The following is a 71,651-nucleotide window of genomic DNA, read 5'->3' as shown; positions in this document are numbered from 1 at the left end:
CAATTAGTTGTGTAAATTTAGGAGTTGCCTGGCAAATTTGAAAGTAATTGTCTCACATTTATGTAGTTCCATTTGCTACCAGGGATCTAAAGGTTTGACAAATGTACAGGAGGATGACAATTATATTTACTGTGCTCAGCAATGGTATCCAACCAGCTAGAGAAGGAAGTTATGAATGAAATTGAAATGCAATTTCAGTTTTATTTCAAGGTGATTTCAATTAGCATTTGATCCAGTTAGAATCTGTACTACTAGGAATCCACAACTGATGGGTTGTATTTGACCACCGCACTGACCTTTACAGCCTACATTTGCCAAAACTGACAGAAGATCCCTGATGTGTTTTCTCTCCTTCACAGGGCAGTAGCACAGTGTTTTCAGCTCATTGTCCCTGAGGGAAGGTTGACTCGGAGACAAAAGTGCTCCTGTGCAGGTCTCAACGTTGTGCTTGCATTTTGGCTTGCTTGATGTCTTCCATCCAGATACGAACGAGGTCCTAGGCTGTGCTATGGAATTATTAATGAACGGTTAGCTTCACTGTGAAATGTGCTCTCAAGCAAGAGGAACATGTTCTACCAGCATTTTCTGGTAGCCCACAGCACCCACATCCTCTGCAAGTGACAGGCAATAGGTAATCAGGATGATAAAGGCGCCGCATGTGTTCTCTGAAACTCACAGGTCAAGATGAGGTTAGTAATTATAGAAAACTCCTAAATGTTACCGCTCGGTCTCCAACCCAGGAGAATCCCTCTGCCCCCCACCCAGCCTCTCTTCTTGAAGAGCATGTAAAAGGTCGTGAACAAAATTTCGTGTTTGTTTTATGGTATCTGAATGACTCCACTAGCATAGTGTTTGATATCATTACCTTACTATACTCTTGTGAAAAACAAATTGTTCTTGCATTAGGCTGAGCACAGAGGTGATTCAAGTTGCCCAGCACTGTTCAGAGGGAGTCTGTAGCAAAAGAGAAACTGAATAGCTTTGGGTATCTTGCAAATGCCACAAATTTGGGATCATCGGATAGATAATGCATGCAGGCCCACGTGCATGTGCAGGGTACATAACATGTGTGCAAATGTATCTGTGTGAACACGGGTGGGTAGTTTTTACACATGCAAACATATTGGGGGTGGGCCTGTGCCTCAACAGGGGTGCGGGTGTAGGTATTGCACCTTGTGTCCCTTGCATGCACGGCCTGTGTGCTTACTGCGTGTGATGGACTAGAGGAAATGGTCTGGAGTTGCACCAGGGGAGGTTTAGGTTGGCTATTAGCAAAAATTTATTCACTGAAGGGGTAGTCAGGCACTGGAACAGGCTGCCCAGGGAAGTGGTTAAGTCCCCATCCCTGGAGGTATTTAAAAGACGGGTAGACGTGGTGCTTAAGCACATGGTTTAGTGGTGGACTTGGCAGTGCTAGGTTAACGGTTGGACTTGATGATCTTAAAGGTCTTTTCCAATCTAAATGATTCTATGATTCTATCTTTATACCATTCTGTGCTTTCCTCCAGGTTTCGAGTGGGAGGTAATGGGAAAATAGCAAAATGCAGTGTTTCAAAGATAAGTTTCTCAGGCATCAGTCAAAAAGGAAATATGATACTGACATGGCAGCAAAGAAAATAGAAGTGGCCCTGCTGTGTAAGGTTTTCTTTTGTCTCTGTGCACTATGAGGAATCTGCTTGCACTGGTTAGTGTGTAGAAATTGTGGTGTTCCTTTAAATAGCTGTCATTATCTGGTGCATTTCCCCACCTGAAATGATTTGAAAATCACTGCAGCCCTGCTACAACAAGTAGATAGACTGATGTTTTATATCAATAGCAAATGGTTTGTGTGCACCCTAGAGTGCTAATAGCATTCCTTTAGAGGATGTTTGGCATGAACATGAAGGAAAGGCACATCATATAGATATCACACAGGTTTTGGAAAACGGTAAGCTGCTGGGTTACCTTCATCTCTATCTGGTACTTGGTCATTCCCTTCAGTATTTCAGGGGAATGAGAGAATGAATGTTCAATGATAACTGAAATGAGGCCAATTTTGGTTGGAAAAGTCTGTGGCTCGTTTTTTCCACAGGCTTTTTTCCTGCTGGTAGATTCTGGGACTTTCTCTTCCTGGAAAGTTGTTCTCTGTGGATTGAAGCTTATGGCAAGCTCTCTCTCCAGTGCCCATCTGGCACTTTCAGGAGCTAAGCCAGCTTTCTGCTTCGTCTCACTACTCCCACTCAGAAAAGTTTTCAGAGCAGAGAAGAGTTACAGATATAATTGCAAGGGGGTCCCTTTTCTTAACCTAGCACAGCACTGTAAAGATTTTCCATGCTTTAGGCGTGGGTGCAAACGCTGTGCCCAGTCCAGTTGACAGGTCCAGTGTGGCTGCTCAGGGAAGCAGAGAAGGTGGCCGTTTCTTCTGTTGGCTCCATTTGCAAGGTGTCAGCCTTTCACATGGAGGTGCTTGTGTCTGGTTTTGCACTTTTGTTCAAGCGGCAAAAATACTGTTTGACTCTTCAATTGCCACACAGCTACTTGTTTCCCAGAGTAAGCAACACACTGTGGCTAGTGAAAGAAAGATTCACCTGTCTGAAGACTGAAAATAAATTCTTGTTTGTTGCTGACAACCGGCAGATGCCTTCTGGAGAAAATCATGAGCAGGGGAATGGAGGTCTCCGGGAATTCGCCCTTATAACAGGGTGAGCTGTAGAGGGGAAGCAGAGCGGGGGATGGTGGAGAGGAAGAGTCAAATCTGTCAAGGGGTTTTGGTGTAGCAGCATTAGACTAGAAGCAGCTGCTGGTTTCACCCATAACTGTGCTACACCGGGCAGAAGTTATTTGAACTTATAATGTAAGCATATTGGATTAAAATCATGCAGTTTTTACTCTTGCTGTGGCCTTCAGTATTCAGACTTCTGCTTAGCAGTTTGAAATAAGTTATGTACTAAAGATCAGTGTGGTGACAGTAGCCTCAGGCTGTGTGTCAGGCTAACCAAAAGGTGCATTCTGATGGCTGACTCTCTGGAAGAGCTTGACTTGGGTCATTCACCGAGGTAAAACAAAGTGTGGCCATTTGGCAGAATTTCAACCTGGATCCAGGGGTATTTTTGCACTGAGATTTTGGATGCATCCAAATCCACAATGGAGCAAGACTCTAGGACAGGGACTACGAACAGATTACCGTTGAAAAGGCTTGGCATGAATACCTGTACATTGATCTTGATGCACTACCTAGTACAAATAAGAGTCATGTTCCTTTGCCACGGATCTAAATATTTCATTATATTGTTTGTTCGCTGCTTATTTCATCAAACTGAAGAGAAGGAGACCATAATATTCTGTGAAAGATTAAATCTGGACCCAAGTTTCTCCAGGCAACACCGGTGTGAGTAAAGCCATGCCCAGTCTCTAACTGAAATTCATTTTACTGCTTTATTGTCTTTAAAAAAAAAAAGTTTCTTAGTGCAAAATAGCAAAATGACTCTATTTTACTCTGAACAGCATTTTTTCCTTCTAGCATTTTTAGTTACATGATTGATTAAAGTTCATTTTTTCTTTGGTAATGAAGCTACTATTAAACTATCTGTGCATGCAAAAAAGAGAATATTAGAGTTGAGATTCATGGTCATCTTCATTTTTAATTTCTTCCATTTTCATATTCTTCACATAAAAGTCAGTGACAAGATACATTGACAGATACCCACAGGAAACTATTAATAAAAATTTTTGGCTCTTTCTCACTCATTCCTTCTTAAAATAGGGGGAGAAAGTAATAACTTAGCATGAATTAGTATCTGTGGCATAAGGATCTAGTAGAAGATTTTTATCTCAAGATGCAGTGTAGAGACAAGGAAGGAAGTGGGATGTCAAGTGAGAAGCTCCAGGATCTGATTCAGTTACAAGTCCAGATATGAACTTCAGTGTTTGTCTGAATCCTCATCTCATCACTAACACAAGAGAAAAGGCAGAACTGGAATTGTGGGTGAAAGAATTCATACTATGTAACATGCGTCCACTGAATTGCAGCTACAAAATTTACCCTTCAAAGCAATGATCCAAAGAAAAGAATATTGCTTGCACTACTTCAGTGTAAACAAAAGATGTCACTATCAGACACAAAAAGCATCGAGCTAATTAAAGATTGTTCTGAAACTATTCGGATCATACCATTATGATATAATAATGATTATTTTTAGTTTCTTTCTACAAAGGGAAACCACTGAAGACACTCTGTGAAACTTCTTTATCTGAAAAAAAAAACCAAAACAAACCAAATTCTGATTTACAAAGCTCCCTTCTTGATAGGAATGTTTATAGAAATGCTTCCAAGTTCCTGTAAATGCCCCCACGTTTCACACATCATATCATGTGAAGCTGTTCTTGACCCTAAAGAAGATGCGGGTGAATCATTAAACCAAAATGAAAGAAGAAGAATGTGGAGAATAGAAAGTTTGTGAATTGTGAATGCAGAACATAGTATAGAGTAGCACAAAAGGGGAAGTTTCAACGCAGTAGATATTAGAGGAAAAATAACACCAAAGGAACAGATTATCTCCTGCCCTCATCCATGTTTCGGTAGGGTTAAACTAAATGCAGTAGAACAGTGTCTGGTACGGTATGGATCTCAATTTTCATGATCCCATTGAGGTCAAAATCCTATTGCCTCTTCTGGAAGTAAGACTGGATTCATGTGTTGTAATCAGGCTAAGCAGCAGGGCAGCGTTTTCACAAAAGGAGCATCATTAGCAACAAAGCTGTATCTGCAGACACAGCCAGGCTCCTTCCAAGGTCAGTTCGATTGGCCTATCCTGCCCCCTTGTTCTGAGTTACCTCCTCCAGAGACATCCTGGGCTGGTTCTGAAAATTGTTACCGGGGCCAACTTTCTCTGTTCCAGCTTTCCTGAGAGTTTCAGCTCTTCTCTCTACTTCTCAAGTGTGTCAGAGCAGAACGTGGCCCTCAGGTTTTCCCGTCTTTATTGAGGTCAAACTCCCTGAAGCCCAGGCTATTTTCTCAAAACCAGTATTTGGAAGAAATGTCCTATCTGCATGTATGAAACTCTTTAGCCCTGCTTCCACTTCTGTCTAGGTGTCCTCTGCTAGACTATAATGATTCTTGTACATATTTTTCAAGGTTTGCTTTTTGGGTTTTTTTTCTAAAGTGTGAGCACAAGATTCAGAGAGGAGATAGTTCAAGGGAAGAAATTAATTGTCCCTCCGTTACTCCCTTGGGGAATCTTTTCAATGCTCAGTACAACTGGAGACTTGCATTCATGTCTCTGTGAGTCCTGTCTGCTCTGGGGAACTTCCCCATTTAGGGGGAAATCCACATTCAGCCACAGCTGGGGGAGTCCCAGGCAGCTGGACAAGAGGAGAGAAGGGTGTAAAGGACCTAGAAATTGCTTCAGAGAAGCAAAGGCATCTGTGTAGACAACCTTCAGTGCACGGCAGTAGACGTAACTGGACTTGGAAGACTTGCAGACTTGAGAGCTAAGCCTACTAGTTGTTCCATGATGAAACAAGCCGGCCACCTTGGTCCCACTCCCTGGAAACAGCAAGTTTGGAAAGTTGGTGAAAGCAAGTTGTGGAAAGTGATGGGAATTTTTGCCTGATAAAGCACTGGCGAAAAGCTGAGTAAACATGTCAGGATTTCACCAGAGGCCTCTAATGTTTGCAGAATTAAAAAAATAAAGCTTAGGTTCACTAGTTGGGATGTAGAAATTTTATCTACCACGTTGTGTCACAAGCTGGCAAGAGGTTATGCAGGGAAGATATCTATATGTGTGTGAATACATGGGCAAGTATAGCACAATAGGATGCAGGCTGTGTAGCTCAGCTGCTTGTGAATATATCTAGAAGGTGAACCCAGTCTTTCAATATTTATTTTCAGGTCCAGTTTTGATTACTGGCATTATGCCATTGATCTAACATATCACTAGGTCAAGTTAACTGTGGACATCATCCTACTCTGTGTTTAGGATGAGAATTTATATATACATTTGCTTCCATTTAAGCAGTTTGTTCTGTGAGAACAACTCTGACAAGTCTTTTTGAACCTATCCAAACCAATGGAAGTTTTTCTATTTCTTTCACAGGATGTTTAGAACAGAATATAATTTTCTAGCTGAACGATAATGGAGATGTTAGTGGTTTGACCTTGCTATAGATGAAGGACTAGAAAGAATACAGTGCTGTTGTTTTCCCGTCTTATGAAAACCATAAGATAGGTGACAGCAGAAGATGTATTAGGAAATATTCAAATGTTGATAAAAATGTCGATCAATTTTGGATCCCATAAGAACTGCCCTAAAAGGTAAAAAGCACATGTTTCTTTTATTTTCCTTACCTTGTCACCTCCTTAAACAAATCGGGTATGTCACTCAGCAGAGTGTAGTGTTACATTAATTATAGCATGCCACACGGCATTTAAATTCAGAAAAAAATCTAAAAGTCAAATCACTTCTGCTTCTTAAGAAGTTTGTATAATATGTAGAATTTCTATTTCTTAAGCTATTGCTATCATTGCCACCTTTTCCTAAAATTTTTACGTGTGTCTCTGTATAGTAAGTGGTTACATGATATTTATAGATGTTCTTTGGTTGCCAATTCATGTTTTTGTTTTCTAGCAATTTTAGGATGTTCCTCTGTAGCTGTTCTTTCCAATTATACTATTGTAAAATCTTACATATAGATCAAGAATCTGGACTGGTTAAATAAATCTCTGTATGTAGAAAGCCTTTTTTTCAGTCATGCAACAGCATAATCGCCTCACCTGGCACTCATATCATATTCCAGTAGTGGCACATGTAGACATATCTCTGCAATGCACTGGATGCCGATTTATAAAAAAAGTACTTTTTAAAAATCTGCTCAGATATAAGTGCTAGGGAGCTCATCAAAGTTCTTCATTTTTACTCTATTTATTTATTGCTTATTGATTTCCCAGGGTGTCCAGACTGAAAATATATGTTGTATGGTGTTGTGCCTGGAAATTAGAGTAAAACTCATTTGCAGTAGGCTTTGTGCAACACTTTGCCATTGTAGTAGATTCTTTACAGTATACTCATTTTACTTGGCTGTGGTGGAATAAGGGAGCTACTGATGCAGCTACTCTAGTAAATAAGTATAATTAAACTGTATAATTTGGTACACAATCATCCGAATTATGCAAGCATTTACAAATCTCAGCCAGGATACTTTAGAAGCAAATTTTATTTGGAAAATGTGTAATTTACAGAAGCATTATAGTGTTTAGGAATGCTGTAGAGTACCATACCATTAACTCAAGGGCTACATATTATTTATTCATTTGTTTATTCATTTGCATATATTTCTATTAAAATTAGAATTTTTACTCAGGTACTGCAAAACCCATTGCTATCAAGGTGGTTCTCTCCTCTTAGAGCTTAGATTATAAGAGTAACCCAAAAAGATAACAGAGGAGCACAGTCTGGTAAAGAAGAGGGAACTTGAATTGATCTCACTATAGCATTTTTAGGACTCGGAACAAAGGAGATTTTAAAGGGAAATGTGAAGGCACACATAAGTAGGATAGAGGAAAATACAAAGGTGTAGATCTCAAAATTTGATAGGTGGCTGTATCACAAGTTATTTGGAAGGGCTCTCTCATACTCAGCATTTCAAACAACGCCGTAAACAGATTAGGGATAGACTGTGACCGGTCCTACAAACAGAAGACTGGTAGGGTTATACTTAATATGATAAAAAAGCAAGAATAAGAGATGTCTCAAGAAAGGAAATGAAATCAAGATATCAAGGTAGAAAGTTTGTCTTTGCTGAAACATTTGCATGGTGCAAGACTGTGTTGCCAAAGCTAGGAAAAGACATTACTGGGGGAGAATGATTAACCATATTAAGCTTACACTGATGATTACACATCCACAGTGAGTTGTCAGAAAGACAGGCTGAGTTGTTAGCTTGGCTAAAATGATTCATGCCTAGAGTGGAAATGTGGATTTGTAAGCGATGAGCATGAAGTTGTTAAGCACACCGGGGGAGTGATTATTCAGAGATAAGGGGCAGAAGAAGAGAAGGGAACGAAACCCAGGGTTTGACAGAACACCCCGTCCCCCTTGGAGTGCCGGAGTGGAACGAAGATGCCTCCAAACAGCTCTGTGAGCTGCTACAGAGGGCGGAGGAGAATGAGGAGAGAATGGAGACCCTGAAGTCAGAGTGTCAAATTTTCAGAAATGGCGTTGTAGTTGTCTCAAGAACAACTGGCAGACCAAGAACGGGAAGCCTGCAGCGCTAGAATTGTAAGCTTTGGTTAAGAAGAAGTCACTAGAGACTATGGTGAAAATAGTTTAGTTGAATTCAGTTGCTAGCAACTGAACTGGGGGAGGCCGGAGATGTAATTAAAAAAACAGCTCTAGACAGTGTGCTCATAGGTGCCATATTCAACATACCTGGAGTATCTGAAATCATTACTTAGCTTTACTTGCTAAGTGAGACCGCATTGCTACATAATTCTAAAAGAAAGAGCTCTTCCATGTTCCCAGTATAAAGCCTGCAGGGAACAGCTGTAGCTAGTTAAGGGAGAAGACTGGTAGCATAGGATGAATTAGTCAAAAGAAATTAAAATGCAAGTAAAGAATAAAAACTGAGCAGCTGGTTGGTAAAAAAACCCCAAACAACCCAAACCAAAAACCTCACCAATGCAATGCCAGCTAGTCAAAACAAACCCAAACTAATAAAGGTACATGGTGAAAAGGAAGAAAAATACAGATATTGGAAAATAACAACTAGAAATAATTGATAGAGTTCAGAAAAATACATTTTAAAATCAACAGGAAGAGCTATGTTAACATTGCACTGATTTTGAAGAGACAAATTTGCTGCTCATATTTGTTTCAATTTCTTGGATGTGAATATTAGCCATTTATTGCCTTATTAATAAAAATTTGCCTTATTAATAAAAATTATATTTACCCGCTCCCTAATGAATCTTATTCCAACAGAGATGAGAGAGAAAAAGCTGTAGAAGTAGCAGACTTAAGGATAAAATATAATCAAGGTTATTTGTGTTGGGAGGAGAAACAGACAGACGGGAAAAAAGGTTAAGAAAAAGAGAAAGGGAGTAATGCAGGGAGGTGCAAAATAGACCAGGAGCTGGAATAGGGAAGGATCGTGATGGCAAGAGAAGATGTTAAATGGGGAGAGCAGAGAAAAACTTCTACTTGTGAGGTGAGAAGGACGAGAAAGCTAAAGAAAAGGCATGAGCAACTGAAAGCAAGCTAAAGTGAGGAGGAAAATCACAGCATATATTTAATCAGTTATCACTTGAAAGAAATTGATGGCTTCTGGTATGATTTAGCACATATTCGGTAACATCCTTAAAGTTCTCAACCAGAAAGGAGACCCATTCAGTTAGACACTCGATAGCTGTAAGGACTCATCTTAACACTTTTGCCCCGCTGGGCTTTTTTGAGTGAAATCAACCTCTTTCCAGAAGTATCTTCTTTCTGATCATACATTCTAGCTCTAAGTTTACATTTTTCTTTTCCTTTTACGAAGATTAATTTTCTCATCTGAGAAAGATGGTTAAAAGAGTTTACTTTCTTCTGGATTACCTGTTCACTCTCCAATTCTTGCTTTATGAACTCGCCCTCTTGTATTAGAAAGTTCTTCTGCTGACCATTACTGGAATGAGTGATCTTTCTACACAGAAACATAGTGAAGCTATCTTTCATCTTTTCTTTCTAAAATGGGATCAAGAAGCTGCTGGCAGTATGGGTTCGGTCTGCTTCAGTCCTGTAAATTTCGTCTCCATTACCTGTGGTAGAAGATCAATTTTCATGTTTTCTTCCTTATTCAGACTAAAAGTCTTTTGGAAATCACCAGAAGATTTGTTTGAATGTGGTCTGTATCTCAGATACAGAGGTAACATTTTAGAGCTAACTTCAGGATGGAAGACTAAAGGGATAGATCTGAATGATGAAACGAAACTTGGAAGTACTTGGAACGCTGCAAGACAACAAACCAAAACCAAATATTTTAAGTTCTGATTGGAATGCACCCAAAACTAGCAAAATGTTTCAGTCAGGAGCAAAGGGTGAGAAAGGCTTTGGGAAGTTCCAGCAAAAGCTGAGATTTGATTAAGGCTAATCTTGAAGTTCCCCCACCCACATATGTCACCTGATATTCAAAAATATGCACAGAAAACAGAAACTGTATGGAAGATTTTAGTTTCAGCTGCATTTCCTAGCCTTACTTACAGGACCAAGATGAAATGACAAAAGTTAATCTCATTGGTTCTCTTAGAAAGTAGGAATCTCTTCTGAAAGGCTGCAGCATAAGGAAAGATGCATTTCTTAAAAGGCTGCCCTTTAAAAGATGAAGCGGTAAAACCTGTTGGTGTTTTTCTTCATGTTTGCTTAAATCTCTACATTCATTCAGAAGAGTGGATGTCCAGTTATGCTTTGGAAACATATAATAAAATATATTCCTGGCTGCAAAGATGTTAAGATCGGCATAAGCAGATGAAGAAGGGTAAGAGGGAGGAAATAGTGTAATCTCTGTGTTCCTGAGGTGCAGTTTTTAGCATAGCCTTTGTATATGCTTACCCTTTAGACTTCAATAGGTAAATAGATACCAAAGGTAGCTTTAAATAAAGAATTCTACTTTCACAATGTAAATTAGACGTTTCAAAGTCTTCATGTATTCCAGCTGAACTACTGCTGTCTCTGAACTAATTCATACAAAGCTCTGCACTGTAGACCTACTGAAATGCAGGAAATAACCCCAAGTTTTATGAATCTCAAATCCAGGATCTTTGCTACCACCCTTCCTGTCAGCCAATAACAGATGGAACATGAGAACTGGAAGAACTTAGGTCATGGAATTAATCTTCATTTTTAGCTTGCAGAAATTATCTTTTTTAATTAACTGAGGAGATGAAGTCTTTTAACAAAAGAAAAAATAATGAAAAGCAAAAGATCTGTGATACTGCAGAATATCTTAAGTGAGTCATCAAAGACTGCAGAAAAAAAAAACACAAAAAGGTGTATACAAGTAGATATAATACCAAATATAAAACTCAGATCTCTGGATCCCTATCTTAGATCCCTAATGACTGAAAGGAAGGGATGAGGGTAAGAGATCTGATGTACAAGGGAACTGCAATGTTTTGATACAGCTTGAGTATGTAGGTTTACAGAGCTAGATACGTAAAAGATGGCATATAACAGTGAGACTGAGCTCAAGATGTGTTGTCTTGATGACTGAGACTGTGGAGAAGGTTTTTGGGAGAAAGGCTTAAAGTTCTGTCTGTGTTGTCTTTAAAGCTGATAGCTAGACACTATGAGAAAATAGCGAAACAAGGTGTTCATTAGGATGGCAGAGGAAAGGTCCAGGGAAAAAAAATTGCGAAGGCTAAGGCTAGCAGGAGAGACCTGCAACAGCTGCATTTTTATGTGAGATCCTTTAGCAGTAAGTGATATAAGGAAAAAAGAAGCAGAATCATTGAGTCCAAGACTAATTGAGGTTGGAAGAGATCTCTGGAGGTCACTTAGTCCAAGCTCCTGCTGAAAACAGGGAGCATGTCACAGTCAGATCAGGTTGCTCAGGCCTTGCCCAGTTGGGTTTTGTTACACACCGTCTCCCTGGGCACCTGTTCGACTGCTTAACCACCCTCCCTGTGACCAGGCGTGAAACTCTAGAGGACCATGTTGGATGTTGGAGAATGGTACAATCATTTAATTTTAAAAGGATGATTTCAGCATTAGGATAAAGTGCCAGAAGTTGTCAGTGAATGAGGTTTCAGGACTGGTAGGTCAAAAGCAATTTTGTACAAGCCCTTGAAGTACGGCACAGAAAGAGTTGAGACTTCTATAAAAAACTTCTACAAGCTCTAGAGATAAGAGAACTTAAGTTTTATTTACACTGGTAGATAGATGGTTAGTTTTTATGTGATTCGGCAGATTTATCTCTTTCAATGGCTGACCTGCCCATATTTCTAACCCAGGTTTATGTCCCCATCTCTCTGAAATGGTCATGGTCAGATACCTTTCCTAACGTTTAAAATATTCTGGGGAATGAGAGCCAGAATTAAAAAGAAAGATTTAATTTAGCCAGAATGCCTTCAATAATGGGTCTTCTGTTTAAGGTTCTTTTTGGCTTTCAAAATACAAGATGAAATGCCTCATAGTGTGCAATCATCACCCAAAACCAAAGTCAATAAAAATGCTGTTCATTTTGGTGGAAGCAGAGTTAGGCTGACACTTTGCGGTTTTGAAAATTCTACCCATGGATGACAACTGAAACTACTCAGAATATTAACTGTGATGGAAAAAATTCGTAAGTAATAATATTTGAGACTGGGAGTTACATCTCACAATCTAGCAATGTCGTGTACTTGTGTAGGTGCCGGACCAACTCAGTTTTCTCACCTCTATGCCACACACACAGAGTGACACCCTGCCTGAGGCAAGGAAGAACTACTTTATTATCAAAGGGTGTCTCAAGGGGCCACCAAATAATGAAATAATAGCTTGAATGTCACAAGCACACAACAAGCAGGCGAAGCACACAGCAGACTTCCAGCTAAACAGCAACCCGGATGCTCATTTAGCTGGTAAGTAAAATTTATGGTAGAAATACTACCTTTCAGGTCCTAGGGAGAGACTTGCACCTTGCGTAAGTTCTAGATTACCTGCTGGAGTGTGCCGTAGTTCCTCACAAGTTTGTGCATCTAGGCTTCACTGCTGGGGCGTCAGTGAAATAGGAGTAGTTGTGTTTTGAGGTCAAACTCCAGTCAAGCTGATGTTAGGATGCAGCTAAGGTGGGTACCTGGTCTCAGGAACTGGGTAGTTTTCTTCTGTTTCTTAATCTAGAAGTAACTTCAAGGCCTGTCTTTCATTTCCCAGAAGTGTAGTGCTTCTGACTTTGCTGCTGCCCACGCAACTGTCACCATTCCTCCTGCATTTTTGCTGAAATAGCAACCTTCTTTCTGGTCAGCCACCAAATTAACATCACGATAGGGTCACTGAAGGCTCACTAAAAAGGGATCTGTGTCTAAAGCCAAGAAGAGCCAAAGGCCAGTTTAAATGTGACTCTGTTCTGAAGTCACCATGGAAGAATTTCACCTTCTGGAGGAACAGCTGACATCATCACTTGCATTGGTGACCGGAGAAGGGGTTTTCCCCTGATTTTATCTCTGCCCAGCTTGTAGTCATGACCAACTAAAGGAGGCGGTATTTGATTCAGTTCTGTGTGAAAAAGTTCAGTCTTTTGCAGCAAGGACTTCCACAGCTTGACTCAATGTATACAGGAGCACTTCCTTTCTTTCACTTTATATTCCAGTCACTCTGAAAGCAGTGAGTTTGCACAGAAAATACTAAGGGACATAGTAAGATCTTCTGGAGAAAAATTTCAAGAAGGAAAGAAGCCATCATGAGCTCTAGAGATCAGGCTGGATTTATGCTACCATGTCATACATGAAAATAAGGACATTTATGATGGGAAATACTGAAGATGACAAATGTGAAACCGCATTACTGGAAGCACTTTATTAAGTGCTTAATTTATTTATTTAACATTACAGTTCTGCACAGAGCAGAAATGCCCTTGAGATGTTAAGTCTGGCTGAATTCATAAAGCTGAACAATACCTTTGGTGAGCTCAGTGAGCAGTGGATACTGCTGTATATAATTATAAAGATCCTTATTTTGAGTCAAAGTTGAAGAACAAAGGAGCAGTTGTGCCTGGCCAGACTGATCAGATGGAATGGCCTTTTAGCCCTTTTCCAATGGTGGCTGAGAGCAGATGCCTAGGGGGGAATTAAAAGGTAAGGTAAGGATATAGTGAAACTTTTCCAGAATCTTCCTCTGGCCTTCAGTAATGTGTAGCTCATGGACTTCCATTGCCAAAGGCTTTCCTGTTCAGTGATCCTTTACGGATTTTTCCAGTTGCTTATTGAGCCCATACAGCACCTTTGTATACACACACTTTTGCAGCAAGGAATGCCACAGTTTAGCTCACGGTATAAAGGACCACTTTCTTTGTTCCAGCCTGCTCTGTGCAAGTTGTATCTGATGCCCCTTGGCTCTCATACTGGAGGAGAGACTATGGACAGCCATTACCCATTCACTTTCCCTATGGCACCTACATAACATATGGCACCTATGTACATATGGCACTTTCCCTATGGCTTTCTAAACACATCCTTCGTCAGGCACCTCTTTTGCATGATGGAGTCTTCTGAGTCTGTATCCTACACAGCAGCATGTTCCACACTCGTGTAGGTAATACATGTACCTGTGAATTATTCTCAAGCTCCAAAGCTTCCAGATGAACAGGTAGTTTGGAAGGAAGGCTGGCTTACTGACTTGACACTTGTTTTCTCCATAGAAAATTCTGATTAATTTTAAATAATATATTATTTTCATGGAAAATGATGAATTTGGTGGTAAAAGCATTAAAGTTTTAACAATACTCATCCTCATCTCTCTTCATCCCATTTCTTCCCATAAACTGGTTTAGAAAGTAGGTATTTTGGTTTACTTGAAAGCCCAACTCTACTTTTATACTGGAAATCAGTTTAGCCAGAAAAATTCAGCCACTCCTCTCGAAAAAAGGTCCAAAATCAAACTACTCTGCATGGTTGCTTTTGTTCTCAGTGGCTGAAGCCCAGATTCTTGGAGGGCAGAAATGAAGGTAAAAGGCATACTTTCATAAAAATGGAAGCAAGCAGTCAGTTGTAACTAGTGTTTGACCCATCTACCCTTGATGTTTTATATAGAGAATGAAAGATAGTAAGGCTTGGAGCTGTGATTTGGGAGCAAGAAGGGGACTGGGAGGCATGGTGAGATGAGTGAGGGACAAAGATTAAGGGGAAGGATAAAAGGAGAGTTAGATAAATATGTACTGCAGAAACAGGGTAATCGTGCTTCCGCATATGCAGAAAACCTGTGCTTTGGCTGTTGGATTAAGTAATGATTCATCACTGCAACAGAATAAAGAAAAAAAATTTATATTTTCTTCCTCATTCTGGCTTTGCCACATGGGCAGAGGAAACCAGCTTCTTGATTTTAAGATATAGCATGAAAGTTTTCAGTAGAGAATCAAGTACGCACTGAAGGTGCTAGACTAATAGCAGAGAGACCAAAATCCTCTGTGTAACCACAGAAAAGCTCACAGAGGCAGCAGCAATGTAGACTTCCCAAACATTGACATACAGCAATCTTATTCTGAGGGAATCACTCCTTCCTTTCCCTTTCCTTTCCCTTTCCTTTCCCTTTCCCTTTCCTTTCCCTTTCCTTTCCCTTTCCTTTCCCTTTCCTTTCCCTTTCCTTTCCCTTTCCTTTCCCTTTCCTTTCCCTTTCCTTTCCCTTTCCTTCCATCCACAGTACTAGAAATGGTTGAGTGACCTCTTCTGTCTCAGCCACTTGTTGAAAAACTTTCAGACTTAGGGGCAAGGGACACAGCTCTATTGATTTCAGTGAATGTTGCACTTGATGGACCGGGGCTGGCTGACTGTCACCTTTTGGTCTCCAATAGAACATAAACTACGTTGGGAGTTTTTGAAGACAGAGACATACAATACATGACATTTTGACTCAGCAAAATCAACCCCTTCTACGAAAGGTCTGTTTCGAATTTCTTTTAGGGGCAGAAAGGCACTGAATGTGCAGCACGGACAGGATGTCATAGCTCCCGTTCCTCGAGAGTCGGTGCTTTGCCTTGTTCTGTTTCCTGACGAACTGCAGAAAACATTATTTCCTGTCACATGTGTTCTAAAATAATCCCCACTGCCGGAGTGAATAAACCAAAAGAGGTCTGCGTGTTTCAGACAGCATTCTGTTGCTACATAAATCGTCCACCAAAACATCAAATGGAAATACTTTTCTTCTGTATGATCACTCCTATGGGTGTCAGTTATGTAGAAGCGGAGGAAGCTTCAGCAAAGAGAGGACAGAAGAGCTAGTGGAACAGCTGCTGTCTCCTCGTTTGCTGTGTGAACTTTTTCTCCCTTGAGCTTCTTGGGATTGGTATTTCAGGCAGCATAAGCTATTGCCACCTGGACTAGCACTAGCTCTGTTGCTCAGCTATGAGTCGTAGCAACACACATCGCAGAAATAGGTCTTGGGAAAGTCACAGCAGCAACTAGTTACCCCTAGGGATGCGTATCCCAATACCTACAACCTCCAGTAGCCCTCCTCCTTCCTACATTCTTTCTACTGAAGACACTTCTTTCGGAAAAGACAATACACAAAGTGACGTGTGGAAATGTTAATTTGCTCATCTCTTTATGCTGTTTCTCTGTTTCTTGTATTGAAGGGGCCAACATATTTGATTAATATAGATGCTAACCTTTTGCAAATACATCTGTCATAATCCTGCTGACCCCAAGATGTGGAATGAAGGTGAGTCTGGTGAAGATGTTTAGATTCATGCATTGGGTTCATGAAGTTCTTCAGGTCTAGCAAATCTGCAGTTGTTTTTTAGCTCTGGCTTTTCAGGCATGTTTTCTGGGCACTGAATCTCTGCAACCACCTCCAGGAAAAGGGATCTTGTCATCCAGCTGCCCCAGCTCATTTTTGAAAGCAGTTTTGTTCTAGTAGCTTTTGTCATTGTTATTTCTTTCCTACTGTGATATTTTCTGTTCAGCCCTGCAGACAACCTGGTGCCATTAAGCCGCAGCCATCCCATTGTTCTGCGGTTCTTCCAATTTGCATGGAAAATTATTCATGTTAATAACTCTCCATTGTTCATGTCTTATCTTCCTAAGTCATGTCGGAGAGCTGCACAATACAGGCCCTGCTGTCAAAAGGCTTCTGTACACTTTAAGGCATGAAGTGATTTGCCTTCAGTGAATTCAAATGAATTCAAGGCTTTTAGGGACTTACATAAAATCAGCCAGAATTCTTAAGATTTTCTTAATTTCCCTTCAGGTCACATTGTCCACCTTTGCCTCTGATAGCAGTCTTTGACCCAAATACTTCTGCCTGTGCTACTGCTGAGCCTTGGGGCGTTTCAGAGGGAGACTGTTTGTCGTTCTGCGCGGCGATGGAAGGCACTCAGCTCGCGGTGCAAGGGAAGGGTACCTTCTCAGCTGAGGTCAAGTTAAGGTATTGATTACAGATATCACTTGAATTCAGCGAACAATATTTGGCCTACCCTTGCATTCGCTGCAAAGGGGTTTGCCTGTTCCTACAAACTGACAGGATAATTGCTGGTCATGTCAAGATACTGAGGCTTTTACATTCATTGCCATTCTTCCCCATTTGTACCCATAAGATAATGCTCTGGAAAAAAAAATGTTTTTTAGTTGTTAGGTTCATGAACGTGTTTTCCTAATCTTCAAAAACTGCTGACATGATCCTATTACAAGAAAAAAGTTAATGTTTGATGGGTATAATCCAAGCTACAGAAGTAACACTAATATAAGATGCAATGTCTTGTACACAACTGCAGAAAACTGTAACGTGTTTTTAGAGTATAAGGGAGTACTTTAAAAAACATCAAAGCATCTTTTCAGTTGCTGTTTAAAACCACTCTTGTTTCTCAGTTTTTAAGCACTATCACTCAGCACTGGTTTTGCTTCCTAATGTTGATTTGCTTTCAGCTGAGCTTTTGTTTCACAAACTTTGTGAAACACACCTGCTTAAACACTTTGGCAATATGGAGCAAATCTGAAAATGGCTCAGTATCTATTATTTCATAACTGAAACCCAGTCAGGTTTCTTTTGTATTTTAGTATGATATTGTAAGCCACACAGGAAACCTACCTTCATTTCTATAGTGACTTATTCTAGAATATTTGGTCAGATATTATCAACTATATAATATATTAAAATTACTCAGTGTTGGCACCACTCCTAAATACAAGCCCATCTACATGCATTATAGCTCTATTCAGATATTAAAAGAGTATAAAATGAGTTTCATTTTCTGCCAGACGACAAATAAAGTAACCATCAAAGCAGGTGAAATAATAATCACATGAAAAAAGACACTGTGAAATTTCCTGAAATGTCTTATTTCTTTATTTACAAAAAGATTAGGTCAAGTGAATCTTTTATGACAAATGGTGTTCCTGTTCCTACTGAAATCAATGACAAAGTTTCATTGAATTCACTGGCAGCATAAACTGTTCCTGTTAGGCAGTAAAAATACAAACCCTGAGTGTGCCTTCGTGGACTTCAGTGTAAATTTGCATTAACCCTACCCAAGTCTAACCAGAGTTTGACTACTGCATTCCCTCCAGGTGGGTTTGACTCTTTCTCAACAAAGTACAATTATTCACAATGAAGAGACTAAACTATTTTTGCTTACAGAACCAGGTTCAAAGACATGAGTTAATGAAACAAAACTTAGTAGGTCTTTCACAAGTAGTGCTCTGGCAGACTACACAATTTTCTCAGGTTCAGGCAAAGCTTAGACACAAGAAAGACTAAAAACTTTCTGGTCTCAGAGACAAATAGATCTCCTTGCTCCCCACCCTTCCCTCCATTCCAATTTCCCCCAGCATTTTTATAATGGTATTTTTCAGAAATCTTGTCACAGGATTCCCCAAACCCCCAAAGGCTCATTAAAAAGCCTTAGTTTGAAGAAAGGTCCTTTTGTGGATTAGTAACTGGACAGAGGATGAAAAGCAAAGGTGGGAGCTACTGATCATTTTTCACAATTAAAGGAAGTTGCAAGAGGAAGGCAGGGGATGGAGACCGTGCCAGGTCCGGCACTGTCCAATACATTCACAAATGGGCTGGAACTGGTGGTGGATAGCCAAGGTGGCTGATGACACAAAGTTGTTTCCAATAGTCAAAAACAAAAGCTGCCTGAGAAAGTAGCACAGGGGTCTCACGTTATCAACTGACTGGGTAGTAAAATGGCAGAGAAAATACAATGCTGATAAATACAAAACAGCGCATATGGGAAAAATACAGCCCTAATAAATGCACATGGTTCTGAATGAGCAGTTGTCGCTCAAGAAAGAGATCTTGGAGTCACCGTAAATGTTAACATAAAAACACCAGCTTAACATTCAGACCAGGGACTGGGTGTGCCCTTGGCTCACAAACCTGACCTGCTGGTTGCCAGAAACTGGAAGATATAAAAGGGGAAGGAACCCTCTGTACTCACCCTGCTTCTCATAGGTGTCCACTACTTGCCACTGTTGAGAGATGTGGAGATATAGGGAACTTTGCGATGACCTACAAGAGCTGCTCTTCTATCCTTATGTAAAATGAACTGTTTGAGAGAGTAGATCTAACCTGGAGTCACAAAGGAAAGTGAAACTATAGAGAAGTATACAATCTGAGAAGCAATGTCTCAATTCATGCATGTAATCAAGTCCCAGGCAAAGGACCAAAGAATCAGAACAAACAAAAAAGCCTCAGAAAAGACCACAAGGAGACCCCAAATTAACCCTTGACAGGTTAGAAGCTTGCTGGGTGTTGCTGGTGCTTTAGCACAGGATGACCGAGACTCCAAAATACCACAATAAAACATCACAGAAACTCTTGAAGAGCTCAATGACAGAAGTGAATGATTCGTCCTGCAACTGCAAGGTGTCTAGGGGAACCACCTCCTGGCACTGACCACAGCTGCTTCTGCGGCCGATTCAAAGATTCCTGCTGACTATGGTGGGTCAGACCCTAATGGGTCTCAACTGATGGCTGAACATCTCAGTGATGTTCACCAAGCTTCACTGGGAACTTCAAAACTGACCTCTTTCTCCTCGCAGAGTTTTCATGGACTGTATAAGAGAAGTCCAACGGATATTACGGTCTATTGGCTTCCTGCAGAGAGGTGTTGTGAAGGCTGTGTTCCCCTAGGGTTACATGTCTATGAACTGGAAGTAGAGGTTAGGTTATTATAACATTATTTTTCCATTTGAGGACACTTTGAAGTGCGCCCGGAGAAATGAATACATACCTAGCTTATCAAGGGAACGCATTTGGATATTTTCACTCACACTCAGCAATGGACTATTCTTAGTAACTAATAATATACATGTGCCTTGCAGCATGCTTTTTGATAGCCTTCTTTAGGGATCTAGTATTTTACCATATTTCCCAAGAATCCTGGATTAAAAATCCTTTTTATAACATGTCAGTTTCTCACAGTGAAAAATAAATAGAGCTGCTGCTAGGACCAATTTCTTTCTTATATACGCATTGGAGGTAAAAGTGTCAGGTTGACCTGATAAGTATGTGCAAGTCAAAGCAGTATAAATTAAGGGTTAGAACTGACTGCTACGAATGTTAAAGAAATTATGTATTTTTTAACCACTTAGTGAAATCAGAATTCTCAAGGCCTATTATTTTTTCTATCTCTATTTTCTAGATGTTTAAACCAAGCACCCCACAGCAATCCTGGTATCTGCACTTCAATTGCAATCCATCACGAGTTTTAAGGTGGATTCATTTTTTTCTAAAGCCTGAAGTACATACAAACCAAAGTAGCTGCTGGCAGGTTTAGAGACACAGAAGTGCAGTAATTTGGTACACGGTTGCCATGGCAGCTAACCTACATCTAAATTATCCTGTATGCTTTTCTCAGCTATTCTCTAGCATTCCTCCTGTCTGAATTGTCGGTTCCTTTTTTTTGAGACCTGCTTTCCGCAAAGCCCTCCTTTGTGCCACTTTGGCCTCGTCTGCTGGCTCAGCCTTTTCATCCTGGCGTACTCCATATTCTGTTGATATTATCCGTTAATGGAAGGGGAAGCGAGAGGAGTACGAGGCAGAAGGAGATGACGGTCTTCCAGCTACTCTGCCTGTTGAGAGCAGCTTCTTGAAAGCTGATTTTTGCTGAAGTAAACCACAGTGGCAACTCCCTTCAGTTTCAGGACTTAAAGCTTGCTGCAACATCACTGATTTTGATGAAGTTACTGCAGATTCACAGTGACATAATATAAAAGCCAAATTTGGCCTTAAGACCAATTTATCAAATGATGAACGAATTCTGCTCTGTGGATACATGGCAGCAAATCAGGGTGTGTCACGGATGCATCACCACAGGGTGCTATCTCTTTTATCCAGAAAGCAGGCTTTGAAATGCTTTATCAATGTTTATTACCAAGTAGAAATATTAAAAGAAAGGGCAATGAGTCCTCCAAGCTCCTTCCCTTCCATTGACCTCCCTCTCAGCATGGTCAGAAAATAAGCCCAGTGCTACTTATGAATTTTAAGGTTTCGTTAGTTATTTCTGGTGATACAGTTCCTTCCTGTCAAATCACTCTATTTCAGAGGAAGACCATTCCACTGGCTATTTCTGACCAATCATCCTTTTTATCCCCCTTCTTGCCACCTCTGAGAACTAGGTTGTGATGCCACTTCAGGGGAACCCAGCCCAGGTCTTATCAGTTCCTGACAGATCATGGATACGTGACGCGCCTTCTGCCTATGGCTGAATGTGAGCGCAGGTTTTACAGAAAGTGAGATCAGAAAATAAGAAGTAGAGAGTATTTACTTATTTTTAACATAGTAAGCTCAACAAACTGTCAAAGCAGAATGTCTAATTTTTTTAAGAAGGTTTAGTTTCGGTATCAGTTTGGTTGGTTGTTCTCAGGCAATTGCCTAGAAGACGATCGCTGCTGCTGAAGACTTGGCATTGCCAGATACATTTGTGTGCAAAGTCAAGAAGTGGGGATTACTCAATTTATCATCCTTATATCACAAAGAAGTAGAAAAATCCCCTGATTTGTAGGATTACAGGCCTTGCTAAAGTGATCTCTCTTTTCAGGGGTACTGAAAGCTATGAGATTCAGCAAGAGTTTTTTGCTCTTATTTTCTGAGTTCATTTATTCAGACCAGTCATCTCAGGATACCTTGCTTTTTAAAATGCACTTTCAAAAGATTAAAAACAGTGCTGATACTAAGCACAAGGAATAAGATCTTGAGAAGTGACAATGAATAAACACTTTATGATGATTTAGGCTTGCTGAAGACCTGCTCCCATAAATGCATTACGTGGTAGTTTATTAAACAACTGCTGAAGAACTAAAACAAACACTTTTTGGAATAATTGGCAAGAGAGAGGTCTAGCAACAGTATCAGGATTCCCCCTCTAGACCTATGGGGAGGAAAAGGAGATACTATACATCATGGTAAATGTTTGAGAGAGAAGTGGATTTCCTCCCACTGCTTTTTAATCTTGGTATGTTACACTCTCCCACTCTGATTTTTGCTCTTTCACTGTAAAAAGCTGCATGCATGCAATGAAATTGTAATAAGGGAAAGCACTGCAGGCTGAAGTAGGCATCCTGAAGGGAGTCATGAAACTTGAAAATAAAACAGAGAATCACACTTCCCATTCAGAAGAATGGGAATGCGTGACACTTCCCATTCAGAAAAATGTCAGATGACTAAGTCATATACATACTTGTATTCCATCTGCATTGTCTAATGTAACAGAACGATTTCACACAGATTGTCCACGCACAGTACTTTTCGGGGCTCTTTGCAACGATCCGAAATATTGTTATTTGCATTTTACAGATGGAGAAACCGAGTTATGGGGAACTGAATTGACCAGCCCAGACTTCCAGCATATTGACCGCAAGGCCTTCCAGTTACCATGGACCTCTTAGCACAACACAGATCCCTGCAGTTATCCCTGCAGATATAAATAATATCCCTATATTATTTATTGTTTATCCTTTTGTGTCACAAAAAGAAACTACTTGCCAGAGTTGCTGACAAGGAATTCTTTCATTTTGGGGGCAGAATGTGTTTAGTGGTTATCATGGCAAGCTGTGATTCATACCTTTTGGACCTCAGTTGTATTCTGCATGGCATGATAACAAAGTAAATTACATTCTGGAGAGCTTTGCCAATGAAATATTAAAGCCCGTATATATATGTGATAAAGCTCACTGCTATGCTTTTCAGCAGTATTGAGGGGGGAGGGAGGGAAGAAGTGCAGTACATTAAGTAAGTCGGGCGGCTATCCTTCCTGGCTTTACAGAGAGACTGCTCTGATGTTTTTGAAGCCACCGATGATGTGATACACACCCCAAACTCTGTGGAGTCTCAGGGTGGAGGAGGTTCAGGAATGGTTCAAAAGCAAAAGCAGTGTCTCCCTGGTGTTCTCCTGTTCTGCCGCGAGCTGAGGCAGGGCCAGACATTCTGCAAAGTCCAAGAGGCTGGTGGGGGGTGTCATGCGGTGAAGCCAAGGTCCTGATCCCAAACAATCCAGGTTGAAGCATGTGTTGGCTTCCTACTGCCCTGATGGCATGATTCCATGGGGGAGACCCCGGTATGCGGAAAGCAGCTGGGGGCTGGCTCACACTGAGCCTCCCCTAACACGGGTTGAGGTGTAGCTCAGCGGCGCTCCCCGGGCCACCCAATTCAGACAAAGCAGAAGCGGCCTAGCCTCAGCAGTCCATGCTGCTTGCTTTCCTCTTACAACCCCAGGATAAGATTACTCGGCAAACCTCTTGCTAGCACCCTGCCTCCTCGTCGGTCACTCCACACACCACTGTCACGGAAGCTGGTGCTAAACTGCCTGCCGGCTGCAGACCGCTCGGGAGCCCGTCCTGCCTCAGCTGCCCCGGGCTGCGCTCCTCCAGCAGCGCTGCTCTCGGGCGTGTTCCCTTCCCCTGAAATTTAAGCATCAGTGGTGATGACATGGCTGCTTCAAGGCAAGAGTTTTCCAGCTTCTTAGGCAGTTAAACAGGTGGCTTAACTTCTGTTAAGCTCCTGTCATTGGCTCCTGTGGGAACAGCGCTGGTTTTTGACGACGTGGCAATCCGATGACAAGCCACTGCAGAGGCAGGCGGTCCTGCTCCCTGTCTCCGTGTGCGCTGCTCTGACCCCATGGGGAGCGGGCTGTCACCCCCAGCTTTCTGTGGCATTAGTCCTCTGAACGAGTTCGGTGTTGGGTCAGACAAGCGTCGGGGTTGCTCAAGGAAAGGGTCACAGCTGTACTGTTGAGGGTAGGGCGGAGGACGTGCGACCGCCTCTTTAGCAACAGCCGGCATTTGATTGCAACTGGAGGTTGTGAAATCGTCCCCTTAGAGCATGCTTGTACCGGCAACCACTGCCTCTACATAACAGTCCTCCACCACTCATCTATCCATCATTTCAGAGTTCATCCATCAATTATTTGATACCTGGCTTTGCTGCCTGTCGGCTTTACCCTGTTACACTCCATCTTTCACCTTTCCACTGCCTACCCTGGGCTGCAGATGCCCCTGACCTGCCCAGTCCTACCGAAGTGTGCCCAACAAATGACATCTTGACGTGACAGAGCTCGAGTCACAGGTGACACACGAATACCCATGTAGTTATGTTTGGTTGATTTTTGTGTTTTTTTTTTCAGTACAGTATTTGTTTATGTAATGACAACTGCTGAGAATAAAGATGCAGTTGTCTACAGGAGGATATTTTAAGTATTTCTATGACATATTATACACGTTTCACACTGATGCATGTATAAATGCATAGGGAAGCTGAAGGTGGCTACAGAGCAGCATCCCTATTGTCTTTGTTTTGCATTTGAGCCACTAAGATTTCACTTTTTTGGGGGGTGTTATTGGGCCAGTTAATGGGAGAGATCGTATGTAGTAATGTCCTGTCCCCGCCTATTTAAACTGTGTGTATCCCTTAGGTCTTTGCCTGCAGTCTCTCTTATATTAACTCTTTGGAGTAAATTTCCTTCACTAACCACCAAATCCCCAATCACCACACTTCCCAAACCACATCTAGCGGGACAGGACTGTATCGTGTCACGTTTAACTGTGCATCAGGTAGCAAAAGCAGGGGTTTGGAAGGACCGAGCGTGGCTTTGAAGCCGCGCCTGCCAAGACTCTGCCGTGAGCATCTTTCCCTGCCTGAGGAGGGGGTTAGCCCAGCTGGCCTCCAGCGGTCCCTTCCCACCTCAGCCGGTCCGGTTCCGTGAGGTTTGTTTCAGGCTATCTGCCTTCTCCTCTCTGTCGGTCTCCGTTCAGGACATGAAGGTCGCCCCTCTCCCCGCCAGCCCGCCGCGCCTGCGGGGCGGCGGGGCTCGCAGAGCAGGAGCCCAGGGCAGGGCGCCGGGACGGGACGCGGGCCGCCTTGCCAGGCCCTGCTCTCCCCGCCGCGGCCCGGGCCTGCCGCCTGCGGCCAAGCGCCTCTCCCTGGCCCCGCGCCCGGGCGCCCGCACGCCGGGGGGGCGCAGGCCGCGGGCAAGCGGGAGGCTGCGGCGGCGGCTGGGGCGCCCGAGGCCCGGTGGCACCTGCCAGGCAGGCCCCGCGCCCGCCGCGGCCCGCCCGCGGTGGAAACCAAACCGGTTTCGGTACCGCAGAGGCAGGCAGGCAGGCAGCACCTGCCCGCCCCGGCGCCGCGTGCCGCAGCCCTGCCCGTCCCGGGCGCACCGGCAGCGGGCGGCTCCGCGGGGCAGCACCCGTGGGAGACGAGCCCGACCGGGCCGCCGCCGCCCACCCATCCCTTCGGGAACGGGGCGAGGCCGGGCCGCGACGGGCGGCCGCGGGGTGCCGCCGCCCGCCACAGGTGGGGCAGGTCGGCGGCGCGGGGGGCGCCGGGAGGTGTAGTTCCGGCGGGCGGGCGGCGGCGGGGCGGCGCGGCGGCGCGGACTACAAGCCCCAGGGCGGCCGGCGGCCGGCGCGGCGGGGCTTTAACCGCACGTGGGGGCGGCGGCGGGAGGCAGTTCCTGGTGGCGCGGCCCCGCCGCTCGCCGCTCCCGGGGGCGGCCGAGCGGAAACCCGCCTCCGGCAGCCCGGAGGGAGCCCTGGCCAGGGCGGGGGGAGATGCGCCTCGCCCTTCCCAACAACGACGAGCCGCGGCCATCCTTAATTCCCAGTTAGCTCGCCCCCAGTCACCCCGGCAAGCACTGTCCCATGCACGCTGACCCGCCGCCGGCAGCTCGCTAGCCGGCAGCCGACGGCTCCTCCCGCGGTGCCGGCGTGCGGGTCGCTTAAGCCATGGGGAATGGGATGAACAAGGTAACGCCGCTCGTCGTCGTTCCCGTGCGTGAGTGCGTGTGCGCGGGCGAGGCGCCGCGGTGGCCGGGGGTGGCGGTCCCTCCCCGCGGGCTGCCGCGGCGCCCCCTCCTTTGTCTCGCCGCCGGGGCAGCCGCCGGGCGCCCGCCTAAGGAACAAAGGCCAGGGCAGGAGAGGCTTCTCCCTTCGACTTCGGGGGTCCCCCGCCCCGGGGCGGGGAGGGAGGGAGGGAAGGCGACCGTGGCCGCGCCGCTCCCTCGGGGCGCGCCTCCTTCCCAGCCGCAACGCGGGCAGGGAGGAGGCGGGCGGGCCGGAGGGGGGCCCCGGTTTCGGTGATGCTCGCCCGGGCTTCCCCTCCCCGTGCGAAGCGAGCCCGCGGGGCTGGGGGCCGCCCCGCGCCCCCAACGGTCGCTAACGGCCGCCGTGCCCCCCGGCGCTGCGCCTCAGCCGGCCGCAGCCCCGGGCCCTGCCCTGGGGCTTCTCCATCCCTGGCTCCCCGCTCCCATCGCCGCGCCGGCGGCGCAGGGCAGCCGGAGGACGGGGGCTGCGGCTGGAGGGCTGGCCCCGGTGCCGGTGGGACAGGAAAGCGCTTGGCCCCGGGGGGGATCGCAGCGAGGAAGGAAGATGGGTCTGTTTTGCAGCGGGTGTTGGCTTTTTGGCAGCGGGGGCTTATTGTAAGCGCCGATTCCCCTGGCATGTCGTGGGACAACTGTGATTTTTCTCAGTATCTCCACCTCTGTTTTAAACCCAGGTTTGAAAGTGTAGTGGTAACTAGCCTTTTATATATAGCTTACTATGAGGAACAGGAGTTGAGTCATCTCTTCTGTCTGACATCCTGCCTTGAGTGCTTTGGGAGTAGCTTTGCTGTGAGCGTGGCCTCCGACAAAGCGGAGGAGAAGAGCTAGAAATAGCTGCTCACCAGTTGCCCAAGTCTGACATCTGTGCCCCTGGGAGTCAGGTTGGTGAGCGTCCAGAGTGCTTAGTCTGCTGCCTGGGAGGTGAAGCCTTTTCATCCTATGGATAGAGACGTTGAAATAGAAACTTTAGGCAGGAGAAAGATCTGGCTGGTTAGTCCAACTGAGTTAGCAGGTAGGAGGTAGAACCTCCCTTGGTCCTTCTCTCCATTTTTGGTTTCAGAGTCTGGGGATAATGTTGTGATATGTAGCCACTCCTTGGAGGTACCTTCTAGGAGTGGCCAGTTAGGAAGAAACACAGCTGGAGAGACTTGTTTTAGACTTCTGGTATGTTTGTAATATTTTGCTGGGAATGTTTGAAATTATCAAAACATTTAGAGGGACAGGACATGGGATGCTAAAGTTGCAATCTGAGAGAAAAAAAAAAAGAAGGACAGTTCTCAACCCTTTGAAGCTTAGCACTCTTTGTCCGCATTACATCTTGCTGTGGTACTGTGTGAGCAGGAATTGGCAATCTGTGACTCTGGGCAGTTTGGTCATTTTAATTCTGTTAAGTGTTCCCTGACACGTACAAACCAGAGCTTTTGGGACAAGCACAGCACTACTTTGATTTTTCTCCTCCTTTCTTATGGCTCTGTATCGAAGAGGATGAAGTGTTCAGCAGTTCAGGAGGAGCTGTCTCCTTTAAGGAGGCTACAACCACGTTGGGTACTGGCCATCAGGGTTTATTTTTGTAGGGGTCCCGCGTGCAGGTCTGGTACTTGCCACCTTCAGAATGTGCCCCTGGATCATCTGTTCCTTTTGATCTTGTGAGTCAGCGAAGGCTGGAGGGGCAAGGGGAGGCATGGAGTCATCAATGCCGATCTTAGGGGGTATTTGCTTGACTTGCTGTAGTCTATCAATACAAATTGCCTTAGCTTCCAACTGAAGTGGGGTTTTTTTTGTGGTAGAGCTATTTGCGGACAGTAGGAGAAAATAAGCAGCTTATCCGATGGTGGATTATTTCATTTAGGGAATCTCTTTGTACTGACGCCAAGGGAAGAGGATTAGTGGTGACCTGTAATGGGCACGGTAAGGAAAAGCTCCAGAGATTGCTACAGCTGCTGTGGCTGCTCTTGGATGCTGAGCCTTTCCCAGTGGCATGGTCCCCTCCTATTTTTCTGTCACATGATATTGATGTATTTCGTAGCAAATAGCAGTTGCACCTGACTTTATGTGGCCATTCGTGCTGATCAAGGGCTGGAGGCCTGGCATTCTTTTTAAGTGGGGTTTGTCTTGTGTTGCTAGTTTTCTGTGTAAATTTAGCTGTGCTTAGTTTTTTTTTTTCTTAAGCCCACCCAAGCCTCCTGACTTTTCCCAAATTAAGCTGAAAGCATTGGTTCATAAATACCCTTTTTATTCTGCTCAGAGAAGCAGAATTGGCTAGTGAGTGTGCATTGACTTGACTACTATTAATTTTCAGTGCTTTACTTTTTTTTTTTTTTTTTTTTTTCCAAACATCTTTTAAGTACAGTATGAGTAATGGGGTCTGACTTAGGAAATTGTCTGGGTGGCCTGATTTGTCTTTGTGCTTAATGTCTAACTTAGACTTGTATTCAAAGTTCAAGTTGAAGTCTGTGGTTGAAAATTACAAAGCTGTTTTCCAGGAGCTGAAGTCTAGTGGCTGAGATGGTGATAAAGAGATTGTAGTACTTCAGTTTGATTATCTGTGAACAGGATATGCTTAGGGAAGAGTTTTTCCTGGGTTCTAGTTCTTGTTCCTCCTGCTACAGTTAACTGCCCGTTATTCATGCAGACTCTTCTGAAGGGTCAAGTTGAGTGTTATCTCTACAAAAAGGGCAGATAAGCCCTGTTCGTTGTAGGAGTTGATTCATAAGAAATGTAAATCAGCGTGGATGGTTACAGCTGATGTGAGCAGTTCTATGGAAGCCAGCGGAGCTGCACCGATTCACGAAGCTGCACCAGTTCATGTCAGCGGCGAATCCCTCTTGCTGACGCGTGCCACTCTCCTCTACTGCTAGACAAGGTGGGCTCGACAAGGTGGGCTCGTCTGCTCCTTCTACAGCGCCGGGCTGTCTCCACAGAAAGCCCCATGAACTTCTCCGGAGCACCCATCAGTACTAGCACATCTAGAAGCAGCGCTGGGCAAGGAGTTAGATGCTTTATTATAACCACATGTCTATATAGGAAACAGCAGCAAAGTAGCTCTTTAAGCCATTTTCCGGAGAGGTATATTTGCAGAGAGGACTGATGAGAAGCATTAGCAACTGGAGCAACTATCGTCCATTGCAGGGCTCTGCCTTTGTGCAAGGCGGAGAATGTGAGCTGTTCTCATGCGAGGTATGAACGAAGACAGGCGTTGGTGTCCTTGTCGCTTGGTTGTGCATTCTTCTACATCTGTTATTTAGTCCGTGGTCATTTTTTCAGTGTTTCGGATGATATAAAGAGGCTACTGTTTTTATTCATAAAGCAGTGGTTGAAAAGTTCACAAAAACAACCACCTTATTTTTCTTCTCTTCTGACTCCCACCCCTTCTCTCTCACACACCCCTAGCAGCCATCGGCCTTCATTTTGCGCAGCCTGGAGTTGCAGTTACTGAAGGCAGTGTGAGATGACACAGCTGAAAGTTCCCAGCCATAGTCTAGTGCCGAAGTATTAGTCAGCACGGCATGAAGATTCACTTCTTTCCAGGTAGCTTTCACCCATAGTAATGTTTCTTGCTTCTAGAATGACTAGGACAACAGGGGTAGCATCTGTCCTTGGTTGCACAGTGTCCTAATTTCCTACCTAGCGTACAACGTTGCTTCATGACGCACAAATGCGAACTTCTGGATTTTTCCTCATTTGCCAACAGCCATCTAAGAAGCCTGATTTTTTGCAACCCCCTGGTGTTTCTTGGTATCTTTATTTTATAATGTCTAACCTTAATGATTGTGACTGGAATTTAAGCTTTTATCCTCTCTTGAGAGTACATGTTTGATGCAGAAATAATGTCCTGGAGTCTAAAATGCTATCATCTACAGTAGTGGTGGTGTGATTTGAGATTTGTGCTGCAGATAGGAAATACCAGACAGCTATTTAAAAATATCAGAAAGACTTTTTTTTGTTTTTATAATTTTTTAAGCTGAAGTTGAGGGAGCTGGCTGGGGTGATCTGGTTGGTGCAATTCGTTCATAACTTGACTCTTGCTTTAGAGCATGTTTTTTGTTTGCACAATTTGACCCTTAGCAATGGCCCTTGGGTACTCTACTCTCTGGAGCAGCTACCGGCTTCTGATTCCTAGCCTGGGATGGTGGCCTTTGAGCTGCACTTCTAGCAGAGTCCTCGAGTGTGCTTAAAGTAATGAATCAGTCCATAAAACCATGAGTCTTGTGAACGTGGAAAGGAACGGCAAAATGTTGTAAGGGTTCTTTTCCCTACTTGATACCCTGGCATTGGAAACTGCCCTGCTGATTTTTGCTGTCTTTGTAGGAATGTCAAATTTGTACAAAAGAAGAGGGAAGGAAAGGGGAGAAAGCTGTCTGAGCTTATCTGGGCAAAACTTGCAGGTGCCTGTTTGTAGCAGACTGAAGAACCATTTTCTTGTCTAGCTGGTGTTGTCAAGCAGCCCGCAATTTGTAAGCAGTTCAGGGTACAGCAAGGGTGCCAGAACCGGTGGCAGAATTGAGCCCCGTGGTTAGGGCTGGTATGACATGGTGGGGAGAGAGGGATCACCCGGCAAAGCTGAGAGGGAGGAGCGTTTGCCCAAACCAAAGCTGCAGGGAGTGTGAGAAGTGCTGCAGCCTTTCTGTTTTCTGCAAGGGTAGATAAATAACACTGAACATGACGTTTTTATCGGATGAAAGCCCTGGAGTTAAGGCAGATCAGAAGCTATTTTGCAGGCCCTTCTGCCAGCCTGCTAACCTTTGCGTGGTAAGCTGGCTCGCCTTTCAGCAGGAAGGCTGCAGTGAAACGGAGGCTGGGGCGATAATCCCCGATGAAAAGTCCTTCATGACTTTCGGAACTTCACGGCTGCTGGACCGAGCAAAATGGGTGGAGTTTTCCCTTTAAATAGCTGTGCCCGAGAGACTGTTGCTGCTGTTGTGGTGACACTTGGGTGTTGCTAAGGCTTTAGGAAGTCAGCGCTGACATATCTGTATTGGTGGTATGCTCTGCATGCACTGAAGAAAAATGGATTGTACGGTTCTACCACCATGGTTCTGGTCTCTTCAAAGGATGTGGGCATGGGTCAGAGACTTCAGGTGGCAGAGAACAAAATTCTTAGCCAGAAATTGTGTGTTTGGTGTACCTGGGGGTTTTTCATGTCCTTACTGCTGTTCCCAAGTTGGGAGGGTTATGAGAGGGTGGGAGGGGTAGCACTGCGGTGTCACCTGCCTCTGTGTATGTGTACGTGTCCTCAGACTGCACAGGCTGGTGCTTAGGCTGACCTTGAAACTCCCCAATTAAAGAAAGTCCTGTAACTGAGACCCGTGCAGGCTTCTGGGAGTGTTGGGGTGAGTGGGTAGATCTGGGAGAGAAACATGCAACTCGAGGACTTTCATCAATTCTCGTTCTATGTGAACACACAACTCGTTGTTTGCAGTGATTTCCGCTATCGAAGAGCCCCGCAGTGCTGCAGCCCCGACTTGCACGGCTTTGCACTGCAGAAGTCTTGAAGGATGTCATTTTGCAGTGCTTTGTCCGGCTTGCTTAGCAACTTTAGGCAAATCACTTTTTCTGTATGAAGTTTCATCATTAGTTAAATGAGGGTAACTCTTATCCTGCTGCGGGGGGCAGGGGGAGGGGTGCGTTGCCAGGCCCGCTTCGTATTTGTAAACCACTTTTGCTATCCTTGGAGAGCCTCCATTATGTGAGAGTCTGCATGATTAACAACCCCCAGCTGTCAACGAATGCTCTCAAAGTGTGGCGTACCTAGAGTGATGTAGTCTGAGAAGGTTGCAAAGAGGCACAAAATGTTGTCAGCGCTTTTTAGATTGCATTTGACAATAGTCTGCTAAAGTAGTATGTTCCATCCTGTATGCAAATTGAACTTTGTCAAATTGTCTTACCACAAGATATCTATATTTGATACTATATTTCTTTCTCACAGATTCTGCCTGGCTTGTTCATTGGCAACTTTAAAGGTAAGATTAGTTTTATCATTATCTCTAGGATTACTTAGCAGGGGTCTTAAGGTGTTTTTTCGCAGGCCTCCGGAATTATCTGACATCTCTGCAGCTTCTTTAACCCCATCTTGCTTCATTTCTGGATTCACCTGGTAGCACTTAAAGAAGAACTTGTTTGCTTTCTCATCCGTGCGCTGTGCTGCAAGTACTTTAAGAAAAGAAAAATGAACACCATCTCCTCGGAGCATGCTTCAGCTGGAATTCCTAAACATTGGCCTGCCTTAAGCGATTCCTGTGCTTGGCAGGCAAGCCTGTGAGCTGGGCAGATTCTTTGTAAGGCGTATTTCAAGCCCTCCTTATAAGTAAAGGCATAGTATGCCTGCCGCTCATTGCTTTCGTTATTTTGGTTATTTATAACAACTGCTAAAGAGTTCTGTTATCACTGCTTGCGAGACTGATAGGTCTGCAGATTGCTGTCTGACCACTGATACTTGCGCTGTCCGTGTCACGGATGTAAGATTCTCTGGATTTTTTTTCCTTTTTGCATGAGGTTTATTTTTTGTGTACAGAAAGATAGAACCATATTTAGAAAACACAGGAAACTTTATGTAGACATCCCAATAAATGACCTGTTCTCAAAGCACTCTGTTAGCATCAGTTTCAGCTGATGGTCCCTACTTGAAAGTAAACCGGTTGTGCCTGTACAGTCGTTTTCATACATGTAGACCCTGTATTTTCTATGTTCGGGTACAACAGCAAAGCAGGACTCATAGGGGCTACTGCGATATCCTGCCCTTCCTGGTCTGTCTGCTATCGCAGCTGGTCTGTTAGGATCGGACAACATCTGCATTGGATTCAGATGCTGCTGCACCTCCTCTCTGCCTCATACCCACCCTTCCCCCCCCATCCCGAAACCTGTGAGTTCAGTGTTTTTTGCCCAATTTACCTGTCTCTGGACTTGCTGACCCCTGTTGCTGGTCCGGTGCTTGCTGCCTCTTGGTAAGTGGAGCCTTGAGAGGCAGCCTGGAGGTACATGCGAAGTTAAAAGCTGCCTTTTGACACATTGGAATGCAAACACAAGTACAACGACTAGTGTGTGAGAGGGAGTTAATCATGGAAAATGAGAGGATGGGGGTGAGTTTATACTGGTGGAAGTAGGTAATGAAAGGAGAAGAAAGAAAGTGGGGAAAAAAGGAAAATAAGGGGAAGAGGATAGTTTTGAAAACACTTTGGATGGACCACTACATGTACCAGTAACAAAACTAACTTGGTCACAGCCATGTTGCTTCCTATTTTTTTTTTTTTTTCTTTCTTTTCTTCCCTGTCAAGTAATTCAGGAGAGGGGTGGGATGGGAGGATGTTTGATAGTGGAGTCCTCTAGGTTTCAAGCTGTCTGGCAGGGTGGGCAGGATGGGCCCAAGGAACGTGGCTCTCGATCTGTTCCTCTCGCTGTGGCCGTCCTCCTGGTAAGCCCTTGACAGTCTGCCCAGGGGAGCGAAACTCAGCCAGAGCATCTGTTTCTTGGTGCAGTTCTGTTTTCAGCTGATGAACAGTTTGACCAGCTGAGGGGAGTTGGCCGAGGTTGCGGAGTGAGTCAGCATCTCTGCCGATGCCAGGGCCTGCGACCCTCTCGCTCGTGCTGCTCTGGCCCCTCAGCTGTGCGCCTTGCTCATGGTCCTTAAATGGCACATTGGGTCACTTCTGCGCAGAGAGGAGAGGCGTGCACGTGAAGGTGGTGTGAGTGGGCAGTGTTTCTGGGAGTCTAGCTGGAAAAAAAGCAGAGGCTGAAATGCTTCAGCTACCTCTATAAAAGAGAGTAAGGATGGGTTGGCTTTAATCTCGGTGTTTGTGTTACGGAGTCTGTTTTTTAAATTGGTTAGAAACACGAGCAATGTGTTCATTTATTTATTGCTATGACCTTTGCTCACACTGCATCTAATCATGATGTTCTACCATCACGAGTATCCATTGTTATAATCTCAAATTAGCTTCCATACCTGGAGAGGAAGAGAAAAGATGGGTGTTACAGTACATCACTAATACAAAAGAAAACTTTTATAATTCTATCTTTTTCTGCATCCCCTGCCCCTCAACACCCCCCTGCGTTGCCGCTTAAGAGCAATTGCAACGAGCTCTCTGTGCAGCGAAGTCATCCCATTTAGGAACAGGCTGTTGGTTAATCACCAGTGTATTTTTCTGGAGGAGTTTGATTGCCACGTTCCTGGGGCATGTTCTGATTTGTGGCACTTTTTCAAACAGTGACTAATGAATTTTGAGACTGCCATAAAGGGGATCGTTGACTCAGAAATACTCAGCAGCATATACAGTTGGGATTGCTTAGAGCATTCTGATTTGGGCAGCTGAAATGTCTAGGTACTTTTAAAGTCATGGGTTTACAAAATTATTTCCTGTAATGCACTTTTGAGCAGTCTCCTGTTTCTTCAGCTTGAGATCGATAGCTTGAATTGAATAAAGTTGCATCTTGTCAGTAAGAAGAGTAACACTGAATCTCCGGCGTTGTGCATCTCACCTGGACACAGGGCTGAGGCATCGTGGCACCCTCCGGGTCTCTGTGCAGGGCGTAGAGAGGAGGGAGCTTCTCCAGAAGGTGAGTCAGGGGAGTCCCTCTGGGTCGCTCTGATCTGCCCTCTGGAGGATAGCCTCCCCTCCTGTCTCCAGTGACTCTTTGGGCAGCCTGGGCGGGCAGGGTTTCCATAGCTAGGTCGAAATACCCTTCTACACACACTCCTGTCTCCCTGCTGCGTGGGAGACCTCGGGAGACACTGACAGAGTGGGAAGAGGCACAGTTGTGCCAGATGGGTGCCTTCCCGCTGAGTGAAAGCAGGATGTTAAAGATGTTAAACACTGTTATCCTGGAGGGCTGCTGTCTGGAGAAGGCATTCAGCAGTCATTCCGATTGGGGAATTGTTATTCAATATTCAGCAATATTTCTACTTCTTGTATAGGGTTTCTTACTGTCTTTTTAGGCCTAATCAACTTAAAACCAATCCATGACAGAGGAAGTGCAAACTCCTCCGCATTTGACTGGGAAATAAACTGAGGCCCAAGAAAAACTTGTGAAATAAATCTGTGGCAGAAGTGGGAGCTGGGCTTGCTGCTTCTGTTTTGGCTGCTGCTGCTGTGCAAATCTTTAGGCACATAGAATGAGAGGGGCTTTTGTAACCACCTTAGAGTCTTTAGGGTAGAAAGTTATGTGTAGTCCTGCTTATGGAAAGCACTGAAGTACATGATGAAATCCCCGTAAGTCCACAGGACTTCAGGATGTCTCTGGAAAACTTTCCTGAAAAAGCATAGATCTTGGTATGTGCTTAAGAGCTTGTTATCTTATAAGATCTATAAGCATGATTTTGCTCATCAATAGCACATTAAAATTGTGGTATGTTCCTGAGAGAGTGTATTTGAGATTGCACAGCTAGAGGGCAGAAAAATTCAAGAAGAGCCACAGATGTCCATAGAAAATACCAAGACTCAGTTTGGTCTGAAAGCCCAGAAGGAAACAGAGCTCTCGAGCTTCTTCAGTGAAACTTAATAAGGAGTTATTACTTTGCAAATGGGAGGGTAGGGGGCTAAGAGAGAAAAAAGAGGAAAGAGAAAGTGGAAGTTAACGCTTCTCCCCGCCTCTAGTTTGGGGGAAATTTTGGGTTGTTCCAGTTGTACCTTACAGATGAAATTCAATCCTCTCAAAAGACAAAGCATTTATTGTGAATTGCATGCCCACATGTCTTCTGCACTGGAAATCTGATGTCCCTTGAAAGGTACCTGTGCTCACGATAAAAATAGGTGCTTTGTTCCTTAAGAGACTGATACGACAGGGCTTTTTAGGCTGTTTCTCTGCACAAATAGAAAAAATACCATTGCTTCTGATAGGAGATTCTAAATGGGTGCTTGTTTGGTTCCAAACCGAAAGGTGTAGCAGTAGCGAGCACCAGAGACTCAAGAGTGGTTCTACCTTGAGTATTAAAGAGCTTGTGTCCTTCCTTGCTTGTAATCATTTTTGGAAGATTCAAGTTTTTCCAATGGAATATTTGGGGGCTTTTTGATTTGAAGGGGAAAGCCACAATATGAGGTTTAATTCCCCCCAAAGAGTCCAGTGTTGCTGTGGATGAGCTGAAGAGTCTTGGGAAAGTTTCTGCCCTTCCTGTTACTAAGTGTATAAAAAGGCAGTGCCTACCAAGTGGTTCTGCTGTGTTTCTAGATTCAATTAATTCCTGTTATCCGTTGCTTAATTTTTGGGGGGGAAAGTTCCCTTTTCTAAGGCTTTATTTCAGGTACTGAAAACAGGAGAGGGTGAAGATACCATTCCCTTTTTCAGGTTCATCTTTTGAAGGAAGACATTTTATAGATACTCTTGTACAACAGAGTACTCAACGCTTTTTCCCCACCTTTCTCACTCCCCAAAAAGGTCCTTCCGAGAGGCTGGGACAAAACATGTATTAGAACATAGTGTGAAGTGGGGATAGATGATGTGGAGTTTTTGTGCATGTGCTTAGTTTCTGTGTGTGTGTGTCTCTCTGAGTGCAGATCACTGGACTCTGGAACAAAGCTTTCCTGATGGGAGACCATTCTCAGTAATAGTTCTTAGTGCTCTGAACCACTGGAGAGGAGGTTCTCCTTTAGGTGTCTATCTAGTTCTCTCCAAAGCAGAAAATAAAGTGTAGGTGCAAAGTTGCTTTATTTAAAAAAAAAAAAAAAAAAAAAAAAAAATCTGGTGATGATGAAACTGTAGTTTATATACCCCTGCAGATTGAGACTTGATACTGTTGTATGTACTGGGCTGACTTGCCTTCTCTATGCACTTATCTTGTTTTTGTATACGTAACCAAAAATTTTATACTGAAAACTTAATCCTTGCTAGCTTACTATGTTGTAGGAGCATGTCTGTCTTTTCAGACTAACAACAAAGTCAGAAATGTGGGCTTTGGAGGAGGAAGAAGGGAGGATGTTTTGGTTTGGGATAGTTGGCTAACAGGATGAAAGGTGACAAAATGAAAATAAACTTAAACTAATCTCACTTATTTTGTGGAGACGTTTAATCTTCTACATTCACAAGTGAGTTGCAGTTAAATGTTGCAGATGAGGCCCATATCACTGTAATGCTTTTTTTCCCTGTTCCTGGCAGGATGCTTTGGTATTTTGTTGTTAGCAGTAGAGGTGAAAAAGACTCTACATCTGTTTCTTCCCACCTAACTCTACAAAGGGAGAAATCTTTATTCCTCACCTTGCATCTCTATGGGGGTACTAAAATACTAAAGTAAGAGAGAATGTTGGTATGTACATTTGAGACTTCATCACCCTAGTATTGGAGTCCTTCAGTCATTGATGTGTCTTAATCGGAGTGGTTGGAGCAGTACTGTCTCCCTTTTGCACATGGGGGATGGAAGCACAGTATGCTAGGTGATTTGCTCCCCAGCCATGCAGTAAAGGCTTCCCAGAGCTGCAGGGATACAAATTGTGACACCCTACCACCCCCCACCTCCCCCCGCTGGGTCCTGTTTTTATGATTTTGCCGTTGCTTTTGCAATTAAGTGTTTGCAGCTCTCTGCCAATGAGTAGAGGTTAAGCTAGGAGTCACAGAATGAAATTGAGGGAAAAGAAGCTAAATATGGGCATGGGAGGGAGAGAGGAAGACTTTCCCCAGTGTGAATCGTGTCCTTTTGTGTGAGGAGAGAGTTTCCTGAAGGCTTTACTCAGAAGTCCACATCGGCTGAGAAGCATTTTGCTGTATGAAACAGAATATTAGGTAACCTACTGTGAAGAATAATGCCACATTTGAGGGACCTTTTAGGGATGCGCAAGATGGACTCTGATAGCTTTCTTTCATCTTTAGATTTGGAAACGGGGTGTTTCACACTGTGATTTCAAAATGTGAGCCTGCATGTGGTTGTACAGCACTGTGCTACCGTAAAGAAGTTAGAATTGCTGTGGTGATGGTGGTTCTTCTGGCTTTTGGTGATCCTTTACATAACCCCTTAATTTTTTTTTTTTTTTTTTTATTTATGGTATGAGACCGTGAGTGACAGGATATCTCATTTGTACTGCTGTTTAAATAACTTTGTCTGTAGTATCTGTAGAGAATTATGGCAGGTGCCAGGGGAACCAGGGGAATTTCCCCTTTGTAAACTGTTTAAACTTTAGATCCAGATCATACAGTCACTGGCTGGGAAGCTTTTTCTCCTCTACTTTTGTGATTTGTTCCCTAAATATATTGAGGACCTGCTGGTTATCCTGGGATGTTGGTCTGGGATAGCCATTTCCAGCTTGTTTCTAGGAATATCTGAAATCTCACTGTCTTACTGTATAGTCTTGATTTGTTGAAATTCCTTTAGCCTAAGTCCTTGGTTAACTGAAGAACTAAGATCTTTCAGTCCCATTTGAGTTGTACTGTGTCCATTAGGCCTTCCAGACTGGTTCAAAGCAGCCAACATTTAGTTTGGGTCCTATCTCCTTTTAAAGCTGTCTGCCTTGTGTGGCGAGCCATTTCTTACCATGTGGGTCACATTGATAATTAGAGATTGGGGTCTTGTTGCGCTAGGTATGCGTTAACACCATAGGTTCCAGCCAGCAGGCTCTGAAATCTGCCCTTAGCCTTTGGAGAACAGAAAGCAGTGATTTTTAGGGACACAGGCTGGCTTCTGGGCTTCCAAACCCTCGCCCACTTAGGTGTTCTTTGAGGGATCAAGACTATCCTATAAACTGTTAAAAAAATCTGAAGGTCAGGTGGGTTAGAAGACCTCTTCTGGCAAACATTACCATTTCTTCTTTGAAATGCTCACTCTGAGATTTTTAGGAAATTTTAATTGTTCTGTGAAGCTAGACCTTAATTCTGTTTCAGATGGAATTTGTGTTAATTCTCTCCTGAAGGATTAGGGATCTGTGTTGATCATGCAGGCTTGACCAGTAGCAAGTGAAATCAATGCAGTTTTGACTCTTCTCTCCATTTTATTAGCCTTGGAGAAGCTTTCATAATTGGATTAGGTTTGAATTTAATTGCCTGTTATTGTGTTCACGTGGATCTTGTCTATGGGGCAGTATAATTAAATGTCCAATTCCTCTTTGTGATGTAGAAAAGGCATTGAAACTTTATAGTAGAGTGGAATAAGATGAAGTAAGAGATGCTAATTGAACTCTTGCACGTACATAAAGAATGTACAGGTGATGCTATTGTTATTTTTGTACCTAGAGAGAGCCGGTTTGAAACCTTTGTGGTCAGTGCTCTTTTTTTGTGTGCAACCAGCCTAATGTGAACAGATTGCATGGGCAGATTTGGAAGGCAGGTGTTCACATCACAAAACCACTGCTGTAATTGCCATGGTGTACTGTGCCATTCTCAAGCAAAAAGGTCAAAAGTAAATGGACATAAACTAACTTTTACCTGTATTAGTGGTTCTTTGAGGTAATTTTCTGACATGCTAATGGTTTAGTATGGGGAAAGTTGCTCGCTGATGACAGATAAATCTATTTTACCTTCTTTCTCACAGAAACAAACCTATGCTTTCGCAATATCTAGCATCAAATTTTCAGTCGCCCCGGTTTGCTTTCCAGTTTTGAATGTTTGAAACCCCTTGGTTGCAGGTCTAGGAACCACCTTTTCACAACTGCGCTTCCTTGCTGTAGCATTTTGCTTTTTCATATGTTCAGTATCTTTATCATCTCTCTCTCTCTCTTCAGACTTAAAATTATGGTATGTATCAGCTAAACGCACATTTTTCCTTACTAGCCCGCAGGAAATAAGAATCTAGTTCTCATTTTGGCTTGCCTGTTAATATCTCAATTCAGGTGATATGGTTGGCTTCACTTCTCAGACCTGGATATCACAAGGTCTATCTCCCAAGTGAAAATATGTCTCCTGAAGGGGGATTTGTGGGTAGAGAGGAGGTAAGCCATTTCTTGTACAGCTCTGACTGCTTGTTCAGATGGCCATCACCTGCACACAGGCAAACACAGACTTATATTTCAGATGCAAAATACATGAAACTTCTGACTTAAGAACACATTCCTGAGTCACTTAAGCTTGTTCTTTATATAGTAGATAATTTGTTTTGGAGTTAGAAGTGTGTCTTCTCGTTACCCCCTCTGATGGTGTTCTAGAACAGCTGCGTTTGGGGTTTTGCTTTACTTTATGAAGCTTCAAAAAGAAATGTACCAATGATAAGTGATTTTCAACATGCACAAGGGGGAGTCGGCTATTTCAGGAGGTTAAATAAATTATCTTCCTCTTTTCCCTTTATCATAGATGCCCGAGATGTAGAGCAATTGAGTAAGAATAACATTACGCACATTCTTTCAATCCACGACAGTGCCCGCCCTATGCTCGAGGTAAGAGGTGTGGGGGACTCCATGGTATCCTTACTTTGCAGTTGACTGTTGTAGTCATCTTGGGGTCAATTTCTTGTTCTATACAATTGGTGTTTTGAGACTGATTTTCTTGTGGAAATGTTTGACAGCTGTAGTTTTGGGATTGAGTCACAGATTTGTTGTTGCTGCTGTTATAACAACAAGAGATCTGGATGACAAAGGAAGTGACAATTACAGTGTCAATCAATATAACACAATAATGGAATTGTGTTATGAATTTAATAGTAAAGGTAAGTTTTCCTCTGTGTGGAGTTCAAGCATCACATAAACAACAACATTCCTTCTCCTCCTTCCCCACTACGAACTCTCCTTTGTACCTGGGCCACTTTTTTGAATCTTTATAGCAGATGGTTGTGTAAGAGCTTTGCAGTCCTTTTCTGTGTAAAATAGCCTTATTTAGGCCTGGGGTGTGGGAGGAACCACTGCTCCCTCATATAATACATCTAATACAGCAGAGCAGCTGTAGGTCTCTAGCACTTTACCGTGAAGTAGTATTCCCCATTTTACTGAAGGGAAGCTGATCTGAAGAGCTGAAATCACTTCGCTTGCTCTGTCATCTTGAGCAGTGAAAGAGCTGGGATCAGGCTGCAGGTCTCCTGTGCTGGGCTGTTGTGCTTTCTTCTTTATGCCGGCTTACCTTGGAAGGAAGGGAGTTTGGCTGGGCTTTGCTACACCTTAAAATCCTGCCACTTGATTTATGTTGGGAACTTTTGTCCCCTTAAATTTGTTTGTTCCTTGCCTTCATTCCACTTTTCATGAAATATGGCAAAATAGCGGGTAGGGCAGTTGCTGGTGTTGCCCCTCAGATGCTGCTGGGAATCTCTGCTTTTCGTTCTCTTCATGTAAAAAGTCTCTAGTGAATTCAGTCCTTAAACTATGGAATTTCCACCTCTCCCAGACAAGTCAATAGGTAAGCTGAACAAAAGGTGTCCCTAGCATGTCATGATGAAAACCAAAATCAAATTAATGGCGAATTCAGGGTTGACCTTGAACTGAGAAGTGTGCTGAAGCAGAGCTTTAGCTGTTGACTTCATTGTACTGTCTGTTGGACTTCTGTTGTGCCTGCTGCTTGTTAAGTCTGAAACATACTGAATTTCAAGCCTGCTCTTAGCTGGAGAGAGAAACGGTTGTACTGACTAAGGAGATTTCCTCTAGGATGCTGTTCTCTAAAATAAATAGAAGCTTGCTTTGTTTTATTATCATGATTAGAAAAGTAGGAAGACTAATTGTGGCACAGATCAGCTGCAGCCTCAGGCCAGTGTTTCTTGTGGTGGTGGTAGTTTTGGCTGCCCACACACCACCTCCTTGCTTGTGGTAGTGCATCTGTTTGCAGGGCTGCATGGTAAATAGGTCTGGGAGCTTTTGTGGGTTAAATATAACCAAGTCACCATTTCTTCCTCTAGCTACGCCCACAAAAGACATGAAGAATGATATTTACCCAGATCTGTTCCCAGTCTGGTTCGTAATAGTGTCTCAAAAGTTAGTGTGGCATGGGAACAAGTAGTGGCTGGCTGAGGATGGACTTGCTTTATTCACCCCTGCATCTACAAGAAATGTGTCTGCACCTGTGCCTTCTATTTTCTCAGCATGCAATATACTTCTTTATGTGCTGGTGATCTGGAAAACAGCTGTTAAAACTTTTCTCCAGTTTTTAAAGTAGTGGAAGGATTGCAAGTTCCATTTGTTTGGGAGCAGAGCTGATAATTAATTACTTCATCATTCATGGTCTTCCTGCATTGCTTGTTTGCAAATAAATGCTTCTGTTTAGGAACAAGGGCCTAGAAAACATCTGTTAGGTTGTGTTATTTCCTTTGCTATTTACATCTTTGCCAGGTTGTAGGTAGGTTTGTTTACAGCTTATATATCTACACTGTGCTTGGGGCTTGTTCTCAGATCCACTGAAGTCAAATGGGAATGCTTTACCTACATGCCTCCCTCTTCCCCTTTGCCCCCAGATTTCACTCTTGGAAAGTGAGGACTTAGATTTGTGTGCAGAAATCTGTCTGATGTTATTAAGACCTTTAAACGTGGATTGAAGTGGTATGAGAATCTTTTCCTGAGGTTCCCTGTTTTGTGTGTGTGTATTGATGTGAATGTTGATCATCTATAAAAAGCTGCCCTTTCTTGGACTGCGGTAGTTGCATTTGTCTTTTGCTAACAATATTTTATCTCAAGTATTTCCTAGTCAACCTATAGGAAATGCTACAAATATTTCATTAAACAGAGCTTTCTGTGTAAGCCATGGAAGGTAAGTGTTTTGAGATATCGAAAACTCCATAGTGTTGTAGTAACATGTTGTCAAAGAGAATTTGGTCTTTTTTTGGCTGTCTGTGGAACAAACGAATATGGATGCATACCTTAGCTCTCCAAGAGGTGACAAATGACCCATGTCTTGCTTGTCAGATTTTGAAGTTTCAGTAATGACTGTTTTGATGCAATAATACTTCTAATACAGTACTTAAAGCTGATAGTGGTGGGTAGAGGATGAAAATGACCAACTTGTCTTCATTATCCATACTCAAGAATGCTATACTCAAGAAATAAAAGCAAATGTCAGTGTTTGTGGTGGACACCAACTTGCTACAGATTGTAAAATTATTTTCTACTTTAGTAACTTACAGCAGTGCCCCTTTCTGTGATGTTACAGACCATTTTTACTTGATTGTGTTTAAAATATTCACAGTACCTTTTGAAAAGTGTGCTTTCCTCTGTGCTTTGTACACTGCAGTATTTGGATATAAGTTGCTTTAGTTCCTCGTAGCTTACCAACTTGCTAGAAAATGATGAAGAGTTTCACAAAAAAATGTTATATTGGTTTAGGTTTCGTAGTGTGTGCCTGTTGAGAAGTAACTTAAAAAAAAAAAATCCCCAAAACAAAGAAGAATGTTTTCTTACTGAAATCTGGATTTAGACATTATCTCAATGAACATTTACAAACCCTCATGGATGTCTGATTTATGGGTGGCTCATAATCAAAGTTTGGCCTTAGGAAGTTGTTGTGTACTTTCATGCTGGCATAACTGGAAAAAGTAGGTTTAAAAATCAATTGGATTCTAAAACTTTTTATACCTTTAGACATTGGCAGCCTGCATTAAGTACAAGGCATAGAATTGTTTTGTAAGATTTCAAGTGATTTAGACTGGAAGGAATTTGCCAAAATCTGGCCTGAACTATATTGCAATATTGCCCCTTAGTTCTTTTTGTATAAACTGTTTCAAGGAAATTTGTCCTCTAATAAAACCAAGCCTGAAATTAATTTATATTTAGAGATCATCCTAAGGCTATTATTCCAATGAAGTAAAACATTGTTACACAGGATCTTAACCACTTAGGTAAGCATTTTGTAGTTTAAAGATGCATGTTTATAACTCCATCAGAAAAAAAAACTATAGGTAACTAGTGACGTGTCCAAGAGAAAGGACTGCATGCCGCGTGGAACAAGGTTTGTTAGTTCAGATGCGCAGAGGTCACCCCCTGAGTAAGAAGGGTGTCCAACAGCACCATGTGAGTTCCCGCAGAGGCACAGAGGCAGTAGCCCTGGTGAATCAAGTTGGCTCCTCCAGAGCACTCTGGACGGCTGCCCATGGAACACTCACAGATGTTTTATAAATCCATACAAAAGCCATATACGGAGGAGAATAATTAGGTTTCTTGCCACCTGCTTTCTAATCCATTTCTCAGCTAGTTCAAGTTTTAAAATCTCCGTTCAGAATGTCAGAGACACTGAAAGGCAGGTGAGGAAACAGGTATCTCAGAGTGTGCTTTAAATAGTAGTATATCTGGCAGTGACTTTCTTGGATCTCTTGGTAGAACTCCCTTTTTAAAGCTAGGACAAACAGCTGTTGGGGTTGGAGACCAAAAGGTCTGACTCTTGTGATACCCATATATCCTAACCAAGCTGGTGCGGTCAGTCAGTACCCACAGAGAATGTGGAAGCATTTTTAACTAAACCTGAGCAATTCTTCCCCCTGTTGCTTCAAAGGATGCTGGCTAGGTGTTACTCTGCTGCATTAGATCTGGAGTCTAACAAATTTTGTGCTAATTGACCTAAGCGAAGGAGGTAAAGGCAAATCTTGTTAATCTTGCCTGTAAGAATCTGATTCCAGATCCGTTGAAGCTGAGAGTGTTTCTCTGTGGATTTTCCAGGTGTTTGACCCTGTTCTGGGGGATATTATATGGAGATGAATGTGGGCCCAAATGAAATAGGGTGATGTGGATTGTGCAGCTGTTTGAAAACAGCTGCATCCCATTCTGGAAGGTGCGTGCTGTGGTGGACAGTTATGTCCAAGCAGCTGAACTTGCAGCATCCTTAATTGTCACTCTTACCCCTTCCCCCTTTGCCCCCCCAACCACACACATACATGCGCACGCTTAAATACTGGCAAAAGCAAGAATGCTTCCTCCAGTGGATTGGGCAGTGGTTGCTGTGTGTAATGCAGGAGGGAGTACAGCACGAGTCCTGGGGAAGGAAGGGGTCCTCGAAGGTCTTCTGGTCAGACAGTCATTCAAGCCCTGTCCCAGAGAGGTATTATTCACAAAGAGAGGCAGGGGTGGTCTGGTGACAGTCCGTGGCTCCCCGTGCAGAGAACTCGCCTTAGAGAACAGCGTGATATGCGTGGCTGACAAACGATGTCACACGGATTCAGACTGGAAGTAAGCAAGGCTTTAATCATGAGGGTAAGTAATTGCTGAAGTATATTGCCAGAGGCAACAGTGGATTTTCTCGCGTGCTCCATTTTTGTTTGTTTGTGGAAGTTGATTCAAGTAAGGCTGGGTTACAGAGGTATCCGAGCTTTGCACTTTATAGAGAGAGCATTTCACAGTCCTTGGTCTGTCTGAGATGCTTTGAGGTGCCAGTTGTAGTGACTGTTGTGTGCATTGTAGACATCTGCCCATCAATCAGGAAATGGACTACCAGCTTCTTTCACATGGTCCACCACACATTTGTCAGTTACTAGTAATTTTGCTGTTGCTCTTGACCTGCACCAGAGGTTTGATCTAGTAAACGTATGAATCCTGTTACCAGTCGCCTGTGGTTGTGGAGTCCCTTGGCATTAATTTACTTATAGCATTATTGTTGTCAGACTGACCGCTGCTGCGTTGCAGGAAGCTCTGTATGCTGCACTCGTCTTGGAGACATCGTAATGATCACAGTAATGTAGATCTTAAGTCGACAAGAGTTTACCTGGGCATTCCTGTACTGTCCTCTGCCACAAAAGCTTTCCACTGTTCACTCTGTTTACGACAAATTGCAGTAAGAGTAGGCTTTTGCATTTGTGCTGCTTCTGTGCGCATGTTAGTTTTCTTTCTTTGTTTTCTGTTGCTACAGAATGTTTGTTTTGTTTTTATTTTTAGTGTGTTGTTTTTTTCAGACAAGGAAAGAGTATATCAGTGTATGTGTTTCAATTGAAGTCATTTGGATGAAGCGTAAGTAAATGAAATCCCAACAAAACATGCACAATTTTTTGGGTTGGGGACTGTTGTTATCTCTTTCTGCTCAGTACCAAAGCTGTCATAAGTTTTAGGCATCTCCATTTCATGTGAATAGCTGATCTGTGCCCCTCTGATACTCATGTACCAGATGGTTCTGTTTCAAGTCTTACCATTCGTGGGATTTGTTCTCCAAACAAAAAGAGTGATCTTAAAGCACTGTATGGGATTTTTTGAATGTTGCAATAATGTCTTCCGGTTGCTGAGAAAATACTCTGTGATGCCTATGAAACCTTCGCTCTTCTTTTTCTCTAACTTTCTTAAAATACTAGCTTTATAGGTTATGGTTTTTCCCCCTCATTCTGCATAGTTAACTCTGCAGAGCACCCACAGAGGGCAGCTATTTATTCTTTTTTCTTTGTATTCTGATGCCATTAATAATATCATCTTAATCTGGTACATGCTATCTCCAGAGCAGTGGTTTTCCTCCCCTTTTCCTGAATTGACGACTACCTAGCTAAGTGTTGATGCGGTAGGTGGCTGGAGGGATGGGGAAGGTAGAGAAGAGCTAATTGCTGACTGAACTAAGCATCTTTCTTGTCCAGTCTGTTAGCTTGTGCAGCCAGCACAACTTAAATGAACTGTATCTTTGAAAATAAAAAAACTTCACAGGCCACGTCATCTTATAAAGAATTTTAGATTTTTTTTTTCTTGAAAATTTTAAAATTTTAATCAGAGTAGAAATAGGGTTTCAAATACTCAGTATCTAAGAAGCTGAACTGAACGGGAAGAGCGCAGTTAAAAAAAAAATCTGTGCTGATCTTTTAGAACAATTTTTCATGCTCCCTGAGTAAACAGTCAAATGCATTAATAGAATACAGGCAACAAAAAGATGCTGTAACTAGAACAGAGCCAGTATGCGTGAGGAATAGAAGTTGCAGGAAAAAAAAGGATGCTATAGAGAATCTGTATAACTTCTCTGCACCAGTTTTTTTTTCTCTGCTGAATGCTGTGATCTGCCTGTTTTATAAAGTGTTAAGGATCGGAAAGTTGTAGCTGGGGAAATCACAAGAGGAAGTGCTGAATCAAGTTTATGAATTTTAAAAAAAAAAAAAAGTGTATGACTGGCTGGTAAATCCAGACCTTTGGAGGAAAGTGAAGGGCTAAATGACTGGATACCTATGAAAAACTGAGAAATGTATCTAAGATCAAATGGTCATAGCCTGCAGACCTAGTATATATAATGCATTCATATCAGCTTGCATTAAGATCTGGAATCTCGTTTCATATTTTTTAAGCCTGGCTGGATGTTGTAAATCTTAATGCAGTTTTAGTTGGGCATGATAGTCTTGCATATGTACAGATGATCTTTAGACTATACATGTGCAGTTTTTTAGAAAAGGAAAGCAAACTAAGCTATAGAGGAACTGAACTGGCAGCTCTGGCACAATGCAAGTAATCTGCTTAGCATAGTTTGTGGATAGCATTTTTGCAGCTATTTTGGTTTGTGCCATAGAAACCTATCACATCTGCTGTTAGCACTTAATGTGATGAGGTTTACTATGGAGGAGCTTTTACTGAAGCTATGAAGGGGAATAGCCTCATCTTTTAGTTTCCTAATTCTTTCTTTTCATCACCAGCTTGTGGAAACTTCTTTCTTTCTCTCATGGTTGCACGTTCTGGACTGACTTCATTTTTTTTTTGTGTGTGTGTATAACAGGGATTACCCTGTGCTACAACAAAAGAAAAAATTCCTATGTTGTGTCCCCAGCTCCACCAGCTGATAACTCCTGAAGTGCTGAAAGCTGCCTTAGTGCTTTCCTCTTTGGTTCTGTAATCCAAAGGAATATCCTCACCCAGACACCAGTCCAGAAAGCATTTGTCTGGACTAAAGCATATCACGCTCAACACGAAATAACTAAATAGGGAAATATTGGGAAACCAATCAGCCCTGCTTTTTTTTTTTTTTTTTTTTTTTTTTTTTTTTTTTTTTTTTTTTTTTTTTTTTTTTTTAAGAAAAAAGCATATGCTAATTCTGGACAGATGCTGCTCAGCAAGTGAGAACTGCCAGTCTATTAAAAGCGTGTTGGATGCCATACAGAAGTCTTGAGCTGTAGGAGGCCATTCATATATGAAAATTGCATCATGATGACATGATGAGAGAAGTCCCTGCTGGGTATGGCTGGGCAACATGTTCTCTGGACAGGCTCTGCTGTCTTTGGTATCCAGCTGAAAGACTTATGGGAACTATTAAAGAGGGAGATGGCAAGACAGCCTTCAAAATCAGAGTTGCTAATATATCACAAGGCCCTTGTTGTTGTATAAAGATCAACTCTGCAAATTAATAATTTAGCCAAGTCGGACTGTTATATTTCCACCTATAGCACTAAGCTCTGGTATCAGCTATCCAGTGCTGGAAGCTCTCAATTTTCAGCCTCTGTGCTACCATCAAGAGGAAGTGTATGAGCGCTTCTTCTAGTAAAAAACTTAACTTTCTTCTATGCTGTTTCACTGCCTTTTCATGGTAAGTGTTTCCCCTCATGAGATGTTTCAGAAGACCATGCTGAGCAAAATAGCTACCATTTTTCTTTCAGGTATAGCGGCAACACAAGATTGTCTCTAGTTTGAAGCAGTGCCCTGTCTGGCTTTAGCTCTGCTTGTGAAGTTGGGAGCTCTGACTAATTTTTCAAAAATTACTTTGGTAGCCCACTAAGAAGCCTCCAAGAGACTTCCACAAAGCAGCTTTTAAAGCGAGTCAGGCCGGGCCTTCATCATGAGGTACCCTTGGCAGAGGCTGCTGTGGTGATGCTCTAAATTAGTTCACGGTTTGAGTTGCTCAGCACACGCTAGCTGTGCCAAGGGAAGCGCGTTCCTGTAGTGGCAGATGGCAGGGAGGAGAGGATGAGGACTGTTTGAAGCTTTCAGTGACGAGCTGTTTGCACGAGAGATGTTTAGACCAGCAAATGCGTGGTGTTTCTCATTGCTTGGATAGTGTTGACCAGAACAGAGCAAATGCTCTGACCCGCTCTGTGCAGAGGAGATGATGTGGAGAGTGTCTTAATCCATGCTTGTAACATGGGCATATTCCAGAGGTGTAGCGATCACATTCCAGCATTCCCTGAAAGAAAGAGGCAGGTGGGATGTATTGTTTTATTGTAGTACTCAGAGATCCCCTTGAGGGTTCAGGAGCCAAGTGTGATAGGTGGTGCTCAGAGGTTAGATATGCCCTGACATGCCTGGGGGCTTGAATACATCATCTAGTCAAGGCAGACTAACAACGTCCTGCCTCTCTTGCTGAAGTGTGTAGTCCTGTAAATGTTCTTGGTGTGTCCTAAAGGAGATAAACCACAACTTAGTATAAACTCATTAGTGTTTTCTCCCACTCTGCATTACTTCAGATGAGGCAGGTTAGAATGGGAATTTTGGGTTAGAGTTAGAAATATGTGCATCTCTTTGTGCAAGTAAAGTAAAATCCTTAACTCTTCAACATTTCCTTCTTATAATTTTAGAAAGGGTAATAGAGATGGGGAAGGAGGGCTTTAACAGGAGACTTCATATTTGTGATTGGCACACTCCAGCCTTAATGATACGGACTTTTCAAAAGTGTCACTGAGACTACTTCCTAAGAAAACCATGAATAAAAGTTGCAAAAAACCCCCATGACTTGTAAAAACTACTGTATTGTTCAAGATAACACAAACCAAATGTATAAATTCTGTTGCAGGAGCATCCTGCTTTCTGTTGTTCATGTTCTTCATGTAATTTCAATTTCATTTAGAATATTTTTCAAAACCAAACTGGAGTGTGTTGTTCACTAAAGTCAATTAGTGGTTGTTTTTTGCTGAAACACAAATGTATTTTCTATGAGTCATTAATAAAATCAGCACCAATGGTGATTGCTACAGAAAGCAACTGAAAGGACAAACAAACGGTTGAACGGTTTTCAGTTTAGCAGGTTCAGTTTGGTGCATTACTGGACAAAACCCTTGATAAACTCTTGCTGGTTTGGCTTGAGGAAGCTTTGTGCCGGCTGTTTCCCACTTTAGCTTTTTTGCTGAAATGCCCCTAAACAAAAATAAGTCCTCCTGCCCTCATCTGTTGATGTGACGACTCAAATTAACACATGGTTTTTGACTAACCTGAAAGAACTTGCCAGGTGCTGGAGGTTTTCTATTTGCATCTGTGTTCACAAATTTAAGTTTAGGGGTTTAGGTTTAAAAAAATTTCTTGGAAGTCGTTGATGGTATCTTTACATAAATTTAAATAGAGAGGTTTAATGCCAAAAATACAATCCTGCTCTTTTTAACCCCCTTTTTTTTTTTTTTTTTAACACCCCCTTCCCCCCACCCCCTGCACTTGGAGAACAGAAATTTTGTCATTTGAGGTTCTTTCCCCTCTCCTTGCATTTTAACATCTGAAGTCCTAGATTCAGGTTTCCAGTACTAACTAGAACCTCAGAAATGTATATACAGCAGTGGCGGGGACAATGTTCTGAAGAACATCTGTAAAAAACATTACTTGGAAAATCCACTGAACATGAAATAATGAGTAGCATTTTTAGTCCTTCCTCTTATTCGCATGCATACTCTCTTGCTAGAGTACTCAGTTTTATATAAAAATCGCTGGACAGTTTTCTTTCATGGATAAACTGTATGTTAGTATGATTTGGGGGTAATCAAACTGAGCATCATTCTTAATGACTTCAGAACATCTTTGATCATTACAAAGGAGCAGACCTCATATAGGTGCTACATTTGTCTCACAGTACTGTTCTTTGCACGTTATCCTGTTCGGAGTCGAAATTATTCTTGGTATTGTGCAATTAAATTTGTGCATGCTCTTTAGAGATCCTATTCTCAGTCACTGACCCATTATCTGACATGTAGCTCCTATAGATGTGTCATTTTGCTACTGCAGAATTCTACATGTTCTGCTAAAAAACCCCAAATGCCAGTTTTTGTAAGTTCAGTTAAAATGACGCTGGAGTTCTTAAAATAGATTATAGGTAAGTAGAATAGAAACAGAGTGTTCTTAAAGAAACTGGACTGTTAAGTTTCCTGAGCACTTCATGAAATACTGGATTTAATAACAAAGACTTAATTATCTTTTTCAAAAGCTAATGATATTAGGAAGGTGTGTTCTGTAGTCTTACTGACTTTTCCAAATGTGATATAACTCTTCAGTTTCCAATCTTAGTAGATCAACCTCTAAAATAAATGGAAATTTGAAAATTACTCCAATTCCATGAATACCTTATTAACTGTAGTGTCAAATCTCTGCATATCTATGTGTGCACCTAAACCTTTTTAATACCTTGATATTCACTGCAGCAGAACTGACTTAGTTCTAGAATCTGTGATGAAATTGTGCAAGTGTTGTCATTGTTTCTCAAATAACAGTGAATTTTAGAAATTTTACTTAACTCTCGCTTGTTTCAACTTTGACAATCTTGAAATCGGAATACTTGCTCTAGTTTTGTTAGCTCTCACTGTATCGGTTTAACTGTAGCATTTAGTTTCAGGGCCTAAGAGACAGAAATCTAGTTTTGGTGGTTACTCTGTCTGCTGAAACAGAAAACAGAAAAATAAATTATATTTTATTTTACTGATTTTTTTGAGGTAATCTTAACAGGTTAAATATACCAAAAGAAATGGGAGTGCTGCTTTTATTTGATGATGGCATCAGTTAGGATCATCTTATGAATAAGGAAAAAGTTTAGAGAAGTGTGTGTGTTGGAGGTAGGGGTGTTTGGTGGTAAAGGTGATTGATGGAGAAAGGAAAGTGAGCAATGATTTAAAAGTAACAAGTGGAAAGTAGTAGTGAATCGAGATGAGCAGAGGAAAGCTGTGTTCAGCACCTTGTTGACCTAGGAGCTTGAGTTTGAACACATTTCATATGCATGGAATGTTTTATTACCTGAGAACATACATTAGCTTCTGTTTAATTAAAAAGATTGGATTGATTCTTTTTTTTTAATGGATAATCTGGGAAAAAGCTTGTTTGGAGACATAAGACATGACTGACAGCTGTCAGCTGAAGAAATGTTTGAATAACTATTAGCAGCAGTATTCAATAAATAAAGTGGATTTATTACTTCATGTAGGATTTAAAATAATATTTCTCTTTTCATCAGTTTTTATAATTGCAAGCTTTTCTCTTTGCTTTGGACAAATACCATGTTTTGGGATGAGTTAGCTATTCTGTGGCACCTAATTTAGTGTGTGTAGATGAAGTGGTACAATACCTGTTTTGAGTTGTTCTGTCCTTCCTCCAGTGAATAATTTTTAGAGAATTGTCATTCCTAGGGAACAAAGCAGTTAATTTAAAAATAAATTAATAAATAAAATAAAGACTTCCATATGGTTGACATCAAATTTGTGTTTTGTCTTCCTATCTTTATCAATACGCAATTTTGGTTCAACTTTGGATATTGCATTTGCAACCAGATTCAAGTTTATTTAACGAAACTGCAGACTAGGTACTGATTTGGAGCTTGCTGAAATTTTCCCTAGGAGCTAGTCTGCTTGACTCTTCAACAATCTTGATTTAGCTTACTCTGTTTTAGTTGCTGTTTCAATGATTGTTGCCTTCTTACATCTTGTGCTTTGCGGTTTCAGAATGGCAAACAAACTGCTAGGTAATAAAATAGTGATGTGTCTGTCTTTCTTGCATGCTAGTACCCCATCTAAAATGTTGTAGGTATTTACTTGTTCAGTTGGCATAAACTGTTCTGCTTTGAAAGGTCCCTTTGGGACAGTTCTTAGATGTTATCTGCAGGGTATGTGCACAGGAAGGACAGCAGTGTCTTGGGGCACAAATATACAAATAATTTTTTTTTTTTTTTTTTAAAAACCAGTCACAGACAGCAGGGTTTGGTAGTTAAGTATCTTCCTATTGCCAATATGTTTAAAAAAGAAAGTCTATCCAGCATATGTGAGGAAAAGCTGATTCCAGCAATCAACATATGACTACCTACACAGAAAATCCCTTGAAGTCTCATTTATGAATACCTGCCCCATACAATCTTGTCGTTGTATTTCAGATATCCAATTACGATGAATGATATTTGATCCTATTGTTATCATTGTTATTTCAACCAAGAGAAGCAAAACTTGATGGTAGGGTGGGATCCTCAGGAGTTACCAACTCTGGCCAAACTGTGTTTGGGTCAAAGTCACTGAGAGTTTCACTGTTGGTTTTGTGGGAGTCAGGTTAGGTCACTGCACAGTACTTTTGAAATCCCACCTCTAACTATTTCTGAGTTGAGTGTGTGATTATTTCCTCACAGGGAGGAGTCCATCACCACAGCTTTCCAAAAACACCATACAAATGACATGCATCGGTCAAAATACCAAATTCCAGTAACTTTAACCATCTCCTGTCTGAGAAGCTTTATTAATAAGGCTAATAGGCTGATGCTGAGCATTTGCAAGCACAGTAGTGAGAAGAGTCCTGTGGGCTTCACTGGAAATTGTAAGTGCTGAAGACATCCAGGACCAAGCTCTGGATGAGCCATTCAGTACCATGTGCGGTCTCTCAAAGGCTAGTTTCATGCTTGCTTGTGGTAGTGGGAACTAGCCAGCCATGACAAAAAAAGAACATTGTGGGTCTTAAACTTGTGCTGGTGCTACTTCTGCTTTTAAAGTGAACATGATCTGAAAGCCCCTCTGCACTCCGCCTGTGAAAAGCACTCAGCATGTGCCATAGCTTCTGAAATCTGTGGAACAGCTTGCGTCAGTGCATGCGGAAGGGGCGAACCTTCTGGCATATAGTGTGCTCTGGAGCTAACCCTTCTCCTACCTTCAGTTTTCTTCCTGTTTTTTTCCCATGGTGGTGCAGAGTTAGTGGCATGGAGTTGTCTAGAGGCGTGGGGGAAGGAATGGCATGTAAATTTACTTTCAGGTCACAGGCCCTCGTTCTACTGGAGTGACTCACTTGAAGTGATACTAGTGTCCGAGATAAACCTTTCAGATGTGTCATACAAGTTGCTTATTATCGTAATTAATCTGTCACAATATAACTATCATCCTTGTCTCAGCAGCCTATCGATATATGTATTACTGCTACATCGTGTTTCTAAATGAATGTATCCGCGCAAGCTGTTGTGGATCAGCTTATGGCTGTGGAGCCATCCTGGTTTCCCGGCAGCAGGCATCCCTTCTCCTGATACAAGGCAGGAGGGACTGTTACTTGTTGATGCCGTTGCCTCTGGCAGCAAGCTGCTTTGGTTTGCAAACTGACTTCATTCTCATTCTCTCTCCCCTCAGCTGCATTTTGCCATGCAGCTCTCGCGCAAAATGCCACGTGCTGTCACTGGCTTGGTGTTGTCCTGATGGTGCCTTCTTCCTCGTCAGGTACTGCCACGTCTCCATCTCCATGCTTAGCGCTGTCTGCAGAGCCTTCCCTGCTCTGACTCTGCCTTCCCCAGACCAGAAGACCATAGGCAGTAGCATCTCCGCTCCGGTTGCGGCATGCTGGGGATGGCCTGTCAGAGCGAAGAAGTCTGGTGAAGCATGGTAGGGCTAGGGCAGGCTCTAAAATCTGTGTGGCTGTGAAGAAGACGCTGGCTGAGGGGGTTCTGGTGGGTTGAGAAAATGGCTGGTGCCATGTGTAAGTGGTGGTGAAGAGATGGGGGTGAGGTGTCACATCCTTTCTGACATAGCGGTGAAAGTTCATGCATCTTGCAGAGGATGAGCATGACGGTGTATCATGGTGCCAGGGGTCAGGACCTCTTATAAAAGGGATTGCTCTTTGGTGTAAGATGGCAAGTGAAGTAACAAAGTGCATGTAGAGGAAATTAAAGAGGGGTTTCGGAGCCAGCAAAGCACAGGTGGTGATGGAGGAGATGCTGCCTCAGGTAGCCACTACAGTTGAGCAATGAAATTTTCACCTCCCACCCCAGCTGGCAAATGAAATGCCTGGTAGATGCATGTTGTGTTCCACCTTGTTGGCAAAGGAGCTCTTATAGATAAATGTGTGATTTTTCCATGTGTGGTGTTGAACGTGCAGGATTATTACAGGGGTTTGCCTTGTTACAGAAAGATAAACTAAAGTGCATTTTATGGTGGACCTTTTGCTGTGAATCCTTATCTTTACAAGTACATCTGAAAAATTCATAACTCTCCATCTGACATAAGTCGAAAGACTTCCAGTGAGTGATTTGGTTTTTGTGTGTCTGAGCCGCAACCTATATTCTTGGAAGTCCTATTTGAGAAGTTAGCTAAATATATTTTCAGAAGTGTTCTTTTTCTTAACAGTCATAGGAGCAAAACAAGCTTTGAAAATAAAATGACAGTTAAAATGAGCGTTGACAATGCAAAGCAGTAGTGTATGATTATAGTGTTGTTTTAAATATACCCAGTAACATTTTTAATGCATCAGAAATGGTTATCTAACTTCCCTAACTGATCTTGTAACTTCTTATGATAGCTGACTAAGAAAATGAGGCTAACTTTGTGGAAGAAAAGTATGAGTTTTACAGTTGTCCTTCTTGAAGTTTCAAAAAAATATAAAAAAGCCCCATACCACAAACATGTTGCTTATCTGAAATGCATTTTGTTTGGTTTATCAACTAGGTAAAGAAAAATGATTGCATGGGATCAAAAGAAATTGCTTATTAGGTTGTAGCACCTGTTCAGAGAAAGGTAAGGGGAGGAGAAGATGCAACTTAGTTTTTCTAGAAATGTAAGAAGAATGAGATTTTGAAAAAGAGTTTTACACCCTTTTAGTAAAGGTGCTTCTATTTTAAACAGCTTGCTATTAGGCCTTGGGATAAGCATGACTAAGCTATGTGCTGGTGTCTTAGCAACAAAGCAGATGTGAAAACAGTGTTTTAAAATCCGGCTGCATAGAAATGATCTCTGCTTGTCTGAATAATGGTGTGCCTTTCTCAAAGTCAATAAAACTGCACCAGCCTAGAGCAGGACTTGCACAGTGGTAGATAAGTGTATTTAACTTGGATATTTTCTTCTCATTCTTTTTTGCTTCTTTACGCAGGGAGTGAAGTATCTGTGCATTCCTGCTGCTGACTCACCCTCGCAGAACTTGTAAGTTTTCTTTAAAAATAAATCACAAACCCCCAGAAATCCCTCAGTACCGTGATGCCTGTTTTACAAAGAGCTGAAGTATCTGATTCTGATTTCTCACAAGTATCATACAGATGTGGGTTTTAATCCGTTAAGAAAACACAGTAACAATTTATTCTAGCCACTTTGGTTCAGACCCTGCTTTTTGTGTGTCAGGGTTTGTAGGAGGGTCAGTATGTAACCACTCTCTTTCATTTGTGGCCTTAAACTTCAGAAATTCCTTAGTGAGTCCGCTCCTAATTTAGTTTATTCTAGCCATTGTTTTTGTAAATGTTTTTGCTTGGCTGTTCTTTTTTGCTAGTGCTATGTTCAGCCATTAGCGAGAAGAAAATATTTGAAAGAGGTATGAAGCCTGGTGCTTCAAGGGTTGAAATAAATTCCTCACAGTGGGCCTTCAGGGTAAAGTCCCAGTGTGCAAATTACCCCTGCAACTATCTGCTCTGGACTTCTTGAACCTGACATAGAAGGTCCCGCTGCTCTTAGTAGGCTGGCACGGCGGGGAGTTTCTGCCCTGTGGTGACTCTTGCCTTGAGGATATATGTACTGAAACTAGGGTGTCCCAGCCTCGCTCTTGCTCATCTCTGCTAATGTTCGTGAAACGCTAATTGACTTGCCCTTGGTTTTAATGTTTTGAACCATTGAGCATAGCAAGTCTTGATTCCAAAGAGAAATCAAAACAGGTTTTGTAAGAGAACTTGGATGGTGACCAACTCTTTTTTCTAGAGCTCACTGTTTATGTTGGGGAGAGGCGAGGGGGGTTTCAGCCACATCCTGCTACCAAATTCTGTAGAGAAACAAGTAGTTGAAAGAGGCCTGGTAGGTACGGAAGGAAATGCAGCACTGCTTTTCTCTCACATCACAGCAATATTCCGGCTCATGCTTTCGGGGGATATTTTTAGAGTATGTGTTTCTCGTACCCTAGAAAGATTCCAGCGTGGCATTTGATGTGTGGTGATTTGCCTTTTCATTCTGCGTTTCTGTCATGGTTTTATGGGAAGGAGGGGAAAAAAAACCAACCCACACCACACAAACCCCTTCAGCCCCCCACCCCACAGCAAAAAACACCCCAAACCCCTAAATTTCAAGACAGGTCTGTAATGAGAAGGCAGACAGCTAACTACCTTTGTCATGGACAGCTTTTGTGGCCTTCATACTTAAAAATAAATAAAAATAAATAAATGTAAAAAAAATCCTTTTGGGAAGGAAAGAAAAGGAGATTAGAGGGAAACATTCACATGTTGTCATATTAATTGTTTGTTGGTATTCTGAGATCTGTGGCATTTCTGAAAACGTTTTGCAAATCTGCTTCCTTTGTTAATAGAGATCTGGATCAATTGGGAATGGAAATAGAAAGGATGGCATTTGTGATGAACGTTAATCAATGTACAATTCAGCCCCTCCCTCACTGTTAAATATCAAGGAGTTATATTGAAAAAAACCTGTCTGGCGCAGTACCAAAGCTCTTAAAGCCTTCAGTAAGAAGATAGAATATTTGCATGAGTATTGTTTCTGTTATGCTGCAGGCATCTAAAATACTTGCTTTGGTATCAGGTGGTTGCAAGCAACGTCATTACTTCTAATACTGATACATTTTATCACTTAAAATAAAACTTGATGAGTAACTGATTTTTCTTTTTTGCTTTATGCAGTCCAGATCTTCAAGTAAAATCAAATCATGATGCTCGCAAATAGCAACGTTGCTTGCTTTGCACGTACAATCTTCTGAAAGCAAGAGGAAGCTGTCTTTGTTCAGTCTGTGAGGATTTGACAGAGTCTTATCTAGGAGCGGTTAACCGTACCGCCTGTGCCCTCTGCGGAGGGAGGGATAGCTGGGGAGCAGGAAAGGGAATTGGTTCCCTTGCAACATCTTTGTGTATCTACCCTCCTCTTTCCAAAGAGGGATTCTGGTGGTGTCAGGAAAAAAAAAGCAGCATCCTGTGTTGCAGGTCCTTGTGTTTTCTTAGCAATGGCTGACAGGCACAGCTGACCAGATACACACTGCTGTCTTGTCTCCCTCTCCCAACAGCAAGTTTGTTAGAAGCTTTGCTGCTACTTTGCAGCTGCTGGCAGGTTGATAAGGTCCAGCTGAAAGCCTTTACCCACTGAATTTTGGGACTGTGAGCTCTTAATTCACTTCAGCTCAGTTTTTGTGAGGGTAACTTCTGGTTTCTTACGTGTGTAATGCACATTTACTGCTGGTAAGCTTGTTTAGTGGAGCTCCCTTCCTCAGAGGAATGAATTGGCAGGGAAATACAGCAGGGATTCCCCTGTTAACATGTGGGTATTCACTAAAGCGGCTCAGAAGCTTGCTTCTACTCCACGTTCTGCCCCTACCAAGCATAGGAATCAAGCAGTTGCTTTTGAGACTCAAGGTGCTTCCTGGGTGTTAAATGACTGTTTTCTCTGGACTGTGAGAATTTTACCTTGGGCCATTGACTTCTCCAGTAACGTCATCTCCTATAGAACCTGTTGCTAAAAAGTTAATTCTATAGAAGTCAAATCTTCCCTTCCTGTCCTGTTTGAGCTAGTTGTCTTAGGCTATGTTTTTCTAAGGAACTAACCTCTAACGGTCAGGCTGTTGGTTGTGATAATACAGAAGCCAGATAACCTATTAAGAACAGAAATTTAGGTGGATCTTTGCTGCAGTAACATTGCCAAAGGAAAGCAACATCAAGATGCTTTTTCCTATCTGATTTGGATGCTTTCTTTTTAACCTTTATAATATTCGTAGAAGTCTGACTAGCAACGAATGAATATGCGGATCTGGTATCATAACTCTGCCCTCAGCCTAGTTTTGGATTATCCAGCTTGCTAATGCGTAAGTTTAGATGACTTTTACAACATGCTGGTAGGGGCATTGGACTGGTTCTTCTTCCTGCGGTGTTTTCCCACTGTGAAGATGATGCAGTTCAGGACCCAGCTTTAAGCTGGGAGATGTAAAAGCCAGATATGTAATAAATTGTCTTGAAGTAACTGTTCAGTCCCACAAATAGGCTGCAAATCAACACACTTGTCAAGTGTTTTCCTGTTACAGATGATAATCAACTGTTTTGTGATTAATGTAAGACTTGCCATTCTTTGTGTCTGGCACTTGCCACACAGCTAACTGGTCCTCAGTCTTAGTTTTCAGGTAAACATGGTTTGTACCATAACTTTGAAAATGAGTTTAGGCAACTGTGTGTGCTGGAGCCAGCAGAGACCCTCCTACCATGGGGTTGCGGAGGAGTACTTTTCTCCTTTTCTCTGACTCAAGGCGAGGTGGGGCCATGGTTCTACAGAGCAGCACTAATTCTAAGCTTGGCTATTTCTCTTCTTGTTTTCATGAATGCCTGTAAACAGTGACACTTGACAGTGTTTCAGCAGACCGAGTGTCAGCGATAAGGAAGGGCGAATAAAACTGAGTGAATGGAGTTCACTGCTAGCTATATTTAGTACCTTGCAAAGGTGTTATGCTCATTCACAGATATTTTTCTAACCAAAGCATTGAAGTGTTTAACCAAAACTTGTGCTAGACCATTGAAGTGAATTCAGTGGTGCTGGGAGCTGCGCTGTTGGCCAGATTTTCGTAGAGAGGAAGAGAAAAGATGGGTGTATGAGAAGACTGGGGTGTTGTCAATCCAGCCCTAACCAAATTTCATCTGACTGAATCCGTTCCATCTTGGATAAGTGCTCCTTCATTGTACAATAGCAACGCCTCTTGCGCACACAGCCCAACATCTCATTTGGCCTCTGAGTTCATTTATGTGAAGCTGCTTGTGCCCCCCAGGCAGACCTGAGCGCCATGATTTCTTAGAACTCAGCCAGTGAAAATGTTTTGGAGTGGCAGTCTGAGTAGAAATGCATTTGTAAGGCTTTGTCCCTCTTCTTCGCTTATCCCACATACTTGATCTGTTTCTCAAGAAACATAAAAACCTGAGTTGACGTGCCGTCTTAAATCTTGGGATTGCATCGTGCCTTGAGATTTTCCAAATAAGTCACTCAAATCTTCTCCAGCTGTGTTCTCCCTGTTGTATACAGTGATGCAAGAACTGCCTTGGAGAGGGAGTCCTGGGCTTTGGGATCCCTCTTGTTGGATATTTTAGCTTAGATGTCATTGCCTTTGCAAGTTCCACAGGCACTGTCGCTCTCTTGCATCGCTGTTCTCCTCCTCCAGGTCTTGCATGTTTATAGTATCAGCAGCTGCACTGTTGGGCAGGAAGGGAAGCTTCCTTTTATGTGGGTATTCCTGATTTTTGTGTGGCTGCTGGTGCTGGGCTGAGGTTTTTTCTTATACCCTTGTGGTATAATATTCACCCTGAGAGGGGAAACATCTTGAATACAGGACGTTGTGTTTCATGGGTGTTGAGCACAGTGTGCTTTCTTGTTCGTCCTTGCCAATAAGCCTGGTACTGACTGCCCCTTAAGAAGCTCTTTCCTCTGTGTTGCACACATTGCTACTGCTTGCGAGCTTAAATTGCAAGAGCACTCAAAGGCTGCAGTGAACTCCAGCTCTGTTGAACTAAGAGGTTCTGCTTGCACCTGCCATAAATTGCAGGCAGCCCCAAAGGCTTTGCAGTCTGAAAAGCAGAGGCAGGGTGAGCAACTTGGGACTGGGATGCAAAGAGGCGATGCTGCAGATTTACTGAGATGACGACAGCTGCCCAGTTACTTTCCTTCAGACTTGCCCCATTTAAAATGAAGAGGCATGTGTAAAGGATAATGAGAGTACAAACCTTAAGGTTTGTAAACTGAGTCTTTATCTTCTCCCCATCTTCTCCTCCACTGCTTTAAAAAAGGTAGGCTGTAGGCAGGGGTTGGCTGACACCCTGAATAAGGGCAGGCAGAAGGGGTACTGCAGTCTGAGGGGAGGAGACTGGAAGGAGCTGAAGAAGCCAGGGCTTGAATTGAGAATTTTTTTATAGCAGGGACAAAAGGGAGAGATTTTATGTTGCAAAGAAGAAAGTTGTAACATTTAGATGTGTCCTAGTACATGGTTTGAAGGAGGAGGTGAAGTCAAAGTTAAGCATAAGTTTGGGTAGCAGGTAGTGGATGCCTCTGTGAGAGACAATATACCTTGAGAACTGTTCACGTAGTCGTGCTGAGTTTCATCTGACGTCTGAATGTACGCAAGGCCATACGAGGTCAAGTTCCTAGTTTAAAGAAGAATAAAACACAAACTGAAATACACACTTCACAGTCATCAGAATAAAGTGTTTGTTAATGCTTATCGCACTGTAGTGCCCAAGATACCAGTTTCTTCTTCAGGTAGAGTGGAGAATAACTATGCTGGTGAGTTTTGTGTTTCATTGGCAAACACTAACTTTTACTTTGTAAGACCTGTATTCAGTTCTAAATTCTAGAAACTGCATTAAGTGAGCTTTCGGATACATTTCTCTCTTTCTAAGTAGTGATTTTACTAAATAGAGCACTTTCTTTACTCCCCTTCTGCTTCTCTTTTCAGGGCAAGGCATTTCAGAGAGAGCATCAAATTTATCCATGAGTGCCGGCTTACAGGCGAAGGCTGCCTAGTTCATTGGTATGTATACCACTTGCTAAAAAAAGTTCTTAAGGGTTTCTCTACCTTGATTTGGATGTCCATCATTTTAATGACAAGTTAATGTTCATCTCCATTTTATAGCAAAATCCTCTTGGACTGAAATGCCCCCTTTATTTGAAGAGCCCCAGAAGATTTGCAAATGCTATTAAAGCGTCATGCTAGGACTTTTGAGTCACTGGGGTGGGCAGCTGCCTGGAGATAAAAGGAGCCCAAGAAACTCTTCTTGACCTTCTCTTCTTATCAAACCTTTTTGTAGGATTGATTTGACTAGAGATGCATTGACTAGAGATGTATTATTTATTTCCTGTTATTTTAATCACTGTATTTCTAAATGTGATTTCCATAATCCTAATAATTTGATTAGTTTCTATAACAGCTCTTTTGGTGACTTCAGAGTTGTTAAAAAAAATTTCCTCTGAACAGAAATTGATATTTTTTCTCTTTTTTTTCTTTAAACTGCTGAAGCATTCAAATGTTGCATTTGTTAACAGCAAGTCTGATTGGAGAGATGCTCCTGGGACTGTAGAGAATAGAAAAGGAAATCCCACCGTGGGTTTTTTCTTGCTCTCTGCTATTGGTTGTAGTCTTTGTGCTGTGTGTCCAAGTGACATATCTTAAGTCTATATCTGGAATCAGAGTCATCTCATGATTTGAACGCTGGACTCGTACACAGGCCCTGAGCATAAATCCTCAGTTTACCACTGACTCATGATAGGGCTCTGCACGAGTCATTTGGTCAGTCTCCAGGTATGTAAAACAGGGATAACTGGTCTGAATTCTGATAGAGTTTTAAAAAACACGTATTTAAATTTGTGAAGCATTTCAAAAGCATAAAATGTTCTCCAAATGCCAAGTGAAAGAGTCTGGTACAAATGTAACTCAAACACGTTCTTTATACTCACAGTAGTGATAGTTAGGAGTTTTTTGTCCAGTGCTGTAAAACCAGTAATAATGAATGATTCTTACTTTATCCCAGCGTTTCATGTGGGGAAACAGGAGTCCTGAGAATTGAAGTTGCACAGTGCATGGATAGCAGAAAGAGAAGAGGAGCTCAAGCAACCAGACATACGTACTTTTAACAGTTTAGTTAAAGTTAATTTCAGCCCCATGAAATGGAACCCTTTATTTATGGTGGAGAGGGAGTGGTCTTATTTCACTGCTCTGATCTGTATAAGCAGATGAAAGTGGGTGACTTATTTCTAGCGTATTAAAAACCAATTCTAACTTAGACATGTTCACTGTCCCCTGCTTTTCTGAAGACTTAATACTTATTTCTTCCTTTCCAGTCTCATATGAATTACCACTCAGAACCCACTTTCTTCATCTTGTCATAGATTTGTTCTGATACATTTGAAAAAGCAGCACCAAAACCCTTTAACTCAAATATTACAATATTTCTTCCTTCTGGCAAGCAACGCAGCAGTCTGCTGTGATGTTGGGAAGTGATGCTTTCGACTGTGATAGCTGAAGTACAGCACTACTTCAGTTTATTGCACCTCCTTTTTCATGCAGCCTTGCAGGTGTCTCCAGGAGTGTAACATTGGTGGTTGCCTACATCATGACCATCACAGACTTTGGTTGGGAAGATGCACTGTCTGTTGTCCGCGCAGCGAGATCCTGTGCCAATCCTAACATGGGCTTCCAGAGGCAGCTACAGGACTTTGAAAAACATGATGTTGATCAGGTAAATGAACTACAAACAAATGAGCTGTGAAACACAACCCCAAGTCAGATCATGGGCTACTTCTCATTATTTTGTGGCCTGGGTGGTTTATCTGACTCCCTGTTCTTGCTTTGAGAGAGTGGCTTCCTGGCCAAGCCTGCTCCACTGGGGAGGTGCGGACGGAACTGAAGGTATCAGGGAATGCTGGATGGGGGAAGAGATGAAGCACAACATCTAAACACCTCTTGCCCAGCTGTGCTCTCAATCCAGTGATGGCTTCATGTGTTCTAAGACACAGTACAAGACTGACACCTTTAGAGGGGTAAACACTAAAGAGTGAGTTGCTCAGAATGCAGCAGAAAGACCAACCTATAAGTACCAGTTGCATAAAAATAGTGGATTTCCCCTCAACGCATTCATTTGGAATAGTAAGCAGGAAAGAAATCATAATCAGAAATCTTTGCTATCCAGGAGTTAAACTAGGTTCTCATTATGACTTGCGTGTCGTGTTCCCCCCCTTCTGTGGCTGAGACTTAATACATTTTCTGATGTGTAGAACAGTCTCAAATCTGACCCTTTTTTCTTCTTTGCCTTTGAAGGCTTTGTAGGACTAGGAGAACTGAGGGAACACTAAGACTGCAAAGTGGTATTCATAAAATAAAAATTAGTTTCTTACCCCTAAAAAGAACCGTCCCACGCAAAAGACCTGCTCTCCGTGGGTGATCGGTGACTTCCACTTATGTTAACAACCTACTCTGGCCGTCCCCTCCGTTTTCCATTGCTCAGCATGTTGCTGTTCTATGGGCTTTTGTGTTAAAAATCAACAACAACAACAGAGGCAAACCAAAATCGGAAAGCAAAATACATGAGGCAAAGGATGTTGGTTTTTTTTTTTTATTCCATCCCCGTCATTCTGCTGCAGAAAGCTCAGAGTTTAGAAATTACCATTTGTTTTGCATGATGCAGTTTGCAACTGTAAATATTTGCGTTTTTTTAATATTTAACTGAATGTTTCCTGGATCGTTTGGAACTGGTGTAAATGGTAGAGTAACTGATTTTTAAGAGACAAAAGTCAGGGGGGGACTTTCCAGACTTGTCTCCTTCCTCCCTTACAGTCATTTCTACTCTAATTGGTCTGGGCTAACAGCAATGACAATTAAGGCTATATGCAAATAGCCTGATAAAGACAGTAACGTCTCTCTTTTTTCATCCACCATGGACGGCACATTCTGCCTTTTTTTCGCTGAGGGGGAGGCAGTAGGTTGCAAAAAGAAATATCCACCTGTAGTCACTGGCTGGGCTGTAGTTTCCTACTGTCTCTTAACAGCAACCACATCCTTAGCAGGTGTCTGTTTACACACCTGATTTCAGTGGAGTAATGCCATCTGCCAAGGGCGTGAACTTTTTTCTGATTTCAGCAGCATGGGTGTTTTGCTGTGCCACTATAGGGTGGTATCCTGTGGGGTTTCTGGAATGGAGTCCTTTAGATCTTGGTCTTACAGGAAGGGGTTTAGTCACTAAGGTCATAACGTGGTTTGCACCAATTCCAAACTTCCCACCAGGACACACATGGTAGCCTGAGGCTTCAGATTTGACTCAGGACTTTACGATCTTTTAGGAATGGGAAGGAGTAATTACGCTGAGGTATGTCTCCCAATGTCCTAGTAAATGGTCTTATGGATAAAGTCATCCATGAGCCCCAAACAGGACAAAGCTATTAAAGTTAAGACTTGAAAAGTGATCACAGGAATATTATCCCCACTGGGACAGAACAGTGGGGGTCTGTGTCTGCTTGCTGTTTCTGCAGAGAAGAGCAACAAGATTGTCAGGAATGACTAAATGGACTCAAATTCTTCAACTGGCGAAGAAATGACAGAGAAGGATGTGATAAAGGTCTATAAAGTTGAGTGGAATAGAGAAAGTGAACAGGTGTGATTTCCACTCTTCCCTGTAATGTGAGAGGGAGCTATCAATTGGCAGGTCCCAAGCAAGGAAAAGGAGGGGGTTTTATACAATATGTGCTTCAGGAGCTTGTTGGCATCCAGGTATCTTGTGGTAAAAATTTGTGGATTCAGAAAGTGATCTCATGGCAGAAAAATGCATTTGTTGCTGTCAGACACAAAGATACTGACTCAGCCCCCTAAATTACCTGAGCTGAAAATTGCTGGAAGCTGAGGAAATGAGCAGGGAAAAGGTCCCACCATTATTGCCCTGCCGTTGCCTGATTCTTTCTTCGGCATTTATATCTGGCTGCTCTCATACCAGGATGCAGAGCTGGATTGACCTTCAGCTGGACCTGGTACATCTGTTACCATGTACCATATTCAGTCACTCCTGTCAGTAACATATAGGGTCTGTAGCTTTTGAAGCTCCTCGTCTTTTTGTTCCTAGAAGATACCTTTCCCGATATCTACAGTACATTTTTCACTACTGGTGTTTGTGGGCTCAGGATGAAAATCCCATATGAGTGGTTCACTTTCTGATCTTCAACCTTCTTGTGGCCTGTTGTGACTTGGGCAAATTGGCTGACCATATTAGCTTCCATGCTTATTTATCTTATTGTATATGCAACAGGAGGAGGGTGCTTTCAAGTCCAGGTCGTCCTTGCCCGGTGGGTGTTCCTTACTCCATATTACTTCAGTCAGCCCAGCTGTTATGCAAGTGTGTCATTTTAGGGCATGTAAGGGATCTCAGTGATTTCAAATGTGTGTTCCTGTGCCTGTGTACTCTGTGCTGCTATTGAAGGACATACAATATTTGGAGCGCTTTTCTTTAAATGACTTGTGTTCTTAAAGGCTCTTGAAATTCTGTAGGACAGGAGGGTGTATTACTTCTGCATCAGTCTCATGTTATTGTTTCATCATATTGTATATGTATGTTCAATTTCTGCAGTTCAGGCAGTGGCTGAAGGAAGAATATGGGGAAAACTCTTCTCAGGATCTGCAAGAAGCCAAAAATCTTCTGAGCAAATATAAAGAACAGGCAGAGTTGCAGCAGAATACTGGAGGAAGACAGTGGAATAACAACTTCTCATCTGTGCCATCTCTCTCATACAGCAACTACACAACAGAGACCTAATCGTAGGAGGTTGATTTTTTTTTTTCTTTCTACTTTTGCAAAACATCTTGCCATAATTTCCATCCCATCTTCAAGACTCTCAGCTGTAATCATGCAAACAGTTGATCCGTAGAAAGCTTCTTGATGAAAATACTGCATTATGTGTGTGTGTATGAGTGTGTTTGACACAGTTTTATAATTTGGGCAGCATCAAGTTCTCTGTGTGCCCAGAGACATGATCCAGTTACTGTGGCTGAGCCAGTTTGTCAGCCAGCCACAGCTGCTATCCCCTTATGCCCACATGGCCTGGCATTTGCTGTGAGGTTAGCTCAACTCCTTTTGTTGTAGGCTAGCAGAGGGCTCTGAGAGATGAAGTCTGGTGATTCAAGCTGTGGCAGTTTGACATCTCTGCACTATCAATGTGGCAAAGATGTTATTGCACCTGAAGAACTCAAGTCTGTGTCTCTCCTGCTCCTGTTCACAGTCCATTGGCAAGTAATACCGTGGAGGCGGGCTTGAACTTGAATGCTAGGCTGCAGACTGGAGCAGGTGAGATACGGGTGCATGTACCTTTCTACCAACAGTAGCATCTAGGAGAGAAGTGGGAGAGACAGCTCTGAGTAATAACATCTTCAACTGCCACAGTTGTACTTGCTTCAGTGCACGTGAGACAGAGCTGTCGGCAGAACTGCTGCAGACTAAGAGCACTGAGACTGTTACCACAGCTCAGCTGATGTGCAGTGATTTAAGCCGTGGTCCCTTGATCGTGCATCTGGTCTCCCAACATAAGCTTCTCTGGAGAGTAGTTTGTCAGGTCTCCAGTGCTGCTGAACTTCATTCCCCGTGGAACATGTGCCTCTTCAGCACACGCCCCTGCGCACGTGAGAACGTGTCTCCAAAGAGTGGGCTCGGCGTGAGTGCGAGCACCTGTTTCTTTGCTTGTGCTGTGGTTTGCTCTTTGACTTCAGCTACCTCAAAAATGCTGTTCTTGTCATTGTGGTTGTAAGTGCAACCTTGAAAATTGCCTTGTGTAATCTTAATCTGACACGGAGTGAAGCAAGTGGGAGCATGTGAGTGTGAGAGTGTGCGTGTGCATGTGTATTTCACAAACGTCTGTATTTGAGAAGTTTATTGTTTTCTTTTAAAATTGCCCATATTTCTCACTGGTTTAAAAATTGAGTTGTTTGAATTCAGCTTTCTGCCATTTTAAAACCACTATATGTTTTGCTGTGATCAGATTTGTAGGAATGCATTTGTAAAATATATTTTAAACTAGGTTAAAACTAAGGGCCATACTCGGCTCTTGGTAACATTGGGTGTTTCTGGAATGGAGCCATTGCCTGTCTCAAGTGTATTCTAAAAGCATAACTTCAAATATGTCAGCAGGGATGCTGGGCAGTGTATTGATTTCTGATGGTGTAATGGGGGGTGGCACTGATGCCAAGATCATGATTTCTTGTCTTTGACTCAGAGGATGGAAGGCCTATTTTTCTTGAAGATTCCAGAAAATAAAAAATACCTCCCAAACAGCCAGGACAGAAAAACAAAACCAAACCCCTCATTTGTTTGAATGTGGTGTATATCATGCTAAAAGCTGAGCACTGAGAAGGAAGCAGTCAGCATACTAAACAGACTGTTGTCTCTCTCAATTTCTTTGGTACTCCGACCTCCCGTCCCTTCACAAGATTCCTCTTCATGTGATCTCCTGCTTGCTTTGGGTGGCAGTGAATTCTTTGGATGGGAGCAAGGCTTTTGGGATCAAGTAAGCTCTGGCTGTTAAATATCTGTTGTTAAGTATCTTCAAAAAATATATGTTATGGCTTGTGAAATAAGGATCTTGCACATCGGTAATTGCCAAAAAGGGAAAAAGGGAATGGGGTGGAACTGGCCTGACTGTTTCATATGAGTCCAAGCCTGCATCAGCGTTCTCATTGCACTAAGTGTTTTAAGTGTACGGAACACAGCGAGAGCAGGATAATCATGTCTGTGTTGCAGTAAGGGATGCTGTTGGATTTGGGAAAGCTGCTGGAATAGACTTTGTTTTCAAGCTTGTAGCTAAATGAACCGCTACCGATTTGGTACATCCAGCAACTGCTCTGTGTTTGCCTGGTAAGAGAAGTATTTACCTCTTCTTGAAGATGTTGATCTGCAAACGACTGGCTGTTTGGGAATTCCAGCACAGCAGTGCCCATGTTGGCAGTCCCCTCTGTGCTCTGCAGGCAGATGTGGTAATTGGAAAACGCTTTCCTCGGTAACAGGGTCTGACGCGTGTTCGGGATGCTGGTCCATTTGTTCAACCCTCTACTCATAATAGGATATGTAGTGCAACTGCAGCCCGTCCCCACAGGGCAGCTTTGTCAGAAGCATTCTGCCCATGCTCTTGCAGGTACCCAGTCAGTCCATCCTGTAGCTGACTGCCAACACTATGTATCCTGTAACACTCTTGGCACTCTCGTCCTTTCGGTAGTAACCTTGTGAGTGCTGGTAAGTTGGCAATTCTTTTTTCTGTTCTGACAAATACAAGGCAGAACAGGAGATATCTGTTAATGTTTGTGTGTCCAAGATTATTCTGTACTGGATTTTTTTAATAGTTTGGTTATCCCCAAAGAGTCAGTCCCACAAATAAGATTTTTTTCTTTTTTTTTTTTAGAACTGAGTTTGGCTTTAGGGCCATATAGCCACATCAATGTGCATTATGCTGCAGCTCAAAAGCAGATACAGGGTAAAGCAGGCAGATGGAGGGAGCGCCATATTGTCAGCAAGTGGGAGTGCTTCTCTCTCTTTAAAAGACAGAAGAGGTATTTTCTGTAGTTTCTTGCTTCTGCATCTTGTTTAGTGGTCTGTATGTACTGCATACTGCATTTAACAGTGACAGTAAAAGAGCAACAATAGTCTAAGAAAGCTTGAATCTGGTTTGTCCACGTAGAGAGCAGAATGATAGTTTACTCCTTTACCACAAGGTGCAGAAGAGAGTAGCTACAGTTCTCACCTTTGGCCTTTTAGGAAGGGAGAGGAGCTAACATAGACTGAGAATGTGACATGATTTGTCTTCCAACCAGCCTTTCAGTTCAGTGGCAGTTTGTAGGACTTCCCAGCTATCTGGAACATGACTAGACCCCAGTCCACCTCTCAGTAGTTTGCCTTTATAGTGTAGATTATGCATTCAGTTATTTTGTTTCTGTACTTCAAAACACTGTCCTCATTTTGATGTTCACTGGAAAATGTATAAAGTTTATAACACCTTATTGGATATCCAGATTTGAAATGTATAATCAATTTTTTTGGGCTAAACTTGATATCCATGTGTGATTATAAGCAAATGTTTAGTGTTATACAATGTAGGTAATGGGTAAATGCATTAGTATTTATTACCCTGATTTTTTAACCTGGAAAGTGTTCCTTCCTTACACTTTGTGGTTGAGTGGGAAGATGGCAGATCATATCTCTGTTTTTTAAAAAGGACAGTAATAACATTGGCTGCTATAATGGCCACTGCCTATAAAGAAGTCAGTGAAAAATTATAGTAATTACTTCAGCTAGTTTAAAAACTCTAAAACTGGTAAGCTTCTTGATTCTCTGTCTTCCTCTTCCTGGGCATCTTAGCGAAGCCTTGATTGCTTTTTCCAAATGTTTGTATTTAATACGTTCTACAATTTTTTTATAAATAAAAGTGAATGTTAACACCTGATCTGCTTGTGTATTTCTTGAAATAAATAATAGTCTCTGGAAAGCTTCTACTCACTGTTTGTATCCCTGCAGGTACAGTAAGAGTACAAGACAAACTCTTTTTGGTATTTAGATTACTTTTTTCTCCTGCAAACAGACTTCTTGAGACTTCCCCTCTCTTCACCAAGTTCTTCCAGGTGAGTTCAAGAATCTGCAGCACAAGCATCTCTTGATAGTAGTCCACAAGAGGATGTTGCATGTTGCTCTCTTGCTTATCGTTGCTGGCCCATCATTGCAGCAGGGTATGTGGCGAATCCAAATTTTCTATTATTTTGAAATACCTTCTTTTCCACAGGACAGTGGTTTAGGGCATAGTTAGCTGTAAAACTTAGCTGGTTTACAGACTGCCAAGACTCAAGGCTCTCGGTAGTGGTTTGTCAAAGGAAGCTGATGTAAGTGGCAGATGATGATTCTCAGGGAAAAAAAAAATTAAAAACTTACAGTGTAAACGGGAGGGGAAAAGCCCCATTTAAATTCCCACAGATAACACACTGAATTTCTGGTTTGACACTACCTCTGCTAAGAGGATAATTCTGGCATTTGACCAACCAAAAAAAAAAGAAAAAAACCCCAAAACCAAAAACCCCACCAACCTGAAAGTCTAATCAGTCATGCCTAAGTAGCCAGATCTCATGGCCACTTCAGTCGTTGCTGAAGGCTGAACTATGTTCTTGCAGTGGGACTCCCTCATCATGAAGGCAAAGTTAGATGCTCAGGCACAATGGGGTTTGGGTCTTTTCTTTTTGCCCTCTCCCCCCTCTTCCAGCACTTGTTAGTTTATAGACTGCTGGGAATATGTGGATGTTTCCTAAGGGATCTCAGGGATTCAACTAATCAATAATATCCTCCACTAGAATAAAGTTAATGTGTCTGTAGATAGCTTTGAATGTTCTAGATGCACCTTGTTCATAATATATTTCGGTTCATCTTCAGTGTAAGTGGGACGGCTGTGATTTTATTAATGTGGGTTTCAGTCCTCTTCTATCTTTCTATGAAAAGACTTTACATTCAATGCAGCCTGCTATGTGAAGCTTGAATTAGTAGTGTAATTACCTCCTTTCTCCTATCTGTTATCCATAGCAATGTCTTAGATATATGTGCTATAGCACTGATGAGACAGAAAACATGTTTAAAATATAATCCCTTGTGAATTAGGAATACCTCTTAAGTTTTAGAGGAGGCTTCCCCCTACCCCCAAAGGAACACAGCAGTTTCCAATGAAAAAGGCACTGCTGCTCTGTCTTCCTTTTGACCACTTAGCACCTCTCAAGGGCAGTTTTTATCCAAATCACATGTAAAAATTGTCCTGCAACCGTGCTGCCATACGACTGTTCCCAACTGTATATCTTGTTTCATTCAATGTTATATGTAACCATCACGAGTTCTAGAAAATGGCAGTTCTGATTTGGTTCATGTAGTCCTGTCCCACCGTGCCGTAAACTGAGGGAACTAGAGGGCAAACCCACGTGTCCTTAGCTGCGCTCATAACCCGATAAGGAGTTTGGGCTTTGATGGCAAACTGAGAGTCCCTCCACCTCCTCAAGAAGGTTGTACTGGCAGAGGGAAAATGATGATGGTCTCTAGAAAATATTAGACAGCATGAGGAAGATGATCTTGCAAGATGATCTTGTACAGTGTCTCTGAAGAAACCCCCAGAGACCCAAAGCATGGGACAGAAACAGCTATTTTCACACTTTGTACTCAGCAGAGCTTTAAATGTGGCTCTCGTTTTCCATGTGCCGCAGCTCCTGTGTGTTTAACTATTTCATTGCTACATTTAGCTGCTGTCCACTATTACTCTTTTGCCCTTACCCAGGGAAGAAGTTCTTTTTCATACATGTTTGAATGTGTGCTTTGCTCTGGTGAATTATGCAAAC

General features: G+C 42.6%; 1 protein-coding gene across 2 annotated transcripts; it reads left to right on the top strand.

The window, feature by feature from the left end:
* Positions 1-25,606: 25,606 nt before the first annotated feature.
* Positions 25,607-69,650, top strand: DUSP22 (dual specificity phosphatase 22). 2 transcript variants are annotated; one of them, XM_082326098.1, is made up of 7 exons: positions 25,607-25,885; positions 31,886-31,919; positions 40,156-40,238; positions 55,704-55,753; positions 61,233-61,307; positions 62,841-63,012; positions 65,884-69,650. In XM_082326098.1, exons 1-7 carry the CDS (start codon positions 25,865-25,867, stop codon positions 66,067-66,069), a joined length of 621 nt encoding a protein of 206 aa, XP_082182224.1. In that variant the 5' UTR covers positions 25,607-25,864; the 3' UTR covers positions 66,070-69,650. The 2 variants fall into 2 exon arrangements, with proteins under 2 accessions (XP_082182224.1, XP_082182225.1); XM_082326099.1 differs by lacking the exons at positions 25,607-25,885; positions 31,886-31,919 and adding an exon at positions 40,367-40,507 and having other exon boundaries at positions 40,180-40,238.
* Positions 69,651-71,651: the final 2,001 nt, after the last annotated feature.

This window comes from Platalea leucorodia, assembly GCF_965183815.1.
Source record: "Platalea leucorodia genome assembly, chromosome: 1".
In the NCBI taxonomy this organism is placed as follows: domain Eukaryota; kingdom Metazoa; phylum Chordata; class Aves; order Pelecaniformes; family Threskiornithidae; genus Platalea; species Platalea leucorodia.
The sequence above is the reverse complement of the archived record's forward strand: the minus strand, read 5'-3'. Positions and strand labels throughout refer to the sequence as shown.

Bases quoted from the DNA above. Each gene is read 5' to 3' on its own strand.
- DUSP22 (XM_082326098.1), top strand. From the start codon at position 25,865: ATGGGGAATGGGATGAACAAG. The intron at 31,920-40,155 runs GTAAGATTAGTT...CCTTTATCATAG, and splicing joins GTTCATTGGCAACTTTAAAG to ATGCCCGAGATGTAGAGCAA. The intron at 61,308-62,840 runs GTATGTATACCA...TTTTTCATGCAG, and splicing joins GAAGGCTGCCTAGTTCATTG to CCTTGCAGGTGTCTCCAGGA.